Source organism: Copadichromis virginalis, linkage group LG19, assembly GCF_057382275.1.
Source record: "Copadichromis virginalis isolate Kocher_CV1m ecotype Utaka linkage group LG19, C_Virginalis_male_GT1.1, whole genome shotgun sequence".
NCBI classification, from domain to species: Eukaryota; Metazoa; Chordata; class Actinopteri; order Cichliformes; family Cichlidae; genus Copadichromis; species Copadichromis virginalis.
The window spans coordinates 29,217,361-29,283,002 of record NC_140636.1 but is presented as its reverse complement, the minus strand read 5'-3'; the positions used below and the strand labels follow the sequence as shown (position 1 = coordinate 29,283,002).

The following is a 65,642-nucleotide window of genomic DNA, read 5'->3' as shown; positions in this document are numbered from 1 at the left end:
GCCATCGGAGGGCGCTGAGCTGGACCCGCCGTCTAAACATCGGCCTTGGAAGTTAGCAGACCAGGTGTTGGAGATGGGAGATAAACACAGTCCTGTTATCAGGGAGAGAATTTGTTGTTGTTCAGCTCCAGCCTTGCAGCTTGCGGCGATGTGGTAGCCGCATGAGATGATGGTGGTGTTTTCCTTTAGTGCGAACAACTGCGTGTCAGTTTAACAGTTGATCTAAAATGTCCGTCACTGATCTTTCGATCTCGTTGTATTTTTGTAGTATTTTTTAGTGTTTAGTGTTTTTCTGTATAAAAGGCGTACTAGGACTCTGGTGTCTGCCACAGCCTTCCTATTACCAATTTTCTAATCTAATTCTCAGAAGCAAATACAAAAAAGAAGTCACAGTCAGTTACAGACCAAGAGAGACTGACTGGGGTGGGCTTTGTGACTGTTAAGGTTCCTACTGAAGATAAAATTGTTGCGAAAGATAAGTTGAAAAGTTGAAACCAAAGTTGTGTAGGTACTGATACTGATCTTTATCACTTAACCTGAATTCATTAAAACAATTGAACTAAAAAGTATGCAAGTGGTTTAAGCGACATGCGGTTCTTAGACTATAACCTGCTTTAAACAACCTGCTACCGAATGTTGGTGCAAATATTATTGTGCCATATATTTTTCTTTCATGTCCTTCAGGGTTTGTAGAAACATGTGTCTGTCTTACACAGATCTGTTTATATATTTCAGTGCTGACCTGACTGTGACAGCTAAGACACGTTTGAACCTGTTTAATGGTCTCTTCTGAACAAGCGATGACCAAATAGCCTGCTGCAGTTTGCAAGAGGTTTGCAACATATTTGCAATCTTGAGCAGGCAATGAATGTCTTTGATTAGATCAGCAATTGTACCACAAACAGTTATAAGGAAGCAAATTTTGGTCTTAGGAAAGACCTGTATGATACGGAACATTCGCCTACACGATTTCATGCACCTGAGAATAACATGAAGAGAAACGTCTACTTCGCTGCAACATTTTACTAACTTTTTGGCGATTCATAGAATTAGCAGTAAATTGGCCTGTTGTAATAGCCTCTCGATGTCATGTAATACAAGAGGGAACTGCTTCTGTTACATCCTGTGAGGCTGTGGGAGTGTGTGGGCGTGGTGTTGTCTTCTCCCTCTCCTCCTCCTTCTTTCTTGCCCCTCCCCTTGTCTCTCTCTGCCCCTGCCTTCTCCTTTAGGACACACCTGCTGCTCATCTGCCCTCGTTACCACCAATTACCCTCAGAGGTGATAAGCTGGAGAAGAGCAGTGTGGTGGTGGTGGTGTGGGAGAGGCTGCTGCTGCTGCTGCTGCTGCTGCTGCTGCTGCTGCTGCTGCTGCTGCTGCTGCTGCTGCTGCTGCTGCTGCTGCTGCTGCTGCTGCTGCTGCTGCTGCTGCTGCTGCTGCTGCTGCTGCTGCTGCTGCTGCTGCTGCAGCATATTCAAATTGATAATTGTGCTGAATCATGTCAGAATCATGTTAAAAGTTGGAAAGCACAAAAGATAAACTTCTCAATTTTCCACACCAACCTCTCCATCCATGCCTTTAATCCTTAGCTTTAGAACAACTACAAGTAATAAATGGTCAAATGATAGTCAGTTAACCTTTGCAAAATAGCTAATGTTTTTTATGATGATCAACTAAAGTGTGGTCTTCTACTTCTTCGACTTCGACTTCTTCGAAAGTTTTCAGCTAACATCTCTGTGGGAATCACCTTGTTGGTGCATATATTCAACAAAAGAAATGGTAACAATTCATGTCTTTGCGACTGGCTGCTAAAATTGTTTTTTGCTAAGTTGTCTATTATGTGTAGAAACAACACTTGTTCTTCCCTTCAGCTAGCTGCCATTTTTATCCTTGAGATATTCATAGGTCAGTGGGGCTTAATGAACAAAACATTGTATATAAGATAAGTGAGCAATGCTACATTTAAACCACACGATGGCGGTAGAGGCTAACAAAAGGACTTTCCCTCCATTTCAAACAGTGCACAGTAGGTAAGAGTTTCAAGCAGGATCTATACGGCACTCTGTGAACTGCATGAACCACAACTCTCACTCGGTGTAGTTCAAAGCAGCACCAGCCCCCCTCTGTGGTAAATGTCTAATTCCAGGTCCTATGTACAAGCACACAACACAACACGTCCTCCTTTCCCTGGTGCCACAGTATAATTCCTAGATTAAGGTTAACGAGCCTCTCCAACCTTATTGCTGTAATTATGGCTTGGCAGTGGAACAAGACAGCAGAGCTTTTTGGTGGTTGTGCCCTTCATGACTGCCAGACATGCTGTGCCATTGCGGGGTATAAACTGTAAAAATCTTTTCACATGCAACTTGGTGCTCATGGTTTGGGTGTGGATTCAAAAAGATTCCACAGTAAGTCACTGAGATTTGTCTCGGTCATGAAACGGAGAGCAGCTTATATGAGATGTGGTTTGGTTCAAAGTGTGGATAAGTGATGTTCTTGAATATATTTTAAACAATAGCCAGTGAGGTCCTTTCAGTGTGTTGAATTTCAGCTTGTCCCCTTGCCTGTGTTGGTTTTTGCCATGAGTCCTCTGATTTCTTCCCAGAGTCCAAACACATGATGCAGGCTGGGTTAAGTGGCAGCTCTGAGTTGCATTTATGTGAATGTGATATTGAAGGCTTTGTCCTGCAGAGATCGACTCCACAGTCACAGCGCACTGGGACAATGGAGTCCAGTAAAATGCATAAAGGATGTCTCCATCATTTACAGTCCATGGCAGCGCATGGCTTGAAAACATGCTCAACAATAAGAAAATGGTGTCAGTTTGTTTTTCTTCCAGAGCTCAGTTCTCAAACTGAGTCAGATCTAAAGATTAATGGACAATGGATGGAACAGAATTCAGAGGTTTAATATCCATTTATTCTTTTAGATTCCCATCTTAAGATTTGAGAAACAAGTCGAAAAGGTGAGTAAGGTTGCAAAGGCAAACTAGATGATAATATGATTTCTCCATCCATCCATCCATCCAATTTAGGGTTGTGGTTAAGTTGGATCCCAGCTGTTATAGGGTGAGAGGCGGAGTACACCCTGGACAGGTCGCCAGGCTTTCATAGAGCTAACACAGAGAGGCAGCCATCCACTCTAGCATTCACACCTGTTGCCAATTTAGAGCCAAATATTGCTGAAATGTGGATGTCTTTGAACTAGCCCCCAAGCTTCTTGCTGTGAGACAATGGTGCTAACTGCATTTCTTCTCAGTTATTGTTTTATTTCTTGGTCGGAAGCAGCATCTGCAAAAATCGGGCCCCTTATAAAGATGGGCAATTAGAATTATGGACAATAAGTCAGTAAGGTCACACAACGACAGCGTTTAGTTTTGGTCATTTTATTATATTCAGTAGCATAAAAGTATAATATAAATGTTTGCACAATTTGGCTCCCCGGGTGTGCAGTGAGCTTCCTCTTAAAGCTTTTTGTATAAATCTCAGTAACATGTGCAGCATCTATGGGTGCCATTGTGGAAATCGTAATTTCTGTTTGGAGCGTCGACATGTGGAATTCCTTACTTACACAAATGAACCCAGAACTCCGTTTTGGATCATTTTAAACTCAAACTGTCATGAATAATCTGCTGCCTCTTGTTTTATGGCACTTCAGTACATAGTAGTTGCACTGTTCTGTGTTGCTTTTCTTTGTTTTTACTGTATTTGGCTTTTGTGTTTCCTAATTCATGAATATACTGTACACGTTACATGTGCACACTAGCTTAGGAGGTAAATGCTGGGTGTGGCATGGTTCATGCCCATGCCCTACAAAAGTTCACAAATTATTTCACAGACTTTACACTGTCCGTTACCTGCAGGCCCTGATTCCTTTTCTCATGTAGTGTTCTCTGCACGGCCTTTAAACAGCCAGGAAAAATCAAAAAGAGTCCAACACAGATTCATGCAGGTGACCCCTGATGTTCAGCACTACTGCACAGGTCAGTCTAAGGAATCCTTCATCCCAAGATCCAGGTGTGCAAAGACAAATTTTAGGAACGCTGCCAGCTACGGCTACTTTCCACCTGTAAGATCTATGCACTCAAAAGTCGGTTTTAAATAAAGGACGGCGCAGCCTGTGTGAGGCTCCTCCTGTCCCAATTAACACCTTTTTCACAGTGGCTCCGTCACCACAGCTCGACCTTGAGGTAGTTCTCCTCTGGCAGACAAGAAAGACTTCTATTTTACACAAGATATTTTATTCCTGATGGCTCTGTGCGCTTGTCAGGAGAACAAAAGGCAAACATGAGGTTGGGTTTTGATAAATAGCCGCACGTCTTTCCTAGCAGATTGTTTTTGGCAGGCTTGAGAGAGTAGGTCTCTCTCAGGCAGATTTACTGCATGCCAGAGGCTGAGGATTGAGGAATGTCCCCCTGCAGTGAGAAAGAGAGGGCCATGGGAGGGTGAACAAGACAGACTGAGGCATCTGTACTTCCAGATGATATAAGACCTGACAGTAGGACATGACTTTTTTTAAGTATCAAAGGATTTGGAGCGCTCGCCCTCTCGCTCCTCTCCCATGAGACATTCTGAGTATTTCCAAATTAAGACTTCAAATATCAGAACTTAATAAGAGCCGTTAGATGTTAACTCTTATTGCTTTAAGTGGAAAAGACTGTTTAAGCAACTGCAAGCCACACATTATTATTATTATTATTATTATTATTATTATTATTATTATTATTATTATTATTATTATTATTATTATTATTACAATGAGGGAATGCCGTCTTGAATATGGCCCCTTCAAACACAACGGTTGCTTGATGGCAGTCGATTAGTGTTTTTCTACATGACAAGCTGCCCCACATTTTGATCCATCAGGGTTACATCTGTTTATACTGGCTATAACCCACCCTGAGAGGACAGTGAATTAAGCACATTAATCCTTATCCTCACTATAAAAAGGATATAAAGCAGGAAAGCTCCACCATAAGCCATATTTGCTTAGGCAGGAGATTCCACTTTGCTCTCATTTAATTTCTTTCATGCTTGTTTTGTAGTCAAATGCATATCATGGGTTGACTATTGGCCTAACCCTCACACTCCTTGCTACTGGTTGCTTGTAATTTTTAGTGTGCTACATGGGATTATCAGAGATTATCTGCTGTTGCAACTGCTGCAAGCTACTCTAGTTAAGATAAAATGCCTAACATGGGAATCACAAACAGCAAAACAATGCCGGCGTCTGCTTGGGAACCTTTTTCTTTTGTTTTTTGTTTTCTTTACTTGACTCAATTTCAAATTTTGCTGTTCACCCATAACTTCTTACTGGAACAAAAAAGTTTCTGGCTGTTGAAGGGTGTTTGTGTTTAGGAAGGATGTTGGCTAGAAACCTGCTCTTCCTGAATCAGCTTGTGTCTGCGTGCTAGAGTCATGCGGTGTAGGGGATTACATTCCCCTGTAACCCTGTCCTTATGCATTAGATCGCAGTCTGTGCAATGCATTCACATTTATATCACTTGATATATTAAGGCAAATTCCCAAAATGACAGAAGCTTGTCTGTGCATGAGCCAACCCTCTCAAGATGGATGAAACATGACCGATACTCGTGCTTATAAAACAAGCCGTTTTCCATTTACTTACATGTCATCTCAGTTTCTATTGCCTTGATAGATTTTTTTAAAGATCAATGGTTATTTTAATGCGCACAGCAGAGCAGTAGCTCTTGAAAGTCAGAAATAAAACCATATCCTACAGGTTTTTATCATACTGTGTTATTTGTCTTTGAAGAAGACAAGTATATTGATATATATATATGCAAACACCTATCAAGTGTATAAAAAATGCATAGGCGCTCATGCATATTCAGGTACACCTGTGTTTGGCTTCTCATGCAGTGGCATTCAGGCATGCCCAGCTATGCCTCTGGATTTCAGCATCATCTGAAAGGATTTAATTTCTCTTTGATTCCTTGGTATCTCTGGTATCTTTCCCCACCAGCCGAGAGTGAAAACATTATTTACATCTCTCTTAGCCCATTGTGTCAAGTTACACGACTAGAATGACTTCTGAGACAGAGGTATGTTAGTGGGAAACAGCACAACCAATGAAAGAAGCGTGGGTTTTGTTTTAATAGTGTTATCACGTGCTGTCAAATAAAGCTACGCTTCTTGGGAATTATGCAAAACTGTTTAAGGAACACAAAAACAATCTCCTTAATGTGAGTGAGTGTTTGTGTGGGCATGACGTCACCTAATTGGCTGGCTGCCTATCACATTTTATTCATATTTTATCATCTTGCAGCCTTCCAGTGTCATGCAACTAAAAGATAATAAACACCCAGTGGAGAATTCATGGCCGTGCTGCAGAAACAGAGCGAACAATACACCTCTGTTCCAAAACTTTCTGGGGAAAACCAGGACTAGTTTGTGTGTATTTGTCTAGACGGCTGTGACAAGTCATTACTATTGGCAAACAGTTACACATGGGGAAAAAAGAAAGCACAACAAACAACAATGCTATAGTATTCATTCAAGTGGCACCAGCGTATTAAACAACCACATTCTGAGAGCTGAAAGAGAGGGAATAGAGAGGTGAACTCATACTAATTATTCCCGTAAGGGAAGACTGTGGTCTTGACTGGTTTTGTATAATGGTTAGTCCATACATATTTAGAGACATTTGATAGAACCCAACAAGCTTATACTGTTTGGACATTTCATCTATATTATAGCCCCAATATTTTTTGTGGTAATCAGTACTTTCTTGGGGGGATCCTAATTATATGGATATGATCTTTGAAAGTGTTGTGGGATGCTACAGGTGCTGCTGAGCCCGTGACTTTTCTGTCACTTCTATTGCAAATGGTATAAATGCCATAAAACAATAGTTCATGCAGCGTTCACAGACAACTGGTTTTTATGATACGTTTGCTCAGACACAAGCAGTAGCCTGCATCTATGCAGGATCCAGCTCGGATTCATTCCTCCTCACCGGCCTGGCTTGTGTATGTTCTGTGGGAGAGAGAGAGAGAGGCGGGACCTTGACGCCGGGAAGGGCGTTCTCTTTGCGGTCAGACCGGGCAGAGTCATCCCGAGGGGTGGGTCCTCCGGCAACAGAAAAGGAAAACCCACCTTTTTTCATTGTTAAGGACGCGGTGGAATGTGATGGTTTGATCTCAAAAGGACCAGGGAGGGGAATATCCGAGAGGAAAGGACCAGCGAAAGCGACTGAGGGAAAGGGGGAAAGCAGAAAGCGGTTCCCCCCCTATCGCCTCCAACTCTCTGGTCTTGAATGAGAATATGCGGATGAACTTGTCCCGGCCGTGTCGGCTGCAGCGAGCCCTACCGTCCGCACGAGCTCAGCCCGCGTGAAGTTGTGGATTTACCGTTGCGTTTTCCGGACCCGGCGGTGGAACTGCTGAGGTAAATTTGAGTCTTTATTCTGTGTTTGAGGAAGAAGCGGAGTGTATATTTGGGGATTCACACAGCGGCTTGTTGAGACTCGAGGAGTCCGGACTGCAGAAGTCTGAACTGCGGCAAGTTTTTCAGCCCTCCTCCTCCTCCTTCTCGTCGTCGTTCTTAAGCCAAATTGAAGCATCCAGCTCTGCAGGAAAACCTCAGGTGGTTAAAATGTTGCCGCACATAAACCGTTCATATCTTCTTTTGGTAACACTTGGCATTTTTGTTATGAGGTTGCATTTATCTGCTTCTGCACTCGATACGTTTTTTTTACTGCTTTACGCACATAGTAACGTCAGTCCTTTCAGACTGACTGCCCGGGCTGTAGGAACATGGAGTAGAAGTGTGGAGGCTGCTTGGACGTGTTCTTGACATTTGGTGTGTGTGTGTGTGTGTGTGTGTGTGTGTGTGTGTGTGTGTGTGTGTGTGTGTGTGTGTGTGTTGCATGTACTCAGACTTTTCAGAGTGTAGGGAGTAAATAATTGTGATATAAACACTGCCCCATGTTGGAGTTGTGTTGACAAGGGGATGTGATGTGGTCATTGTTTATTATCTTTGAAGCAATGCATTACACAAACTAGTTGTGAAATACATAGCCGAAAACATGTCTTAACTTTGCATGGCTGTCTGCTCAGCTGTGAGTACTCTGCGGCACAGTGCTGTGAATGTACGATGGTCTGGACTCTGCTGCCATATCGGAAGGTTTTTATACTGAACAATATGATGATATGTGATTGTTGAGTGCCATGCAAACAATATTGCCTACGCTCAGTTGTAAGCTACATACTAAAAAACCACAAACTGGGCTCAAAGCCATCCTTGGGCCACATATAGACCAGCCTATGGTGCACACAGACCACCTACTGAATGAGCTTATTTTCAAGTTGGTAAGGAAAGTTTAAACTCCCTTGTTAGAATAGAGTTAATTGATCCATTTCACAGCTGTTTAAACAGTGGACAATCTAGCCTATAAGAAACATATAACCTATTTAAATTATAGACATTTTCTTGAAATTCTGGTCCAATCTGAGTGTCTTTTCTCTTTTTGTCTCAGGGAAACATAAAAATACGAATATATACATGACTGTTTTTTGGCAAAACTATCTAGTGTTACTCAAGAAGACCAATACTGACTGATAACAGTTTTTACCCAATTGTCTGGGCCTTTCTTAGACTGGAATGCAAATGCAAAATCAGGCATTTCCATCAACTAATATAACTGAAATTGCCACGTTAAAGGACAACTAAAACAACTGCAATGTCCTGCTGCCCTCGGATGTTTTGTTAAAGGTACTAACATGACAATACATCCTTATCCTGTTTGAGTATCGGCCTACACGTGTGAAAACAATGTGGTGCTGGTGGTGGTAGGGGCGTAGTCTGAACAGTGTGTGTCCTGTATTCCTTCACCAGAACGGTGACAGATGAATGTGTGCGCATGTGTAAACAGCAGAAAAGGTACTTGTGGTGGTGGAATACTAATCTGCCAGGTGGGGCTCATAAAGAGCACCGAGGGGAAGGGAGGAGATGGAGGGGACCTGCCTTGACCTGTTTGAGACATGAAGGAGACAAAAAAAAAAAATCCCTGATGAATTTCCAGTAAGGCTCGTACTCCCAGCCAGCTGTAGAACATACCAGCTGAGCTACCAGCTCGGACAGGCATTTGCAGGGAAGCTTGTCACAGTGGTAGATGCGCAAAAAGGGCTTATTTTGGTACTTCTGGGTGGGATTATTAAACCGCATGTGGAGGGAATGTTGGCAGTTTATGCTGTCAGTTTGGAAATGTTGGGGTGGAAATGTAAAGGGGAAAATCAAATGAGAGTAACAGCGAAGTGAGGAGTAAGATGTCTAAATTTCCCCTGATTAATGTCTGATCTCTGGCGCGTCCATTCCCCGGAAAATGCGCTCAAAGTTTGGTTTGGTTCGGTTCAGTTGGCTCTTGCAGGGGGGGGATATTTCACAGCAGATGCCCTCTTTGACACCACTGCTCAGCACAATGATAGTTGTTAATGTTGACACAGCAGAAGTGTCAGCACTACTAGCACCTGTTCTGCAATCTTTACAATGAATGCCAAGAAGTGAAAGTTGCACAAAGAGTTTGCAGCACTTTTTTTTTTTTTTTCCCTCCGGGGATTGTCGCCTGCCATTCGCAGTAATAATCATACCTCTTTCTCCTCTTTTATGACCTGAGCTATAGCACGCATGATTGGTTTTCCACTCCGCAAAGCACTGCGACCGCCCTATGAAACTGCCTGCACTGCTTTGGGTGAAACCAAAAACTAATCATTATGGGTGTCCAATAAGGGTAATTATCAGACTAAGCACTGGACCTGTGGATTACGGAGTGGCTAAATAAATGCTCTGGGGATTAAATTAAAATATTGAGGTTTTCTGCCTGGGAAAATCAAACCACCGGGAATGTCAAACCCAAGCCTGTCGACGGTAATATTACTGCCACTCCAGACATCAGGGTTTATGCACACTCCCTCCTGTGAGTGTTGCGCGATCACACATCAGTGTGGAATTACACGACATTGGCACTGACGTCATGCGTTGCAAGTGCAAAGAAATAAGAACGCATATTGTCATTGCTGTGATTGATTGAAGGAACTACCGTACTATAGCTGTCAGTCCTTTTCCTATGATATCAAAAAATGGAGGGGACAAAAACACAAAGTAGCAAAGTTCAACAGTTTATTAAATGAACATTGTTTTCATTGGAGATCAGCTTATTATTTTTCCTGATTTCTAACATCTGGAAAATCATATATATGCACTTTATTGCGCCCGCCCCCCCAGATAATTACATTTATAGTAAATGTGAAACAGCTAAGCCTCTTGTTGTTATTCCCTGTTATGCACATAAGAAACAACTCTAAAACCTATAGAATCATGATTTCTATTCAGTAACTGCATATTATCGTAGGTTAGACCCTTCTCTGCTCTGTGGTCTCTCTCTCATCACCCAGACTCTCGCCCATCTCTGTGTGTCACAATTAGAATTATAGCAGATTATAGCACTGTATTAATTGAGTAGGTCGCTCCTCGTGTTCCTCGTGGCTTCATTCAGACACAGAGAGAGCCACAGATTACTTGCAGGTCGGACACGTGCAGCTACGTTAGTCTGACCTGGTCAGATTGCGGTCTGAAGCTTTGCAAAGTTGTGTGAACGTGATATGATCAGATTAATGGAAAGCGGTGCATTTCTAGGAGTCCTCAAAGGTATAAATGGGAGAGTCAGCACCCACACGAGCAGCATAACCTATACATCCTAATATGCTGTAATAGATAGCTCGTCTAGAATTGGGACCGGATGGTGTTGGTTATTCTTAGAGGTAGACTCTCTCTTTCACCCTCAGTAACCCTCTCACCCAGGAATAGAGCAGCGCAGGATGCAAAGTGATGTTGTTACGAACCTACCAGGGGCCTACTTGAAGTAGTGGAAATGAATCATGATCTCTGAGCGCCTTCTGTTGAAGCCCACACTCATCCTGTGAGCACATAACATTTTATGAATGTGTGTGTTTTGTGATAATGCAATAAATGACTCCGTATCCGGGACAAGGGCTGCTGCTGATAATATGCAGGCCAGCTGGAGCTGCTGTCTGTGTATAAGCAGACTTGTAGGAAGATGGCTTAGTGCCACGATGACGGCAGCGTGAGGCTTTGACTGGACATTGTACATGTCGTGTGTCTGTGTGTGTGTATGTGTTTAAAGTAGAAAGAGCTGAAAGGAGTAGTGAATCAATCAGTTAGTCATCTGAGAAGATCAACATGCAGCTAATCTGACAGTTGACGGTGTCATTTATTTTCAGTGTTGGGAAGGTTACTTTTGAGATGTATTCCATTACAGAATACAGAATACATGCCCCAAAATGTATTCTGTAACGTATTCCGTTACGTTACTCAATGACAGTAACGTATTCTGAATACTTTGGATTACTTAATATATTATCATGCTTTTTACAACAACGTGAATGTACTATTGCCATGTGATTTATTACTATTACTGAAGGTCCGCGACTCCGAACTGTAGTAAAGGGACCTCTGACTAATACGGCGGGGTCCCTGTCGGCTCGTAGCCGAAAACTAGCTTTACTTTGTTGTGTGGGTCAACTTTTCTTGCGAGAGACAGAGAGAGGCGTTGAAAGACTGCTCCAACGGAACTTATTGTTTTCGGAGGAAAACACGAACACGGTGTACAGTCGAGTCTTAATAGCTTGGCTGAAGTGGTTATTATTATATTTACATGCTTCCAGCTCCCGTTTTTCCTCGATGACAACTCCAACCTTTCCACTCCCCTTTTTCTATCTCCCTCCTCGCGCTCACAGACCCATAACGTGTATGGCAGTCCATTCTCTCTGCAACACGGACTACACTGCCCATGATGCTACATTCTTTAGAGCTATGCTTGTAGCATTCTGCCTGTTAGCTTAGCACAACAACAACAACAACAACAACAACGAAAAGGCGCTCTCTCACCTAGGAAACACACAGTCGCAGAGAGAGAGAGAGAGCGTCGCCCTGTAACCATGGCAACCGTAGCGCTGCCGCCTGGAACAACAGCACGTAGCTGTCAAACAAAACCCAAACAGTCCTGGCCCGCGACAAAATGAAACAGGAAAGTACCGCAGTGTAATCCATTTATTTCAACAAAGTAACTGTATTCTGAATACCACCTTTTTAAACGGTAACTGTAACGGAATACAGTTACTCATATTTTGTATTTTAAATACGTAACGGCGGTACATGTATTCCGTTACTCCCCAACACTGTTTATTTTTAAAGCATAAATGATAAAACACGCTCAGCTTCCAGGATTTCCTTTGTGGAAAACCTGCGTTGTTTATTCCCCTTTTATGATCATAAACATCAGAGTGCACATTAAGAATTCATTAACTGAAAGGTTTCAGTCTTAAATTATTATTTAATTATAAAAATAAAAAACAAGCTGCGGATACCGCAGATGTTTACACATGTTTCTGTGTGCAGTTCTGTCTTTAACTGTTTGAACAGTGAATGAATAGGGGGAAAAATGAAAACAATGAACTAAAAGCAGAAGTTATAAACAGAACATAACTTGTCTTTTTCCAGGTGCTGAATTATTTTGATCTTGGTTTGCTTTTTTTGATTTTCAGTTGATTTTGATCAGCAGTGACGGGCCTGAAACAGGGCAGAGCTCTGTGATTCCAGCTGGAGTTCAAACTTTTTGAACTCTCTGTTTATTCATGGGCTCACTTTATGTGAGCCTACGCAGGTATTTCTGCATTTGAAGGTACTTTTGCTTAGTGCTGTCATCAGATCCTAGAGGCTGAGAGTGTCAGTCACTCAGCGAGCAGTAGCCAGAGGTACATTTTAGCCCTGAGTGTTCACACAACTTGATAATAACTCATACGCTGACACACTAATACATGCTCTCACTCTGTAAGAATGTCAAGACAAGAATGGATTCTGCTGATACCCCTTCTAGTGTGTGTGTAAGTGTAAACGAATCTCCATTGTTAGTCTTTCATAGTGTGCCAAACAGCTTCGCAACTCCTCTCGAGGGCTTTTTTATCATGTAGTTGAATGGCCACTTACGGAGGTTTCAATATTGCACTTATCTCATTTGTTTGCAGCTGTAGGTGTACGTGACTGTGGAGCATCTGCAGTACAATTTCATGCTAATGCACGATTTAAAGGTTAAAATCTTGATTGTATTTTGTCATGATTTACCGGTACATTAAAATCTCCACCAATCCTGCACGAATTTGTTTGTGGAATGTCGAAATTGGTTCGGAATTTTTTAATTTCAAAATAAAACTGCTTTACTTTTATTTTCATGCTTTGGATTTATCCATCCTTTGTCTGATCACAACTGAAATCAACAACTTTTGGCCATTTCTTTACTCATAACTCGTTTTATTTAACAGAATTATGAGTAGTAGGCCCGTACAGGTATTCAGACTCAGCACAAACATTTTTTTTATCACTGCGTCGGACCACAGTGTAGAAACGGTAGACAAAGGCTTGGATGTGAATTGGGTGTGCAGAAGCTGTATGGTCGTGCAAATGTCAAAGAAGCATGCAAGCATTTATAGATAGAAGTGATAAGCTTTGAGACATACAGTTCCAAAGAGCTGGAAAATTTGGAGCTGCTATGGGATTCCCATCCATTGTAGCAAATATCATTTAGCCCTGCCACTCATTTAACCCATTGGTCAAAGGAGCGTATCAAGTATTTAGTGACCTGTAAAAGATTGTGTTGCGTTACTGGGTGGTTATGAAAGTTTTTCCAGCAACAGGGGGTTAAGAAAGGAAAAATGTGCCAGATTGAGCAGGTTTAATGCTAAACCAGATAAAATATATGCATCAGTGAGTGCTGCCAGAGAACTGTGATTCGTCGAGTTTGAGGGGAAAAGGGGAGTTTTTCAAACATTTGCTGAACCCGAAGTCTGAGTTTACAGGGCACGTTTCTATTTCCTTGTTTTCCACTCTTATTGGAGAGCTGCACCATAATGCTTGCCTTTTTGACCTAGTTTCTAGAGTCACCTTAGTAAAACATGCTATGCTGAGATATTAACCAACCAAAAAGGCGTGGTTGTGATCAGTATAATCTCAATAACAAATGCATTATTCTCACAGACTCAGACTTTTTCTTAAGAATTATCCGCAAGTTTTAAATCGCACTGCCATATTTCAGGTGTCCTAATTCATTCACGCTCATCCCCAAAACCAAGTAGCGGCCCTGATGTTGACCATGTGAGCATTCTTCACATGCAGCCACGGAAGGGAAACACAAATCCTCATCTGGTCCTCATTTAAGATTCTCAACCGTCTGCCAAATGAGAAGATGCATGTAGCATCCAGTCCATAACTGCAAACTGGAATGTAATCTATTTGTGGTTAACTTCATGCTGATTCACAAATTTTTACATTTGGCCTTTGTTTCCAGGGCCACAGTCGTTTGGTAGTCTGCAGTTTGTTTAGTCTTCAGATTTAACAGAGCCGGGTTTCTAATGCAAGCCAGCTTTTTAAAGTCTCCTATCTCGCTCCTTGTCTATCTTTTGCAAACAATACCAATAAATCTTGTTGCTGCTTATCACAGGTACACTGAAGATAAGTTGTGTCATAATGGCTATTTTTTTGACGTATTGGTGAGCACAGTTGCCTCACAGCAAGAAGATTTTGGGACCTGGCGTGTTGCTCCAGCTATGGATCGGGCATGTTTTCACTCTGTGCTGTGTCTGCACGAGTTATCTCTGCATACTCCGGCTTACTCCAGCATCCGAAGGCATCTTTAGGTAAATGGGTGTAGGTGTGTGCGAGCAAGGGTGGTTCTATATCTGCATATTAGGACTAGACTCCACCCCTGCAACCATCCAAAGGACAGAGAAAGTTTAGCAGATGCATAGATGAGGGCATTTTAGTTCATGAAGAGGAGCTGTGGCCTTTCATGTATCTTGATATCTTCCTTTTGATAAGTCCTCTAATGTTTAATCAGCCGGCTGCCCCACATGGCTTGGAGTTTGGACCACATTCACTGATAATGTGGGTCACTGTGGTGGTGGTGGTGCTGCTGCTGTTTTTGCCTTTTACATGCTTTCAGGTTGACCTGACAGGGAAATGGTTTGCCTCTGGGTAATTTTTACTTTTTCCTACTGGTTCCTGCGTGGGATTACGTTCCAGTTTCAGCCTCCAACAAGCTCTTTTACAGAAAGTCCCCTGTGAGCCTGTTCTGTTCCTGCACTGTACAGGCTCCTCAAAAAAATGGCTATCCTGTCGATGCTGGAAGAAAAGAGGGAGGAAGTGCAAAGGAAACAGACTTCAAAAGCATGTAGGAAGCACAGCAAAGCGGAGGGAGGGAGGGTGGGAGGGAGTTGGAGGAAGGGACTGAGGCGTTTTAACAGGGGAGAGCTAAAGTTAAGACATAACTAGTAAATTCCTCAGACGCACTTTTATTTTTTTTTTCAGTTGTTCTCCTCGTTAACTGGCCAATATTTTGACTTTCCTTCCGATTGTTATCTTGTCTCACTCACTCTCTCCTTCTCCTTTTCCTGAAGAGGGGAGAGAACCCCCTACTTACCTTTTTTTTTTTTTTTTTTTTTTTTTTTTTTTTGTTTCTCCCCTCTCACCCCCCCCCACCCCCACCCCACCCCTTCTTGCCCTGCCTGGTCCAGGAGTATTTTTGGAAGTTAATGAAAAGAGAAATCTGAACCGCTTACCCTTAAAAGGCATGTCTGGGTCAGCTGGGTGGAAACTTGTGTTATTAATGTCCTTAACATTTTTTATGCGAGTGGGTCGTCTGTGATTATAAGAATGTGTGCGTTCGGAGCTCTGTAAAACGCAGGAATGCTGTGGGTTGGGGGCCGAGCAGGGAAGGAGGGTGGACTATGAAACAGGCTTACGTCCTCAGGAAAAGGGGGGGGGGGGCGTTCAGGGGCATATTTGGCATATTTCAGGAGCCATTGCAGTCTGGATTCGAGACATGTTCTTCTTCCTAGAGCTCTGGACAGAAGAAAGGTGAACATCATGCTCTGTTTAAGTCTCGTGATGCTTCTGGTGGAAGATGGTGCGCACTGCCTTGCAATGATCAAGTTAAAGGTTAAAAGCCACCAACGCAGGTGGTAAAAAAAGATGGGCAAACACCACCTCATGCCACCTACACACCAAACACAGATGTCTAAGTAACCAGCATCGCTGTAACCTCAATCATGTCCATAAAAGGCTAAATGTTGAACCAAAGTCCTTCACCCAGCAGTATGGTTTGTATGCTTTGGGTACCATCTCTACAATTTAATAAGTGTTTATGTGCTTAAAGCTGCAATATGTCTCTTTCAACCTCTTGTCTGTGGCCTTATAGTTACAGAAATCATAATATTTTAGTCTGGTATTTGCAGTCAATGGCCGCTGACTGACGTGACGGTGGTTGGTAGGCTTTTGCTATGGCGATACCAGTCCAGTTCACGGTGAGGTCACGAGTCAAGAGTGTACAGCTTTATTCTTAACCTGCAGCTTTTAATGACTTTAATTTGCGGTTGCCAAAATGTCCACTTGGTAATACTTTTAGGTGATTAAATCTTTTTCTCAGTTCATAATAACTCCTCTTCACACAAGCTAAGGACTGTGGATTAAACTCACAAGAGAGTGAATAACTTGTAATATCCAGTAATTATTTGTCCTCATACAGGTGCCGCCACATTAGGGCGAGGCCCCGAGAGACACTAACGAATGCGTGTGCCGTCTTGTCGTTTTTCTTTGATGTGCCGGGTGTCTTTTGTTTTGATCTCAGTCGTTAAATCTGGAATTGGGAACCTCCACGGCAGAAATGTGATGAAGGAAAAACACGAATAAACGTTCAGAACAAAGTGTTCGTTTTCAGTGTGAAAAATGCAAAATTTGTTTTTTTTATTGTTAGATATGAACCCAGTCGAATGTGTGCTAACACAAATGTGGGGAAAATGTTCTTCAGAGGAAAGGTGTTAACATCCTTCCAGCTTTAGAGTCCCAGCAAGCTGAAGAATCTGTACCAAGGTTCATTGGTTGCTCTGCATCATAATCAGACTTCATCAGTTATGCTTTTACTTTTACTTTACTCTGGGATATTCACAGATGATTGCCTATAATACTGCACTTTGCTGCTTACGATATCCCTTTTTCTCTAATTTGGACCTAACAGTTTGAAATGGAACCACTCCCTGTGTCTCGCTCTCTACCTTTTTGTTTCACTACAGATTGAACAAACAAGATATCACTTGTTAATTAGTAATTTTGTCACATTTGGGCAGAGCCAGGTCAGCTGTTTCCTCCTGTTTCCAGCCTTTGTGCTTCCCCAGCTCTGATTGGCTAGCAGCTGTAGGCTTAAAGATACATTAGATTGGTATCGATCTACTTATTTTAGCTAAAGTGCAAAATTGCTTACTTATTAAAATGTAAAACTACTTAAATGCTTCGCAGTCTAGTTTAAAATATGTAGCTGCCTGCTTTTGCTTGCCAACTATATTTTAGTGTCAGATTCCTTACAGTCGCACATGAGATGACTGCGGTTAAAACAAATGGACTTTGGATGAGTGATAGCGGTATCAACGTCTTCAAAAGAAGAACTCCGAAATCAATTTTGGCTGAAGTGTAACCTCATATATCTTATGTGTATGTGTGTCGGGGGAGGTTGTGAAGTTTTGTTCATGTGATCATGTGTGACTTGAGCAGTGTGGATCCTCAAATGTTCTTCCTTTGCAAGCGATCTGCCCGGTGATACATGCGGTGTTTTCACTATTTAACACTTAAATCGTGACTGAGCGTGTGAGAGGAACATGTACAGTCTCGCCATCACACTCGCTTTCACACACTACTCCCTGGCCTGCTGTAGGCCTTGGATCTACGGGGCGGCTCTCAAAATAAAATTCCTCTTGCGGATTATTTTTCTTGTGATCAGAAAATATACATGTTCTCCGAGAGAGGAATGTTCAGACAGACAGGCGGGTTGTTACATACTTATCCCCTCTTCTGTGTCTCCTACCCTCTCCTATCCTTTGCTATTTTGTCTTGTTTTTAGATGTTTAGATACTTTTTTGTGCCTTTTTAGAAAGTTCTGAAATAAGTTGCTGAATGGAAAAGGTAATTAAGTTGTCACAATTTGATGTGTATGACCTTTGCTTCCCTTGCTTGGTGTCACATGACGTTCCTCCTGAGTTTGTTCTTTTGCTTTCACCCACAATATTTAAAACTGCTAATATGCGTTTCTTCCCCTCAAGGCATCCCTCCTCATATTCTTCCAGCCATCCATCTATTAACAAGTCTGCTTCTTTTTGGAGCTTTCGTCATTGTGGCATTGATGTATGCAGACTCAGACTGCTGGACTATTTTCAGCCTTTTCCCCCTCCTTTCTGCCCTTTCCCCTCTTCTTCTCTGGTTGGCTTTTACTTTTGAGGGGATCTCTACACTGCTGCCTTTTGTTAAGGGCCGCTGAGGGCCGGGTTTGCTGGTTTTCTCCTCCATGCCAACGTTGCTTTTGGAGCTCCTTCTCATGCTAGCTGCCCTGACCAGGGGAAGTGAAGCAGCACAATGCTGCTATGGTGAAGCCATAAAAATAGACTTGCTAAAGTGCAGCTTTTACTTCAAGAGCCATGAAATGCTTTTATGTCAGTTTTATGTAGTAAGTGGGAGTAGGAAAAAGAAGAATTTTGGCCAAGTAGAGCTACAACTAAAACTTATTTTGGGGTGTTTATTCCCCCAGTAGAACAGTCGATCTAGACAGGAAACAAGAGGAGTGTGTGACATGCAACCAAGTCAGGCTGGGAGACTGTTGGAAGTAATTTGGATATTTGTTTTGAAGGATGTGAACATTTCCAAGGTTAGTGCTTGCACCACTGTCACTTAAACACCAGCTTGTGTTCTGGAGTTACACCAGTAATGTATGACTGTCTCCATTTCCTTTCATGTCTGAGGGATTGTACAAAATCAAAACGGTAAGCAATATACCCTTATGGTCTCTTAACCAGAACCAGAACAGACTTTATTTGCTTGCTTTTAGCTATATCTAATTGAATTATACTTGAAAAATGATGTAAAGTGATAGCGTTTCTGCATTTGGCTCTCTATGATGTTAGTGAGAGCAGATTTGCTAACATGGTTGTCTCAGGCACACAACAGCCCCAACGACCCGCTGTTTGAATCGTATATTGGCATTGTCAGTATTGCAGACGATGGATGAAATGATGAGTTGCACCATGGCTCCAGTGTAAGATTAAGGATTTGAACTGTAAATTGTGCAGAGCTACTCTAACAAATTCATAGACTTGAAATGAAAGCATAATAGGTCCCATTTAAAGGTTATTTTACATGATTAAATGGATGATTAGTTGAAAAATGCCAACATAAAAGCCGATGATGATGCCATCAAATCAACAAACCAGTCAAAAAATTCTCTGATAATTTAATTGGGCGCCAGTCAATGACCTTCTAGCAACCACTGGTGCAAAAATGTTTATTCCCTAAGTGGTCATGAGTAGTTGGTGCAATCGATTCACACGGGCCTAGAGACCATTCACTGACTCCCTGGTAACCACCAGTGTTTCCCCTGACTTGTTTGCAAGTGATTATGGGAGTTTCCCGGCAGTTGCAAAGAAGGATGCACCAAAAACCTCCTTACCAGGTTGCCGCGGTCATAAGCAGTTTACGTCGAAGATGCTGACTTGTCTGCAGAGACTCAAAAACTACTCGCCAAGTGGCAGTGAAACTGTGAAAAGTAAAGTTGCATCAAATTAAAAGATGTGCCTTTTCACTGTAACAAGCACATTTTAAGAGGAACAACTTTTACATTCTTCATTTACAGTCACTCTTTTTCAATTTAGCGCTCGGAGAATAAATGGCAAGTATTTGCAGACACGTTGGTGTCCTCCATGCACATTACGGATGACTGTGGGATTCTGTTAGCAATCCAAGCATTCATTGACCATTGTCACTTAGCAACAGCCAGCAACCACTTGCCAAGCATTCAGGGAATATGCGTTTTTCCCTAATGAACAGAGGTTTCCAGTGGGTCGCTGACTGGTCTGTGTGACTGAGGCCTTAATGTACAAATCACTTAAGGACTACGGCTGTGTCGAGTTCAGTGGGACATTCTCAGACCAGTTCAACATGTTTCAGATAATATGGTCATTACACACATACTCGCCCATCTGCTTAACTAAAGCAGACACGCACAGCCAGTCTGGCCATGCTCTTCTCCGGTGGTCCCTTCCTTCTAAGTCAACATTTGGATTACTATCAGAACTATCAAAAAACACAAGTAACCTGTTTGTTCTGATTTAATTTTGGTTGTTTTATTTGTCAGCATACGCTCATTGTTGCACGATACACTTTTAGACTTGAGCATGTGGCTCGTCCTTGGCTGAGGTTTTTGTGTGTGCCGTGTGTGTGTGTGTGTACATGTGGACACATTCAGACACTGAAGCCACACAGGAATCCCATAATATCATTCCCGAGTCCCTGAGTGGATCATTTGTGCACTGTGGAACATTGTGAAATACCAGGCATAATTTATGATCCAACCTTCAGCCGGCTGCCACGCTTTCTCACAGCGTCTGGTTTATTTGCAATACTAAGCTGGTTTGGCTGTCCCCACCCCCACCCCACCTCACAGTCTCCATCACTCTGGAGCAGAATATTTAGCATTTTAAGCTAAGGAGTCAAACATGCAAATTTGAGGCAATGAAATGCGATTTGGTCTCTCATCCTGGGAGATGTTTAGTTCTGTGTGGGTAGGCATCCATGTATATATGTGCGTGTTTACCCACTGTGGTGACGTGTTTTGACTGCCCAGTCAAATAAGGGCACAGCAAAGCTTGATGCCCCTGTCAAAGTGCTCACCCACTTGGCCAAACCTGTAGTCTTCACCTTGTTTTCATTCTTTAACCATAACTATACTTTTTTTTTTTTCTTCTTTTCTCTTTCCAAACCAGCTCAAATCTTTCATATCCCTACTTCTTTTAAATACTCTCTCTGTCTCTGCCTCCCCCTTTCTCCCTAGGTGTGGACTGCGCAGAAGAATGTAGTAAAATTAGTGTTTTATCTCTCCTGCCAGCCAGCTGTACTCTCAGACATGCCAAGCATTTGAGACACAATTGACCTTAAAAGGAAACAATAGCAGCCTATCAATTCTGCTCTGCCAGTCAAGCAGTGGCTCATTCGTGCAAAGGCAGAGTCCACCTCGTGTGCGCAACACAAGGAAGTGTTTGGAAACTGAACTTTGGAACTGGGAAGTAGGAGAGTCACAGTGCACTCAGCAAAGAGTTTTCCTTTTAGTTTATGAAGTGAGTGTATAAGTCTTTCTTGTTTAGCGTTGTCAGTGTGTGCTTGTTGAAAATATAACGTTTGACTAGGACTACAGAATTTGTTTACTATGACTAACTCCACCCACGTAGCTAGTAATGTTTTTGTAGCAGGCTTACCTTTGTTCACAACCTGTTATGGTGAATCCAAAATGCTTACTGATATCATGTCACAATTTTTATTTTATTTTATTTTTTATTTTTTAGTTTGTTTGCTTTGTTGTTTGTGTTGTAATCTCTCGGGGCAGCAGTCAGTGTTTCGGGGCTTCCAGCACATATCCTGATGCAGGCTTCCTGTTCTGTTCATTGCTTACAGCCCATGAATGCAGATAAAATGTAAAGTAAAATGCAATTGAATGCTACGTCATTACCAGACAATCACATTTCAGCAAGCACATTTCTCCTTTACTCTTCATGCACACTGTTTACCTGCATACAATCAAAACCTGCTCAAAAACAACCGCTCAGCGTTACCCAGACTGCAAATGGGAAACTTCTAATACCAGGATTTTGAGGTGGTCCGAAATGAGTTTGCTATTTTAAAAAGCAAAATCTAGATTTTAAATGAAAGTGACGGTGCTTGTGTGCCTGAACAGATAATGTTTAGATAAAATTTCGGTTTGCATCTTCATATTAAAATCTGTGCTAAAAATCACCTTCACCTACCCGAGCATAGATATTTTATTTCGTTAAGAGCCTCGGTATGAGCAATCAAAGGATCCAAGCAGCTACATGGAAAATTCTTGAGACAAGTGAAAAAGAGAAAAGGTCTGATGTCCTGTTATATGATTATAAACAGTACAGTAAATGATATAAGTTCATTAAATTTGTTTTTTAATACCTATGATATAATATATTATTATATTGATGTATTTTAATATATATAAGAATGTATGTACACCTAATTATTAGTCCTTTTTTATCAGCATTACACTATATTTTCACTGCAGTTTGGGAGAAATTGTTAAGTTTAATAATTTATTTTATTATTAATATTTTGCACTGATACAAGCTATAATTTGTCATGTATTACTGAGCTGAGAATGAAAGTAACCGTAAAAACAAGGATGTCAGAGATTCCTTTGTTCCGACTAACATTTGGTAAATAAATTTTGAGGTTTAAATGGCTGTTGTTTAAAAGTGTGATGGTTTAAAGTAATTAAAAGGACGAGTACACTGAATCGGTTCATAAAATTAATTCCCTGCAGTATAATTTTTCTGATTCCTATAGCAGGAGCTTATTCTAACCAGTCAATGTGACCCCCCCCCCCCCATATTTTGCCAAGTTATCATGTCAGGAAGTTCCTGTCCTCTTGAGTGGTGGCGTGAAGCCAGTAAAGTCGTTCTGTGACATTGCTAGCTGTCATATTACTGTTGTTGGATAATGATTAATGGCACAAAATAATCTGCCCTTCTAGTGAGAAGTAGCTGTGAATGCCTCAGCTGTTATTTGTGGAGCAGGGAGGGCTGCAAGGCTGTAAGTCATTAGATATTAGGGCAGGTTCTGCAGGTTCATGGCGAAGTTAAAGAGGTGGATGATTTTCCATATGACAGCTCATCAGCCTGTTAACAAAATTCTTACTCCACCTTCCTGCTCCACTGGAACGCAAATAGCAGCAGGAACGCTGTTGGCAGCAAATTGAAAAACAGCCTCTTTTTCTTCTTTTCACTGCTGTTCCCTCTTCCTTTCTCTTGCTCGCTCCTTCTGTCTGCTGCTTTGCTGTTTCCCTACCGTTCTCCATCTTTCTCCTCACTCCTGATTCTTTTTTTCTCTTTGTGTCTCTTTCTAGGCATCTTATTCACCATGTTTGATTTGGGCATTCCTTTCCCCCTTAGCAGACAAAACAACCTCGGACCTAACTGAACTGCAAGCCCCAATGTGCACACACATATACATAGACGTACACACACACACACACACACACACACACACACACACACACACACACACACACACACACACACACACACACACACACACACACACACACACACACACACACACACACACACACACACACACACCCTTTTTCTAATCACACACAGGAAATGGGCTCCCGTGCAAACAAGGAGCGCCTGGCCGCTGGAACCCAGGATGGCGTTTGAGGACTTGAAATGTTCTCTCGTGGAAGAAACAGAACCTGAGTTCTCTTTGTACTTCTTTGGTTCTGCCTTGTTTCATTTATTTTAATCAGTTTATCTGTGTGTTGGTCATGTCGTCCATGACGTTTACATTGGAGTGAAACAACAACAACATGTCGTAAAGTTCGGGTGTTGAAAAATAAACTCACACCTCGAACTTTGGCATACTGCATGTGAAAGTGAAAGCTGAAGTTCTGAAAAAAATATCAAGAGATACTGCATAAATCATAAAAGGATGATAAAGGCACAGTAAATGACACATTGTGTGTTTATGAGGAATTTATTGGAGGAAAACCCCTTAACAGGGATTTCTGCCCTGTTTCACATAGTTAATGCTGTGTTAACACACTGTGCATGTAATGAAAACTAAATACATGCTTTTACTATTATAGTATGAGGGAAAATAAATAATCTTGGTCTGAAAAAGCAGATAAGGTAACATTAAAACTAATTTAATACAAATGTATCCTCACTTTCCACTTTAGTGGCGTTTCTGTGTGCTCAACATTAGTCATTTTAGAGGCTCGTGCTTACGGTGCTGCTGAATTGTGTCTTGTTTAACTGAGAGATTTTTCTAATATTTTGTCCATCCCATAAAAGCAAGTTTCCATAATGCCATAAATTTCAGTGGCTGCACGAAAGCTGAGTTTATTGCAGGGATTTTTGCAGTAGACTGCATTTACTGCATTGCAGTAGAGCTAGGTGTACTTTTTTTTTTTTTTTTTTTTTTTTTTTTTTTTTTTAATACAAGTCAGACATTTATAAGACATTTTCCTGATCCATTAAAAAGTAAAAAGTCAGTTTAAACTTGTGTAAATGACACATGATGTAAGGAAGGGGGAAAACTGTATTAGGAAGCAAGTTCAGTACACAAAGAATATCTTTTCCCTATCGGGCTTTACTCCAGATACGTTGATAATCCCACTGTTTAAGATCATAACAATATATTACAGCTTAAAGAACAATATAAGAAGTTGTTTTAACATTATTTGCAGCAAACAATTCAAAAATCAAGGAGTAAAGATGCTCCTAAAAATGTGTTTCTTTTCATGCAAATTAAACTTGATTTAAGGGAAAGAAAAACAACTGAACTGGGGTTTGTATTAGGAACCAAGTTTAGTATCCCAAGGCTATCTTTTCCTTATCTGGCTTTACTTATCTGGATAACTGTTTACAGATGATAACACTATATTACTGCTTATAGAACAATATAGGCACTTGTTTTACGATTACTTGCTGCAAATGGAGGGAAGAAAAAAATCACAGAGATGGCTCCTAAAAATGTATTTCTTTATTAATGCTCCTCAGCGAAAGCCAAAAAAGACATCTAGACCCTATTACTACATGCACAGTGAGGTCCATGGGCCATCGAAGGAATGAATTCACTATTTTAGGGTGAACTGACACTAAAAACGGTGTTACCTTGCTAACCCCCTAAAACTTCTTTGTAGTAGAGCCCTCAGGTGTCTGATAGGTAAGTCACCAACACGCATTCTGAAGGAAGTTCCACCTCACACTGTTTCACTTAATTCTGCTGAGTAGAATGATGAATTCTCCACAACCTGTGTGTATAAAGGGAAGCAAGTGGGTGTGATGGATGAGCAGGAGACAGCTGTTTTTAGTTTTCCTTGGTTATGGGCTGGCTAACCATCTGAACTTCCTTCACACACACGCACACAAATACGCAACTCAACAGCACACACAAAAGCAGACAAACATGGGTTTATAATTTCTTTGGGACCATAAAAAATGTGTCAAATCTGATCAGTGAAGTCATACGTTTCAATTATAATCAATTTCATTAATCACACACTCTCGTTTTGTTATGCTCAGCAGAATTACACATTTGGTTTACGGCAGTGCTGTAATGTCATGAATCGTGAGAATGTCAGATGATTCAGCAAAACCCGTGTTATACGGCTGCTTTCCTCAGTCGAACATGACATGGCTGAGCGCAGAGCTGCTGGATTATCTCCTTCCTCCAGAGTAAAGATGTGAAAGAACAAATAGACTCATGGAAAGGGGTTGAGAGTGGCAGGATCAAGTAAAAGGCAAGTGCTCTGTGTCTGTCAGAAGGTACTTACATGATCAAACAGTATTTGAGTACATCACTTGCCACCCTTCCTTAGTTCAGCCTAGGTTAAATAAAGGGAAACTGCTTTACAGTCTCTTATATAAAGTGGTAGGAGAAGTAGTCTTTTTTTTTTTGTTTTTGTTTTTTTCCAGTGATGGCACCTGTCGCACTTTGATAGTTAAATCAAAACCGAAAACTTTTTCCTACCTTGGATAGTTTATCTTACTTTATCTTAACCAGCTGCCTTTCCGCCATGTACCTGCATCAGTAATTTCCATCCACCGTTTGCTCTTCCTGTCATACGGAGTGCTCTGAGTCACTTGTTTACATTTGGGTCGCGTGTCGGCAGCTGCTCGTATCTCCTCTTTACATACCTTCTTACCCCTGTTGCACACATTGGTGTGTTTTCCCCTTAAAGTGGTGAAACAAGTTTGTTTCCACCATTCCAGAAACAGTTTTTTTTGCATATTTTGCCAACTACTCTGCTGGTTGTTGAAGTAGCTCTTTTTTAGGTGCTCATCAGCATGAGCAGAAGCTGACACGTGGCTCTCGGCCTCAGACATGCCTGGCCTTGTTGTTGTTGTTGTTGTTGTTGTTGTTGTTGTTGTTGTTGTTGTTGTACACGCTAACAAGCATAAAAGTATTGTGTCTGTATCATTGATATTGTGATGCTTTTGAAAACCTTTGTCATGTAAGGATACTGATGATATCGCAGATACACCAGTTGCTAAAATATATATATTAAAAAAAATGAACCTCGCTCAGCCATGGCCTTGAAGCTCCCACATCAGCATGTTGTAGCTCATTTTCTTTGATCCATTAGACCTAGACAGAGGGTAAACACAATAGGTTTTTTTTTTTTTTTTTTTTTTTTTTTTTTGAAGCGTGGAATCATTTTCTTGCTAGAACAGGCATCCAGGAAATGAAAAGAAATATTGAGCGGGTGTAAACTTCTTTTTGTGCTTCTGGGGTGGTTCATGCTTAACAAAGTCTGAGAACCACAGATTTTAGAGGATTTGTGTTGTTCTTTTTAATCATTCATAAAAACTAGTGTCAACTACACAAGTATTTTCCATTTCCCTTTTTGTGGGCAAAACAGTTACAAATCAGAGCTTGCTTTCTTGTTTATGAGCCTGCTCTGTCTTCATCAGGATGGCATTTGTGAATTAGATTCTCAGACTTTACATTGTTCTTCATTTTCCATGTCTCAAAACTCAAGCTTGTTATGTCGTAAATAATGTTCCCTCTCTGATGTACAGTTACAAAAGTGAGCGTCCTGCTGCTGCTTACAGTTTCCAGCAGTGTTCCCTTTCTCTTTCGGCCCAGTCCTCTACTTCATTTCTCAGCCTTTCCCTCTCATCCTTTAAATTCAGTCCAGACTCAGGTCTTAAATCTGGATTCTCTGCGCTTAACCAAACATATGGAATGCTACTGTAGTGGAATGCTTCGTGTGTGTGTGTGTGTGTGTGTGTGTGTACACATGTTTTGAAGCAGATGAGAGCTTCTAGGATGATGATGATTATGATAATGGTGCGTGTGTGTGTGTGTTTACCAGTGCCTCCCCAGAGAACTGAATAGGGCCTTCTGTTGTCGTGGCCAAACATTGCTTGTCTGCTCATGCATGAGTCTATTGCAAAGCCTCAGAATGTGCCCCATATCTGAGCAGTTAGCTCATTCTTAGCCTCTTAGCTTGACTGTGAACGTTCTCCCTTACAGCGACTGCTTTGTCAGCCCGGCCGCCGGCCCCGGGCTTTGTCAAGTGCCAAAGATAACAATGGCGAAAGATTGCATGAGTGTGTGTGTTGATATAATGATGACCAGTGCTTCCATTTTTACTAACCTCACGCCCTCTCTGTGTGTTTTAACCACAGGATGGAGAGTTTGTGGAGCTTGATTTGCTTTAGAGGAAAGGATGCATCTTAAATTAAGTAAGTTGTGGGAAGTTCTTTGTGATTTTTAGGATTTCTGCCAGTGTGTAAAAGCCCTGCAGCCCAGCAGGCCTGCACTTACACTCCTGCCAATCTAAGCCGATTTTTTTTTTTTTTTTTTTTTTTAAAGACAATCTGTAATCAGGAAGTTGTCTAATATAGCCTCTTAACCCACTGTTCTTGTTAACTATTTTACACAAATAAGCATTGAGTGACCAGGCAGATGTTATGACCCAATACAGTTTTATCTGTAAGGCTGATACGTCTCCACTTGTGTGAATAAAGTCAACTGCAATTTCGTGCTCTCCTTCTCGTCCTCTAGTTCATTCCTTTTCATGTCTAAAGTAGAAAATAAACTATTTGGTGTTTCTCTTCAGCCCTTTCCAGTTTACAGCTCATACAGCAGCACTTCTTCTTTGACACATAATTACCAACTGACATTATAGTGGATGGATAGCACCATTAGTTGAGTGCAACATTGAGTTGTGCCAAATCAACCTCTTCTGAGATTGTCAGGCTTGCTGTTTTCTCGCGTTCTCAGCAGCTCCAGGGACAGAAGTAGTGAAGTTTAGTTTATTAGTTAAGTTTGAAGTTGAGTCAAAACCTACCAGAGTATTGCAGTTGGTATTTAAATGCATTAGGTCACTAACCGTGTTAGACAGCTTCTCAGTTTCAGGCTAGTCTGGTTAAACTCTCACATCTTTCCCTTCACTTCTTCTCCTCATCCTCCAGTCTTGCCTACTTTTCTTCCCTTCCTTTCCCCCTCCTCCTTGCCTCCTCGCCTCCTCAACCCCTCCTCTACTCTTTTGTGAGTCTGTTTCCTGTTGGGCACAAATGCCGGCGCCGCATTTCCTTCCCTATAGCCTAAAGTAACACAGGAGTGGTACATACATGTACAGTTGCAAAAAAAAATGCAATTTCCAGTAAAATACGGTTTGATATTCACTGAGGGCAGCGGAAAGGACAAATGGTGTGACTAATAACACACAAGCACATAGAGGGATCACTCAACGTAAGTGAACCTCTAAATCTTCAAAAGCTACTGTGAGTCAGGTTTGAAATTAAAAAGATCAAACACAGTGCACAATGCAATGCTCACAGGAAGCGGGACCTGTATGAGCACCAAAACATGAAGAAAAAAAGATGAAGAATGCTGAAGGGGACAACTTCAAGGCAGCAGTCCCTTTTCCTGAAGTGGTTGAGAGGTCTGTCCACGGTTTAGTTTGAAATGTACGTTTTGCAATGGCAAAATCAGATTACTGATATTAACCCAACTGAGATGTTGTGACCTCAAGGCATCCCAGAAATCCTGCTGAACTGAAACGGCCTCGTAAGGAAGGATTGTGAGGGACCAAGCAGCCAAAGCAAAGAGGACACAAGCAAAAATATCTTCAAAAAGGGTTTTATTTTAACCCTCAAAAAGTCCAAAATTAACAAAATTCAAAACCATACTTAGCAGGCCCATAAAACAGGTCAACTAAATATAACTCTACAAAAAGTAATTTCCAAAAACTTAAACAACAAAATGAGACACAACTTAACTCACAAACTGACCTAATTACAAAGACACATGAGGGTAGCTTTTATAATGATTTGGCCAAACCATTTGAACACAATAGGGGGAAAACAAAACACACACTAATATTAACTAAGCACAGAATAACCTAACTAAACCTAAAACACCCCTGCTCCTGGTAAGCCCATGGTTGGTCCTGCTGAGCAGGCATTTTGTCCCCAGAGTCCTCAGCCACGCCTTTTGCCCAGACAGGAAACAGCCACCGCCCAAACCCAGGTAACTCAAAGAAAGAGAAACATAATTAATATAACAAAACATTTTAGAAAAACCACACAATGTTACTATGTGCGCGCCTCATAATACCAGTGTTAGGTTTAACCAAATGATTAATGAAGAAAACTGCAAAGCAAAATAATAAAGTGAAAAATGGACTAATTTACCCCTGTGTGGCTGATGCCATCACACACCCCCCCTCTTCAGGACTCTCGCTGGTACAGCGAGAGAGGAAGTCGGCGGTAACGTTGTTCTTCCCAGGAATGTGCTTGATGACAAACCGGAAAGGTTGCAGAGCAAGGTACCATCTTGTAATCCTTCCGTTCTTATCCTTCATCTTTTCCATCCACTGAAGTGCACTGTGATCCGTCTCCAGGGTGAATTCTCTTCCAAGAAGGTAGTACCTGAAGGAATCAAGGGCCCACTTGATTGCAAGGGCCTCCTTTTCCACTGTTGAATATCGAACCTCTCTCGGGAACAGCTTTCGGCTGATATAAGCAACAGGATGACGTTCTCCTTCCAAACCTTGAAGTAGCACTGCTCCCAGACCCCTATGAGATGCATCCATTTGAAGGAAAAAGTGCTCATTAAAGTCTGGACTGTACAAAACTGGTTCGCTACTCAGTGATTGACTGATGTCCTTGAAAGCTGCTATAGCCTCCTCTGTCCAGTTAATCTGATTAGGACACTTGATGCCTATCAAGTCCGTTAGTAGAGCTGCCCTGGTGGAGAATCGTGGTATGAACCGACGATAAAAGCCTGCCATGCCCAAAAAGGATCTTAGTTGCTTCCTTGTCTGTGGGAGAGGACAAGACTCAATGGCTTGGATCTTACTGACCTGAGGCTTGATCACCCCATTCCCGATCACATGGCCCAGGTACGCAGTCTCAGCAGAGGCAAAAACACACTTAGAGGGGTTCACCGTCAACCCAGCAGTGCCAAGACGGTCGAAGACAGCATGCAGATGTTCCAAGTGTTCCTCCCATGTGGTGCTGTAGATGACAATATCATCAAGATATGCAGATGCAAAATCTGAGAAACCACATAGTACTTGGTCCATTAATCTCTGAAAGGTTGCTGGAGCCCCATGCAGCCCGAATGGCATCACTGTAAATTGGAAGAGACCCCAAGGTGTTCGAAAGGCAGTCAACTTCTTTGATCGCTCCGTTAGTGGCACCTGCCAATATCCCTTGCACAGGTCAAGTGTGGTCAAGTACTTTGCCTTCCCCAGCCGTTCCAGCAAATCATCAATGCGTGGTGTGGGGTATGAATCAAACAGTGATATTGAGTTTAGGTACCTGAAGTCTATACAGAACCTCATGCTTTCATCCTTCTTTGGCACCAGGACCACTGGATTACACCACTCACTCTTTGATGGCTCAATGATCCCCAAGGACAACATGAGGTCGATTTCCTTCTTCAGGGATATTAGCAGACGTTCAGGGATCCTGTAGCTCAAACGCTTTACTGCGACGCCCTCTTTAATGACAATGTCATGCTCAACAATATCTGTTCGGCCAGGATTCACTTGAAGCACCTCAGAGTTGCATGCAGCTCTCACCTGAAGCTGTTTATCATCTGGCAGATGACTAAGGTCAAAATCTACCACATCAGCAGAAGGCAAGTATTGCTCACCAACCTCTTCTTCCTCTGGCACACCCCTTATGAGCATCACCTCTGCTGTCTTTTCAGGGCGCTGCGCCCATTCCTTCAAAAGATTTATGTGCAGAACCCTGCTGGAACGTGGCTTTCCAGGGATGAACACTTGGTAAGTAGTGGACCCCAATTTCTTCTGAACCTCAAAGGGCCCTTGCCACTTAGCCAATAGCTTGTTGTTGTCAGTGGGGAGGAGCACCAACACCTTTTGTCCAGGACTAAAAGACCTCTGACGAGCTGCTCGGTCATACCAAAACTTCTGCTTCTGCTGGATTTTGGTCATATTTGACTGAGCAAGCTCACTCATTTTCTGCAGTCGCTCCCTCATCCACAGGAGTTTTTTCTGCTGACAATGGCCTTTGATGATACATCTGGGCTGATTTGGGGCCTTCCTTTGGCATTTTATTTGCATTACAGGTCCAAGGTTGCCCTTTCCTCCTGGCAGCTACAAACACTTCTGCCAGCTCAGCTGCCTTCGCTGCAGAAGACGGATTGTGCTCTCGAATCCAAACCTTTTGGCTGAATCCATTTCCCGTACAGGTCTTTAAGTCAAGCATACAACTCCTTAGGGTTCTCATCAAGCCTGACTTCCAGTGAACGGAATCGCTGCCTGTAGGTCTCAGGGTTAACATCATATTTGGACAAAATTGCAGCTTTAACTTTGTCATAGCTGAGAGAGTCATCAATATCCATATGAACGTATGCTCCTCTTGCCTTGCCCGTTAGCAGTGGTATTAATCGAAAAACCCAGTCTGTTTTTTCCCAACGATATGCTAAGGCAATGCGTTCAAATGTAGTCAAAAAATGCTCAATATCATCACTATCAGTCAACTTTTCCAGTCTGGGTTCATGCAATGAAAACTGACCTGATAATGACTGACTGGATTCAGCTTGAGCTTGAGGAGAACTAGGAATGTGAGGTAGCTCCCTTGACTCTGGTGACTCTGTGGTAGGTAATGGTAGCTCTGGTACTGGTGATGTCCGGGACTGCACCTCTAACTGTAAAAGCTGAAACTGATGTTGCAATGCTTTGAATTTTTGTTCTTGTCGTGCAGTTACCTCTTCTTGCCTTGCTTCCCGAGCCTCCTGTTGACCCATATGAGCTTGCAATATTGACATCAGATCTGACAGAGATGGCTCCCTTTCTTCAACCTCAGTGCTCTCCACCATTTCAGAGACTCCAATTTCCTCCTCAGCATCAGCTTCCTTCTGAACAGTTACTCCTTTCTTCCTTTCCACCTTTCCTCCCCGATGCATTTTTCTTTTTTTCTGGGGGTGAAAAAGCCTCAAAGAAAAAAAAAAAACACTGTGTCCTCAACTGGCAGATCCCACTGCTGCCACCAATTGTGAGGGACCAAGCAGCCAAAGCAAAGAGGACACAAGCAAAAATATCTTCAAAAAGGGTTTTCTTTATTTTAACCCTCAAAAAGTCCAAAATTAACAAAATTCAAAACCATACTTAGCAGGCCCATAAAACAGGTCAACTAAATATAACTCTACAAAAAGTAATTTCCAAAAACTTAAACAACAAAATGAGACACAACTTAACTCACAAACTGACCTAATTACAAAGACACATGAGGGTAGCTTTTATAATGATTTGGCCAAACCATTTGAACACAATAGGGGGAAAACAAAACACACACTAATATTAACTAAGCACAGAATAACCTAACTAAACCTAAAACACCCCTGCTCCTGGTAAGCCCATGGTTGGTCCTGCTGAGCAGGCATTTTGTCCCCAGAGTCCTCAGCCACGCCTTTTGCCCAGACAGGAAACAGCCACCGCCCAAACCCAGGTAACTCAAAGAAAGAGAAACATAATTAATATAACAAAACATTTTAGAAAAACCACACAATGTTACTATGTGCGCGCCTCATAATACCAGTGTTAGGTTTAACCAAATGATTAATGAAGAAAACTGCAAAGCAAAATAATAAAGTGAAAAATGGACTAATTTACCCCTGTGTGGCTGATGCCATCACAAGGATGTTCCAGAGTTCCTCCTCGCTGTTGTGCAATTCTCATAAGAAGCTGCAGAAAATATATAAAGGAGGCTGTGTGAGTAACTCAATCCAAGAAATGATATCTTCAATGAAGATCAGGTCACATTTTATTATGAGTCATAGCAGACAGCCAAAAGGATTCGCAAACTTTATCTTCAAACTTCATTCAGTGCTCAGTGGGTGTGTGTGGGTGTCTGCGTTCTTACGTCAGATTAGTCAGCAGACAGTGTGTATCACTGTCTTATCACATCTCCTCTGCTGTCTGCTCCCACAAGTGTATAAGGTCAATATGTGGCCAGGGCGTGTTCTGTGTGTCTAAACCGAGCTGCCATTAAACATGTTTATTATTCTGAATGGAAATCCTAAAACTGACCATTAAAACCAACATTAAAACAGGAAACTCTGAAGGCACTTCCCCATCCTATTAACATCTCTCACTTACAGGAGCATGATTCTTTTAATTTATGAATGATTTATGCTTTGCACTCAGTTTAGTTTATCATTTGTTTTTGTTTTTTTCCTTGATGTACTTTTGCAATCTGCAGTCACACGCTGCTCTTAGTTAGAGCGAGACGATCTGTAAGTACCGCATCATCCCACGGGGACGCACATCTCCTCTGAAACACATCATCATTTTACCTTCTGCTACATCTCCTCTTCTCCCTCTTTCTCTCCCCTCTTCCTGCAGCCACTGCTGCATTCCTGCTGCAGTAATCCACTCTGTCATCTACCTGCTCTGCATTCTATACAGTCATTCCCCTTGTTTCTCTCCCTCTCTCTCATCTTAATCTGCTTTTTCTCTGTCGCTCTCTGTCATTGCTTCTCTTCCATTATTGCACACGTTTCACTCTGCACATTTATTTCGTCTGAGCTCCTCTGCTGTGTCTCTTCTCCCTGTGTCTTTCTTTTTCTTCTTTCTCCCCCTTCTCATCACAGAGCCACTGAGGTCTCCATTCAGCCGCAGCGGGCTTCTAATGCCAAGGCTCAGGCTGATGAAGCACTGCCAAGCTCTGCCAAGCAAACTCTGTGTGTGCGCGCCCTGTGTTAGGATGGGAAAACGGTGAATGAACAGGATGCGGAGCAGAAGGTGGAACGGCTGTATGTTAAGAGCTATTGATGTGTCTGAATGAATTGACCGTGATTGTCTATTAGCTACCGCGAGGCTTACGCTCAGAAAATTTCCAATTCATAATCGCAGGAGACTTTGAGGATCAGCTGTCATTTCCCCCTCTTGTCAGTGCAAGGGGAAGGACACAGAAGTGCAGCAGGAAAGCAGGGGTAATACAGTGAAGGTGAAGGGAAGGAAATTGAAGGAAAGCAGTGACAGAAATGGGCGACTGGGGTGGGACATTTAGAGGTCACATGAAAGCAGATGATGGTAGCAGAGACTGATGACAAAGGAGAACAATAGCTGGGGTGATGAAAGAAAATGATGTATAGTAATCAATTATTATTGATGTCCTTGGCCTTTTTGGAGAAAGGACAATTGCTGCCTCTGTAGATTAGTTCTATTCATATAATTTCTTCATTAGTTTCATTAGTAATTGTCAATCACTTTGAGATCAATTCATGATTTCTTTATTGTGTAATTCCTTTATGTGAGTGTTTACACCACAAATCTTAAATGGAAATGCATTTTTGTGGCCCTCCCTGTAACACGTGGTGCAGAGTTACACGTTGCTCAGTTTGTCTAAAGACACTTTCCTCCCAGTGACACTGCAGAGCATTAAGTGCTATGTAAATATTTAAGTGTGTGAGCAAGGGAGGGCACGAGACCAGTCTGTGCCGAAACCAGTAAGAGTTAATATGGTTGACTAATTATCTCTTGTACTTCAGCATAAACATCAATTACTGGTATTTAAAATGTTAACAATGTGTTTTGCTGATAGGACACAGACTGTGTTGCGACATCCTCAGAAATGAATTAGTAAGGTTGATTTCTGTTCATCTGGACGCAACGTTTTCAGTGGGAGAAACGTTTCATCACCATTCTGATTCCTTCAGTCACAGCAGACTTCAGGTTTCCTCAGCCTTATGAACAGTACAGCTGCATAACAATCAAAACCAGCAGCACTGCATAACACTGAGCCACGAGATCAGTTTCATAATCATTGATAAGCAAATTGTTTTGACCCTTAATCAGCGGCCATGAGTGCTGTTTTCAGAGAATTGGGGAGAGGCTGCAATCACGCGATGGTCCGATAGTGAAAAGTGTGCTGATCCTTTGTGTCCGGAGGGGCAGAACAACCAAGACATGCATCTCAGTGGCTTACCAACCCCAAGGAATGGGTCCCTTGGTACTAACAGAGCAACAGTAAATGAATTTAAGTGCCAATAGGTAGAGCTGGGCGATATGAGATTTTTTCATATCACGATATGTTTTTTTCATTTCAGTCGATAACGAGATCTATCACGATATAAGCCAAATAACTATATTTGTAAGATTTAAATGTGCCGTTGCTCACAAGTAAAATGTGAAATAATCAGCAGCTTGTTTTGATTTAAATATTTATTTCTCATAATAAGTTCAACAGGGTAGATGTACTTAAGGAACATGAGACTTTTTCAGATAAATAAAGGCAAATATTGCAAACTACACAAAAGGCAGCCGCTAAAGCGTTTAAGTTTCAAAATAGAACAAACGAAACAGACTAAATTGTCAAATCCACTTAGAAACAAAATATTAATTCTAAAAATAAATCTTAGTTTGTTTTACAGAAGAACAGACAAAACTGACTAACTTTTGTCAGTATCAAATAAACTGAGAACTAAAAGGAAATTCTCAATCTCTCCTTGTTGTATAGCTGAGCTTTTCAAACAGTTTTAACAGTTACTTTAGTCTGACAAAAGCCGAATGACGAATTAGTGCTTCCATTCAGAGACTGAGGCTATGTCCACACGTACACGTACACGTGTGGAAAATCTCAGTTTTTGAAAACGGAGATTTTCCGTTTTCGTTTTAAAAAATAATCCCGTCCACACATAAAGGCAGAAATGAAGGAAAACGCTGCTATGAACATGCCAAAGCAGCAGGTGGCGCTAGATTCCTAACCGTGCAGAAATGTTGGCCAATCAGAAGTCTAGAAGCCTCGGTGGGAAAAAGTAAACAAAGCTGGGGCATAGAAGCAGAACCGAGTCGTATGTGTGGAGGGACAGTAACTGTGTGTATATGTAAGCATTTAAACACTGCAGAGAGTAGAATTAACAGTAACAGTATTGTAGAAATTCATTTCACCGAAACAATAACGTGGCGCACAGTGTGACGCATGCACCAGTTTATTGTATTTCCAGACTTGTTTTCGGCACAATTTACAGTGCACGCTACTCTGTTTTTTGTCAGACTTGAAATAGCCGAAATACCTTCACACTACGGAACTTCTATGGCTCTTCCGTTCGACAATCTCTCCGGCATTGGAACCATCATCTGTTTTCTCTTCGGTCACGCTCGGTTGATTTTTCTAGTAGGCACACTCATTTCCTCCATTACGCGCTGGCTCCATTACCCGCTGGCTGCTTCCCAAACAAACACACGTGCGGCTTGGCACTTGTGCTGTACGTAACAAGTCACGCGACGTGACGCTGCGGCTGTGATTGGTTCGGCTCTGCGCTACTTAATTTGGATTGGCTGACCCTTTTTTTTTTTTTTTTTTTTTTTTTTTTTTTAAAGAGGACAAGAGCGGCGAGGTCTATCGCGATAGCTTAATTTCTCTATCGAGTAAAAGTTATATCGCGATACATATCGTTATCGTTCTATCGCCCAGCTCTACCAATAGGATTGCAGGGAATTATACATCTGGGAAATTAAACAATCACTGGCTAAACGGATGAGCTACATTGTCAGACTGGACGCCTCAGTCTATTTACACCTACAGGCCAGTGGCCACTCTTTCAACTGATGAGGATTTGTACATGCTGGGCATGAAGGATTGCAGGTTTGCAGTTCATAGCCAATGTATGTGAGAAATGGAACGACCACTTGAACCCAGGAGCGAAGCCTAAGAGTACATCTTTACCTATTTACAATGCTGTGATTCCAGTCATTCCCCATTTTTCTGTGAAAAGTACTGATGGCCATTGGTAAATACTGATGACAATTTGCATCTCAATGATGTTGAAACTGAGCTTGTGGGTCATTGTTAGGAAATGGTGCTAGTTTCAGTCATTATGCAATTGTTCTGTTTTTAAGGTTAGGGAAACCTGTCAGCTGATACTCAAGAAGTCAGCCCAGCTGTCTCCAAACACAGTGGTAATGTGTATTTCAGAATAACACCACACAAGGATAGTATTTTAGATTTTGTAACATGTTCAGTTAAAGTTACTCAACCTTAATTCCAATCTTGATGTTGATCTTTTAAGTCATGCAGTTAGTTGAGATTGTATCCTTCTTCTTCTTCTCTATGTGAAATAGAGCCTGATCGATATATATGCTCATTGCTGGTCTGCATATATAATGGATCATATATGAAGCAGACGAAAACAGAGTAATACAGAGCATACACCAAATAACACTGCTCGATTCTCCAAATGTTCAGTAAGCAGATGGATTCAGTTCTGTATCAGCAGACGAGGGAGAAAATACTTAAAACTTAAAGTCTAAATATGGAAAGAAGAAATGGTATTCATGACTCTAGCTCTCGCCTAACTTCTGCCTCCACTCATTCCTTTTCTGCATTGCTCACACTTGTTCACATAGTGTTGTCTCTTAACAAGTGTCATCATGTTGTGATGTTTTCACGTTCTCTTATCAGTGTTAAACGCTGACACAAACGCATTCCTTTAGCAGCAGTTCATCGTCACACACATCTTTGCGTATTCGCACACGCTCATTGCAGCATGAGGATTTTACCTGTGCGTGCTGAAATTGTTTGAACATCTGTTATTCTACCACAAAACTGCAGTTCAGCTCATTATAATCGAGGCTGATGCTTTAATGCTGCTATGACCTTTAGCCCCCTTGCTCTCAGGTCATGTATGCTATCAACCAACTGTGTGGATGACCCGTTGCAATTTAAATACTGAACAAACACCGAGAGAAAGTTGTGAAACTAAAGTGACTTGAGAACCGGAACTGATTTCAAAAAAGAGATTGAAAAAAGCACGAGAATAGGTTTGCCTATTAGATGTTTATTCATGCTATGCAAGCTTATTGAGAAAGCTCCTCTTTCTTTCTCTGTCTCTTTCTGTTCTCTAATCATCTAATCACAGCTTATACTAATTTCATAGTATGGTTTCACAGTGGCCAAAGTCTTCCCGTCACTTTACAAGTGGGACTTTCTAAGGTTTCATTTTCCTACGAGCGGCACACCCACACACCAATACAGACTGACCCATAAAATCTATTCCCTAATTCATTTCTGAGCATGTGGATTCCTATAATGGATTTCAGAATTAAAACATGCTGTTATTATCTTAATTAAAAGCTGTTAAATGTGTTACACAAAACTTCAGGAAAAAGTCGACAGCATGCTAACGTTTCAGACTGGTGGCCTTTGTGTGAGAGAGAATGGATATGTTGTTTTCAGTGCAGCAGTTTGGCGAGTATTTGATATTCACCATTTAAACTACATTATAGTGGTTTAATAGCACTGAATTAAATGAAAGGTGTATTATAACTGGATTTAAACACAGTTTATGACTCAGGTGTGCACAGCTCCGTTTCCATGTTTCTACGTTGTCGCTAGTTTAGTTTGGAGTCCGGCCTATATAGGATTTGTGGGACAGATATTGTCAGCAGTTGTTTTTATTATTATTATCATTATTTTGAAAACAGATTTATCGGCTGATTTGTTTCTTTAAGACACACGAGATGTAAATGCATTTCTTAAGATTTGTTATGTGTTATTTATTTACATTCTCCCCAACGCTGCTCACATCAACTAGTAGTTGTGTTTGTGGTGTTCTAGATGTTTGTGTTTCCAACAGTGACATTGTCAAATGCCCTCTGGTGGACAAACTATGTAACGTCAATGCTCATAACATGGCTGAAGGGTGTTTCTGCCATCTCTTCTTTACTTATTTTTATTTATGTCGTGTTTAATGGCTAATATCACAGACAAATCAGCAGCAGCAGAATCCACTCTCTTCATAACAATGCCTACTCCATAAAAGACACTGGATCACATAGGAGTGCTATTTGGAAGGGTTGGTGACCTCTGAACCCAAGCATGGAGGCTAACATGCTAAGGGCATGATTCCTTAGAAGTAGGAAAATATTTCTCTGGAACTATGTGGCAACTCAAATTGGACATAAATTTTGACCAGAACATCAAAATGAAGGTTTTTCTAAGCTCGCCTTTGTCTGAAATACAAGTGTCCATACACACAGCTATTTACATATGTCAGTGATTTAAGGCACTTTCTAACTTTGGAAAAAATTAAGTATATGTTCTCTTCAGCTGGGTGTGTGTTTAATAGTGCTCGTGGCTATTGATCAATGGTCTTGATCAATGGTCATGATAATTTGCATATTAATGATCAAGGAACTGACCTCACAGCCCATTGTTCGTTCAGTGGGCTAGTTTCAGCTAACGTATCTCCCGCTGAAAATGCTACGTCCAGATGAACAGAATCAACTTTTTGGGATTTACTTACCTGGATGATTGAGCAAGACAAAGAAATATGTTGGGTTATACAGATGTCTATCAGAGTGTCTGAAAGTTAGTCTTTAGTATCAAAGGTCTTTCGTATCAAAGGACTTTACAAATCAAAAAGTTGGACTGGGAACAAGTATGCCACACTTTTTCTTCATAATAAGAATGTACCACGTGAGCAAAGTTTATAGAGTTGATAAGGATCTTAAGGATATTAGGCTCATTGACGAATAGGCAGGCTATGGATATGAGTTGATGCACACAAAGCAGTTAACTTTAATGCTCATTTTCTGAATGCTTTTTGTGAAGGACTAAATACTTTGAGCAATTCTTCAACATACTGAATCTGTTCTGAAGCTGAGACAGAAATGGGATCGAAACATCCTCAGTTTAGCTTTTCTGGATCATGGATCATGGATCACCCATGTGGACCTGCATGTGCCTGGCTAAAGCAGGTTAGCATGGTAAAAGCTGTAATGTTCAAAGCTATCTATCGCAGTTACCTCCTTTAGATTATAATGACAACATTCATCAGTTGGGGGTAGCGTTTTGCCAATGGGCGTTTTGAAATGTAACTTTTGATACTACTTTTTATAACTGTACCTCAATTTCCCCACCGACCTCTGCCTTTTTAGCAGGTCACCATCGAAAATAATGGCTTCTCCGGTTAAATAAAGGTTACATTGATTGTCTTGTGGCATAGTGTGGTATTGAAATGAAAGTACCACCCGGTTCAGCTTCAGTTGATATCCCTACAGCACATTACACAGTGGACATAAAGTCATACGAGTGGTTTCTTCTGCCGTTAGCTTGAGTTAAGAAGGTTACAGACTTTTTTTTTTTTTTTTTTTATAAACACAATAATTTACAAAAAGTGCCTCCTGAAGATCATTCACGTAACGAGTGAACGGAAAATATATTTTTTGTTTTGATCTGATTATGATCAATTATCAGGTCTGCGGTAAAGAGATCTTTTTTTTCCCCCCTGTTTTTATTCTTCCCCTCTAAAGAAAAACCGAGGTATGAACTGAAACCACATCCCAGAATTGAAGTATAAACTGACCAGTAGTTTTGGAGAAGCCAGTCGGCCAGTTGGCAGATGTATCATTGTGGCCTTTTTTTATTAGAAGCTGCCTGATCGGAGTAGGCCTGGTTCTTCTAATTTGTCAGCACTGACACTGATTTATAGCAAGTAAAGAGACAGCTCTGTTTTTAATATCCGTGTGCTCTTGGGGATCAAAGAATCCATGCATTTTTGAGATATTTTGTGTTTCTGTTGAACTAACTAGATTTAAGTTGCTCCAGATCTCCTTGGCTGCAGATCTGCCCGAGGACAAGTTAGCTACTGACTGGCTAGTATTTTCGGGTGCTGAGTTTTAAATAGAGCATCAAATATACTTCCCCTGCCTCTCTCCTTCTGTGTTGCAGCAACAGTGACTTGTGGATGTAATCCTGATTTCTGTTGGAAAACATGCTACAATTAACTGTTTGGCCATAAAGATTAGGAGCAGAGCCGAAAGAAAAAAGCTCTGGGAGCTTTGAGTTGAATTCAAAGGCACAGCTTCAATCAGGTCATAACCAGAGAAGCCAAAAATGTAGTACATGTTTGGAACAGCAATACTCTTCCAACGAGTCTGACAACTCCTCTTGCTTTTTTTCACTCACCCTGCCACATCTGTCTTACCCTCTCTTCCACCTCTTGTGGGCTTTCTCATCCACATCCTCCCTCTTTCCCCTCCCTCTCATCTTCTTATCATGCCCATCCTCACAAGTGTAGTGGTGGTTTAAGCCCCAGCAACAAGGCCCTTGATGTAGACAGGGGAGGGGAGGGGATAAGAGACCTAGAAATGGGTATGGGTTACTAGGCTCACAGGGAAGAGGATGGTTACTTTTCACCAAAGCTTTCAAGCTAAAACTGACGGACTGAGAAATGTGGGTCACAACCATAGACTGGTCACAAGCAGAACTTTTACTTATCTTAAGCATAACTTTTGACCACCTTTCAGCTGGACAGACCTGATACTGATACTCAGAAAAATACTCGATGCAATTTTTGATACCAAGGGGGATAAAATTAAGTAATGGGGGTTGATTAAACAAAGATTTGAACAACAATTGTCCATACAGATGTTATAGTTGCTACAGTGTTGTTTATTTTCTGGTTCTGTCTAGTTGCCAGTAAACTTTTCTCAGCTTCAATCTGGCGCTTTAACTGAAACATAACACTTTTTGCAAACAAATGATTGTGTTATTCTGTTAAAATAACAGTCTGTTGTGACTGATAGGATTTTCTGTTTAGCTTCAATATTAACATTATTGTTTTATTACTAGCCAAAGCCGCTGATGATGACCTAATAGATTTATTGTGGGTAACTGCTAATCGTTGCATGGCTAGCATTAATCTGTTTGCTGGCCACATTAAGAGTTATGACAACGGTTTAATACTTCAGTCTTGTTGAAATGGGAGCTTTACTGACCTCTCGAAAGGCCTTATAAATGCCAGGGTGTGAGTCTTAAAGATGCTTCTAGTGTGATAGCATTTTTTTATTATTATTAATTAGTAACAGACTATTAATTTTTCTAATTATCCTACTCTGTACACATGCAATCTATAGTACCTGCACTACTGGGGGACAAAAGTAATACCATCCCATTTTATGAATTTTGGTATCAAAAGGTAACATAAGTATCTGTTCTGGCGATATCGCTATAACCTTTTTATAGTGTGACAGATGGCAGATTATGCATTTTTAGACTTCTTCTGTCCTTTCCTTTTTTGTTGCTCTCCATCTAACTAACAAATGTTGGTTTTTCACACTATCCAAAGTCTGTGCAACTTGAAGTTGAAGTTAATTTTACATCTTAAGAAAAAATACATTTATACAGTTGCTGAGTAATTCCATCACCTACCAATCTTTGGAAGAATTAAAAAGAAAAACCTGACGTATCACCTTACCTTGTTTTAAGGGGATACAAAATCATCACTAAGATGTGTTTTAACATTGAGTGATGTTCTCCTGACATACAGACAGCATCTGCTTTGTCTTTATGGTTGTGGTTAACTGCCATGTCCCCTTACATAAACATATCTATTTTTCTACTAGAGACGACGTTCTCTTTACCCACTATTTCACCACATTTCAGTACTTATACTGTAAATTGCCATTTCACTCTGGCGCTTAAGGAAAAATCCAACTTGCTATTCCCATCCCACTTCAGCTTTTCCTATTGAACAAGCTACACCGACCTTAGCTCCTTATCCGTTTTTCTGCTGAAGAGCAACACTGCCTTTCACTTCTTTACCATTTTTCCAGAAGTGGTGCAACACTGAAAGGGTGAAAGAAATGGAGAAAAAGCAACATGACAGCACAGGAAACCAAACATTATGGGATGCCGGTTTTCTCTTTCTTGGAAAAACTGAAAAATGCAGGCCAAGCATCAGGTCTCTCCACCATCTTGTGGCTTCCACTCCTGCGCCAGCATCCTTCCACTGCAGTTGTCCTTTCACTCACTCACTGGACACACAAAATACACGATACATGTCACACATTTAAATATTCAAACTGGCAACAACCCCCCTACATGAAGATGTGGTTGAGGCATTTTGATTGGACTGGAGCCCTTCTTTAACTACCGTGTATGAGGCAGAGAAGCTTCAGGCCCATAAGTTCCAACCCAATGTCAAGTGCAACAGAGAGGTGATTTTTTTTTTTTTTCTTTCTTTCCTTCCTTCTCTTTTTCATGGAGAGAACAGAATGTACTGAAGGCAGCAGGCAGGCAGGAAGAGAGTGGCTAAAGCCTTAATGATATGGTGTATGATTGTAACCTTGGAGTGTGTGCGTGCGTGTGTGTGTGCATGTGCGTGTGTGTGTGTGAGCACAGGCAGAGTGTGTGGACCTCCTCTACAAAGCTTTACTTCTGTATCCTTCTGCTGTTCTGTGACTCCTCAGAACAACAGTAGTCCTGGGAGGCCCCTCTGCTTTCACCTCTTCTTTTTCTCACCCTCTTCTCTCGTACGTCACTGTTCGGCCCTCCCATTGCATCTTCATTCGTCTGTTGAACTGGACTGATTCTTATTTTCTCTTCCTTGTTGCTCAGAAATTGATCATCATCAGATGCAGATGCAGCTTAGGGCTGCTGGGTTACTAATACGCTGGTGCGAACCTAGGCGAGGAAATAAATAGTTACTATAATTTTTACTATTGACAAATTTTTCCCTTTGTTCCCCTTGTGTAATATAAAAATTATGCTTTTTTTTTTTTTTTTTTTAGCTGTATTCCCTGCAGGTGGCTGAATTGTTAAGATAGAAGAAGCTGTTCAACTTCTTGCCATTTGATTGCAGAAATTGGCACATTTAATTCTGCAACTTACAGTTATGACGTTTCTTGCCCATTGAAGGCACAGGTTTAAAGCCTGTATTGGCTTTAAAAAAGAATCAGAATCAGAATACTTTATTGATCCCTGGGGGAAATTATTTTTTGTTACAGTGCTCCATTTTAAACCAACATTAAGACAAGACAGACAATACGCTAACTAAGAATAGTACAATATATACATACATACATACATACATACATACATACATAAGTCACTTATAAATAAATATTTGGAAAAGAAACATGTGTAGCTGTAGCAGCAAACAGTGTGTTAAGTGGATGCGTTGTACAGGGAGATGGCCACAGGCAGGAATGATTTCCTGTGTCGTTCAGTGGTGCTTTTCGGTAATCTCAGTCTCTCACTGAACGAGCTCCTGTGACTGACCAACATGTCATGGAGTGGGTGGGAGGTGTTATCCAACATTGTCTTTATCTTGGACAGCGTCCGCCTCTCCGACACCACCTTGAGGGAGTCCAGCTCCATCCCCACAACATTGCTGGCCTTACGGATCAGTTTATTAAGTCTGTTGGCATCTGCGACCCTCAGCCTGCTCCCCCAGCATGCAACAGCATAGAGGATCGCACTGGCCACCACAGACTCATAGAAAATCCTCAGCATTTTCTGGCAGATGTTGAAGGACCTCAGTCGCCTCAAAAAATAGAGACGACTCTGGCCCTTCCTGTAAAGTGCTGTGGTGTTTTTAGCCCAGTCCAGTTTATTGTCAATGTGTACTCCAAGGTATTTATAGTCCTCCACAATGTCAACACTGACCCCCTGGATTGAAACAGGGGTCAAGTGTTTCCTGGTCTTCCTGAAGTCCACGATCAGTTCCTTGGTCTTTGCCACGTTGAGCTGCAGATGATTCTGCTCACACCACGTGACAAAGGAGTCGACCACAGCCCGGTACTCTGTCTCATCATCCCTGCTGATGCATCCAACCACCGCAGAGTCATCAGAAAACTTCTGAAGATGGCAGGTCTCTGTGCAGTGGCTGAAGTCTGTGGTGTAGAGGGTGAAGAGGAAGGGGGAGAGGACAGTCCCCTGTGGTGCCCCTGTGTTGCTAATCACCTTGTCAGACACACACTGTGGGAGACGTACATATTGTGGTCTTCCTGTCAGGTAATCAACAATCCAGGACACCAGAGAAGCATCCACCTGCATCGCTGCTAACTTATCACCCAGGAGGGTCGGCCTGATGGTGTTGAAAGCACTGGAAAAGTCAAAAAACATGACCCTCACAGTGCTCGCCGGCTGGTCCAGATGGGTGTAGACACGATTGAGCAGGTAGATGATGGCGTCCTCTGTTCCGAGACGAGGCTGATAAGCGAACTGAAGGGGATCCAGATGTGGTCTTACTATGGGTCGCAGCTGGTCCAGGATGAGCCTTTCCAGGGTCTTCATGATGTGGGAGGTCAGTGCCACGGGCCTGTAATCCTGGGGGCCACTGGGACGAGGCGTCTTTGGTACAGGGACGAGGCATGATGTCTTCCACATCACCGGGACCCTCTGCAGACTCAGACTCAGCATAAACAGTTTATGAAAGACTCCACACAGCTGGGGGGCACAGGCCTTGAGGACAAGGGGACTCACTCCGTCTGGTCCAGCAGACTTGCCTGAGTGAAGTCTCCTCATTTGCATCTCAACCTGGTATTGAGTGAAGGTGATGGGTGGGGGAGGGGTGTCAGGAATCTCACAGGAGGCAACATGTGAAGAGAGAGGCTGGCACAGTGGTGTGGCTCTGGATTCCAGGCTGACTGCAGGTGAGGTTGTGGGGATGGGAGCAGACACTGTGGTGTCGAATCTATTGAAAAACAGATTCAACTCGTCGGCTCTATTCTCACCTCCCTCAGCTCCCCTGCTGTTGGTTGGCCTGAATCCAGTGATGGTCTTCATGCCCCTCCACACCTCTCTCATGCTGTTCTGCTGGAGTTTCCACTCCAGCTTCCTCCTGTAATTGTCCTTAGCCTCTCTGATCTTGTCCTTTAGTAACACCTGGACCTTCCTCACCTCCTCTTTGTTGCCCCCTCTGAAATGAATGGTCTCTGCTACAGTTGTGCGTGCATTGTGTGTTGTTAATTCATGTGTATTGATAACAATGCCTTGACCATTTCACTTCCAGGTCAAATTCTTTGTCAGTTTACTTTGTTAAAACCTGACCAGTTTTCAGAATGGGGAAAAAAATGTCCTGTGTAGCTTCAGAGCTGTCAGAAAACATGCTGGCATTAAGAAAGGGAATTGATCAGCTTGTAGGTCTATGTTTACGGTGTTTCACTTGAATCCCATATACCCTGAGGGCTGAAGGTAACTGCCTGCTTGAATTGATTGGTAATTCAGTCATGCCTTGGTATCAGTAACACTGTGACCTTGGGTTTTTACCTTCACATGTTCCTGGTTTATTATTCCTTGCTTTCCCAACAGCTATCCCCATTTCACCGGAACCACCTTCCATTCATTCTTGTCCGTTTTAACACTAACTCTCTGACTTCCCTTTATTTCTAAAGAACCTCAGTGACTTATTCAGATGGCGTTTACAGTACTTGCTGAACTCGTGTTGCAATCAACAGTTTCCGTGCCCTCATTTTTGTAACAACAGCAAAATAGAGCATGAAGGTCAAGTAGTGGACATCCTGTCCACGTTTCAGGGAAGTGGAAGAGGCCGGCATCATATAGCGACTGGTTGAGCGCTCTCCTCATATACAGTCCTATATCAGAATTGGGTCAGATAGTTGCAGGAGTTACCCAGGTTTATCATGTAGTCAGAACAATGCAACCATTGCAGAAGAAAATGAATGGGAGGAATGTGTTCAGAAACCAATGACTGAAATATCTGGTTACCAATTGTTCCGATTGACCTGATCATCTGAGCAGACGGGCTTTTAAATATACTCTCTGTGGCTGGGCCGTAATTTATAAACCGTGTTCAACTTAGGAATACACTTCTGCGAAAAGAAAGAAATGGCCAAGGACAGCTTGTCAGTGTCCCGGATAGGAGCAGACAAGGTAGCATGAGGGACTGCCAGTGCCCTGGTTAGTCCATCATTAGGAATGTGTCTACATAAAATGGGTCAGTTTCACTGCCTCAAAGCTCCTGCCCCCATCTAGGTTTTCCATAATTGTCAAACAAAGCACAGAACAGGGGAATGAAACTTGGAGCTGAGTTCAGAATACCTCAGCAGCCCCACTCCTGCCCTACTTCCTTCCCTCTTTATCCTCCCTTTAGCATGTTTTCATGTTCTTGGCTGTACAGAATATCCTACTGACTTATGAGTAGCCAGTTGTGGAAAAACAAAGGAATATAGAGACATAAATGGAGTTTTAAAAGTGCTTATCTGATCTGGATCTTGGATTGCAAAAGAAGGAATGCATGGTCTTTAACTAAATACTGCTTGGATTCTTCTTTTTCATTCATTCATACAGTAATTTCTTTAGTGCTCATTTTTGGCTTCCCCTCTCTTCCTCATCTTGTTTCTGCTCTCCGCCTTTAACCCACTAGCCTTTTCTTTCCCTCTTGTCTTGTCCTGAACATGGATAATGAGGCCCCAGGCCTGCCATAAGTGAATCATGTATGTTGATTGGTTTGGCAGAAGCAGGCCCTTGCCAGAGTCACTTTGCACGCACTGCCACCCCTTGAAAGCGTTCTGTTGGCCGTGCTGGTGTGCGTGTTAGAGAGAGATGAAGGGGAGACATGAGGGAGAGAGGGAGGTAGAGAACTGGCAACGAAATAAAGAGTGAATGAGAGGAGAGCTAGGCAGCCTGCCAAGACAGGAGTGTCTGGATCTAACAAAACACATTTATTAAGCAGGACAGGAGCTGCTTTTCGGGACCAGATTTGGACACTAAGTCAGGATTTGGGATTATGTTAAAGATAAAGTTAAAGATAAAATTATTTAAAAAAAATAAAATAAATGTGTTGGATTGTTGGTCATGATCATAGGATCACCAAACTGGTCATATCTACCTAGTTTTGCTGTCTAGAGCCTGAGGCGCAGAGTGTCATTTACTGGACTTCTTGTTTTTAGCTAGGTTTATCTTTCCTGCTTTGTGCTGAAGTCTACAGAGTTGTCTTGAACCTAAATATTTTTGTCAGAGTGTCTGCTCTGTTTTTAATAGATCGATGGGAATTTCTCTGTAATTTTACTCTGCTGGAAGGGGATCAGTCGGGACAGCTTTGGAATAGAGCGACTAGCTCTAGACAAGAGAGATAAATTGGTCTACAGCTCACTTAACAAGCCACAGCTGAGTAATGTCAGTGCATCAAAAGTGACTTATAGAGTAAGGTGTTTTGGCATTCAAATAGACAGCTAGGCAAGCAGTTTTCGCTCCAAATTCTTCCATTTGTCTTCCTTCATACTAAGCCCATGTTCTTTATTTCCTCAGTGTCTTACACTCCAGAGAGAAGATTACCAAACCACTAGACCTCATGAAAGTGAAAAATAATTAAAACCCTACAGCCAAAGCCTTTGAGTCCACATTGTGCTTTGTCATTAAGTAATTTTTGCTATACTGACTTTCAAAGCTTACTGCTTTAGTTTATGTTCAACAAGACATTTTATGAACTGCAGGCTGAGCGGTTTGGGTTTTTTACACCATCTGAAACTATAGAAAATATATTATTCTGTCTTGGCGCAAACCACTACGACATGTTTTACCATACTGTATACCATCCACATACGTGGTTCAAAGAGGTGAAATATGTTTGGTGAATTTACTGCACCGGTTGATGTTTTGCAGCAGTAAAAGTTATCTGCTTCAAAAGCAAACTGCAGTAGTCTTTTTATGTAGTGGTGTGTAGCTTCAGACGGGCTGCCTGAGCTGAATGTGGGGTAAGGAAGAGAGACTGCTGATTGTCAGGGGATTAATAAATGATGATGTTGTGCCCTGCCCTTAGGTCGATTTTCTTTTTTCTTTTTACCCTGGTCAGAATCATTGGGGGGAAGGGACGTAATAGGGTCTAGAAGCACAAGCAGGAGAACTCACTGCTTGAGTCATGATTGACTTAAGTGTGTTGACAGTTAGATTAACCAAGACTCTGCCTACAGTCAGACTGTAATGTGCTAATATTGTTCTCATCGCACTGAGCCATGCTGAGCTTGCAGTTAGGACTCCCACTCTATTTTTACATCTTTGTACTAACAACAGAAAGGCAAAGTGATGTAAATATCCCTATTGGCAAGAATTACATTATTTTTTAATTGTCTAATCTGCACTTATGTTGGAGATAATCAAAACCTCCTTGTCATAGTGTTCTCTTTTTAATCGTTACTGTCTGAATGGACTATGAATGGTGTAGTGTTGAGACAGACCGGTAATGTAGTGGAGGACGCTGGTGTTATTGAGATATGCCACTGTCAGCAAAAGCAAGCAGGCAAGAATCGATATACGGTAGGATCAAGAGCAGGGACTCAGCATTGTTTGTGTGGGTGTGGGAGCATGTGGAGATGTACTAAAAACCTTGTCATCCACTCACATCCTTTAAATTATGGGCAAGATGAACTGTATGGTAGTTTAGTGGCAAAAGGGAAGGGAGGCATAGTTATGGATTATGTTTGATTATCAAAGTAAGGAAGTGTATTTTTGATACAATTTTTCAAATATGAAAAGATCAGCTGACTTTATGGTTATTCAGAAAAAAACAATTTCTCATTATGTTGCACAGTTGTTATATCGACCTGTAAGTGTGAATTAGGGTGTGTGTGTGTGTGTGTGTGTGTGTGTGTGTGTAATACAGGACTTGTGTGTGGCCTGTCCTTATATGGTCTCCATGTGCGTGTGGCACAGGGTTCAGTGAGCTAATTTCTATGTTCTCTGACTTACTTCCTGTACTTACTGTGTTACTTTTGAGAATACAAATGGTTGTCATTGTGAAATTAGAGATGACTAAGTGTTCTCTCTGTGCCTCCTACAGATGAGATTTGTCTGCTGAAAACCACTGAGGGAATTTTGAAGTCTTAAAGAGACGGTGGCAAAACGAATCAGAACAGCCTAACAAGAAAAAGGAGCTTTTCCTTGACAGCCTAAAGAACTTGGTAGCACAACGGCACAGATGTGGACTCCCCAAGAGATTTTCATCAGATAATCTGGACAACATAGAAACTTGGTCGATACAATAGAAAGAAATCTGGAACCATGTCAGATCATAAAGACATGACCCATCGCCACCTGAAGCACAAGCTGCAGAGTCTTGGCCGAAGACTTGATGAACTGGAAGAAGCAACAAACAAGCTACAGAAGTCTGAGGATGAGCTTCTTGACCTACAGGTAAGTTGTTGTGACAGTGTGTGGAGGGTTGTGTGTGTTTGTGCATCTCAAAAGAATGACTGAAGTGAAAAAGAAACGCAGTACATGAAAAGAACTGTTGTACTCTCTCCTCTGCAGGACAAGATTATCCAGGCAGAGGGAAGTAACTCGTCCCTGCTTGGTGATGTGGAAGCCCTGAGAAAACGTCTCTTGAAGATCCAGGGGAAAGATGAGGAGGTACGTAAAGCTGAGGATCTTTGCCGCACAGTAAGAGAGAAACTGGAAGAGGAGGAAAACCTTACGAAAGAGCTAAAGGCAGAAATAGAACGTCTTCAGCGACGGATGGCTGAACTCGAGAAACTGGAAGAAGCTTTTGGGAAAAGCAAGTCTGACTGCAGCCAGCTTTGCCTTAGCCTCAATGAGGAGAAGAACTTAACCAAGAAGCTCTCATCTGAGTTGGAGACACTAAAAGCCCGTTTGAAAGAGGTGGAGGGGTCTGAGACAAAGCTGGAGAGAACGGAGCAGGCCTTGGCTATGGAGCTTGAAAAGCTCAAGGGATTCACCCAAACCTTTGTGAATGAGCGTAAGAGGCTGCTAGAGAAACAAAGAGAGGATGAGAAGACCATTCTGAAATTGGAAGAAAAGCTGGCGCACCAGAAGAATCGCTTTGGCATGTCAACGGATTCTGGCAGAGCAGATTTCATGAGCTCAAGAATTGAAGATGAGCTAACATCCACAGCACTCTTAACCAGTAAGCTGGCTGGACAGAAGAAGAGCCATGACTACTCAAAGCTGTCTGAGAATGAGAAAAACAGCGGTCTTGAAGGCTCGCAGGAGGACAACAAAGTAAAGGAGTTGACACAGGAGGTAGAACGACTGAAGAACCGCCTTAAGCAGTTGGAGATTGTGGAAGAGGATTTGAAGAACTCTGAGTCAAAAAATGGTGAGCTTCACGAAAAGTTCCAGATAGAAAGGGACCGAGTTCGAAAGTTAAATGAGCAGGTGGAACACCTCAGGATGCAACTGTGTGGAAAAGGCGGAATCAGAGGAAATGGAATTGGTAACTTGGATAAACACGGCAATGGAAGCAGCACTGCTAAGGTCATTGAAAATGGCAAAGTTGAAAATGAAGAGACTATCCTGAAGGAAGGGTTTAGACAAGAAAAGCCTAAATATAGAAGTGCAGCAACTGTCCCAGAGCCAAGTTCCCCAAAACATAGGAACAGAGATTTATCTCCTCAGCATAAATCTTGGAACAAAGATTTCAGCAACTCTGAGAAGGGTTCTCCCAAGTCAGTGAGAAGAGCCCTGAGTCCTGCCCAAAAGAGAAGGACACCCAGAACTACAACTACCACAAATTCATCTGATAATGGAATACGAGATACAGTGCGAGGAGCTGAGGAAAAGCCAAGAGGAGCCACATACAGCTCTGTGAATACAACTTCTAGTGATACCAAGAAGGTGTCCGTCCTTAGTCGATACCCTCCAGCAGCTAATGACCAGAAGCCACTAAGGACAGCTCACAAGCATACGGATGACATCAAGAAGAGCAGAGAAAAGTTCTCAAAACTGTACGTAGGTAGTGACAGTGAATCTAACAGCTCTGATGTCGTGCCTGACAGTACCTCCAGTACCATGAACAGCATCTCTGCTCTAGAGAAGGAAACGGTGCCTGTGTCCGAGCAGGAATCAACAGACCAGATTCAGGAATCTGTATCTTCTTCTATTTCTACTATATCCAAAGCCAATGGCTCATACACAGCCTGCAAATCTCACATCAATCCCTTGCTGCCCAATGACCACGGGTCAGAGGGTCATTCTTCTGCCTCAGAAACAGAATCTACTGGATCAAGGCCATCTGAGCTGGACCCTACAGCTGAAGCAGCTGAGGCAACTAGCACAGCTGTAAGCAGTAGGACTGTAACCTCCAGGTATTCTAGATACCCTCAAGTCCAGGACTCTCATTCAGAGGGTTCCTCCTCCAGGAGCTCTTTTGATGAGGAGCTGCACAGCCGGTCACAGGGAGCTGAGGGAGGTCACCAGGGATCCATGCATACTCCAGCAGGGATTGAAATCCAACGAGTATGCAGTCCTAGAGAGGCACTGAGGTCAAGAGCTGTGATCAAGCCTGCTATTGTGGAAATTGACAGAAAGGAAGTAATGATTTCAGAACCCTTGCCTACAAATGGGAAACCCAAGATCTCGACCAAACCAATAGTGACTACTACTAATAAAATCACCAGTAGTATAACCATCTACCCAAATGATCCAAGCTCTTCCAGAACCAGCAGTCGCAGCAGCAGTGTGTCCAGTGAACCTGCACCTATTAAAGGACGCCACACATCTACCAGTAACATCGTTATAGGTACGTGTCAACAATTTAGAATGATCTAGTTAAACTTATACTGCATTTTTCAGGACAGGATCTAGATACTAATTCTAAATAGTACAGTAAAGACAACATTTTTATTTGTTGTCACGTGAAACCTTCTAATTAGTGCTCACAACTTGCAGCACTCACAAAACTGTAGCACACCTTTTGGACAGGCTGTTAGGGTAATTAAACCTGCTACAAGCCCCATTATTATATGTCCAGAAAGTGGTGCATGGTGAACACCTATCAGTCATCAGCATCTGCTTCCCCAACATTAAACCTCAGTAAAGGTTTTTTTGTAGCAGTCTGTAAATGTGCTTTTGTCTTCTATAGGATTGGGTGTTTTAATGTAATTAACCCCTAGTCATGTTGGCGGCAGAACCATCTGTCTCTCTGCAGAATGAAATTGTGTTCCCTGAGATGATCATCTTTATTCAGTTCAACTCAGAAAATCCCAACAATCCCCCCCACCCCCTGAGCCTTGTGGCTCAGGGATAGGCAGCCACCTGCCTTGACTGGTTACAGATGAGGGGAAAGAAAAGAGAGCCTAGTGACATGGTAATATTTGCTAACAAGCATTAAGCACAAACTTAAGCTGATAGGATGTTATTTGTTTTTGTCCTGAGCCAAACTGTTGGACCGAGATTAATTTTGCACCCCCCAAAAACTGATATTTTAAAGCACATGTCAACTTACTGTCAACTTGTTGCATCTGTATAAATGTATCATTTTATATATATTGCCAGGCCCAAACACTGATCATCATGGCAGTATTTCCGTCCCATATGAGATCTCCATACCCAAGAGTGAGATCACTTTGCGGCCATGCCAGGACCAGGACTGTGGGCCACACAGCCACAGTGATTCATCATCAAGGTCTAAACTCCACAACTCTTCCAGGGTGGAGACCACCACCAGCCACCTGTGCTGCCAGCGCAGCAACTTTAGCCTCCAGTCCCCGGACGTCACTTCCTCAGACTTCAACGACACAGAATCAGGATTTGAGAGCAGCAGCAGCACGACCACCGTCACCAGCTGGAGAAGCCAACGGCAAAGCCAACCGTCACACGAAGACAGTTTGCCAGATATGAAGAATGTGACCGTGAGAAGCCCCTGGAGGAACAAAAGCGCCATGTCTGTGGACGAGGGAAGTCGAGGAAGGAGTACGAGAGCAATGACAGATGGCGGGTCTGAAGATGAAACCGAAACTGCAACAACGTGGAGGGCTTACAGGGCAACCACCTTTGACACAGAGGACTCTGTAAACAGTGGAAACGGAGGCGGCGGAAATGCTGCAGCACAGAAGGGAGCCAAGCCGTCCCCTGCTGAGGTGGGGAAAGTTAATAAGTGTATATCAAAGTAATTTCACACACAAAGGAAAAAAATAATAGAGGGAATTTTCTCTTTGTCCCAGGTGTACATGCGTAAGATCTCTCAGTCTCCCCCTATGGAAACAGGAGGGTTGGGAAGGGCCATACCCCATGCACCCGTTACCTCTCAGTCCTGGAGCCGATCATATTCACAGCAGCCACCGGTAAGGAAAACTGACTTCAGGTTGTTAACACTTTCCTGTAGTAGATTCAGTTTTATAGGCTTTTGTTTTTATCAGATATGATATAAAACACGTGGCTATTGGATGCAACTTTATTTTCATTTTTGTTCTGCTTTGAAATATGCTTAATGTTCCTTGAGTCTGTTTTCTTGGTACATTTCTCAAGCATTTGTAAATTTAAAAAAATGAATTTGTGATACTAAATTAATAAAGTTGGTATTGCGCTTAGAGTATTGTTCTCTGCAAATAGTTTTAGCATGAAGATAAAGACTCCACACAAAGTGCAGCTGCAGGCCTTAGCTCCTGGTGTGTCCACTTTGCATTAGAGCTCAGCTGGTATTTTTCCCTGACGCCAGGCTCCGTGACTTCAAGCTTAGCACAGCAGTTCTGCAGGCCCCACTCCTGCTGCCCCAGTAAGCACAAAGAGAAAAGGGTGGGACAGAAAGTAGTAAGGATGGAAATGAAAAAGACCTCAACAGGGGGAAAAGTAGGTTAGAAAAACCTCAAGGAGAAGAAAATAGCTTTCTCCTATGTGAATGTTCTACCACATCAGTGAGAGACTCAGTTTGCTATTCTGGAAGACACCATGTAATAAGCAAAGGTGTCTGTTAAGGTCTGCGACTTTATTTTATGACTTTGTTTTGTACATAGTATGTTGTCACTGTTTATAAGAGCTTAATTTAAAAAATTTCAATTTAGGTGTGGCAGACTTTTCCACTGTTAGCACAATGTAATATGTGAGGCTATGTGGGCCATTGTGATTATATTGTGATATCATGTATGTGAGATCATAAAAAATGGAGTGTGAATATTTCACATGTATTTTGTATGTAGTGATGCTGCGATTTATAAATACATCGTCATGGATCGCTGTCATGCATGTTCAGTAACGTGTCAGGGGAAATCTGGGGTTTTGGGTCTTTCAGTACAGCTAACATGGCCTTGGAGCTATAATTGCCTGCAGGACTCCTCCCTAGTCATTATCATCAATGGGCTTAATGAAATCTACCCAACACTGAGCCCCAACCCCCAAATGCCCCCTTTCATCACTGATATTTAGCAGACTGGTAGAAAAAGTGTGAAGGGCCTTGCTCTTTTTCTTTATCATAAAACCCTGGCATTAACAAAATAACCTTGAGTTTTTGTTTTTTTTAATGCTCCCATTATGCAGTGCCCACTCAGTGCCACTCGGCCTCGACCTTAGCTCTGCAATTTCACAACCACAACTACTTAAGATAAGCCTCCTGTCCCACATCACTGATGCTTTGTGGTCCGGGAACCCGGAACCATCGAACAAGTCCTGTCTTCGTTGTTTAAGATCGGCTGTGAACTGTTAAACCACCGTCCCCCTGTTCATTTTTTTTGTCACTCGTGCACTTTTTAATTTTATTGTAGGAATTTCCCAAATCCACTGTGCGGTAGAACCTTGTTCATCATGACATTTCATGCATGAACTGGTCACTCGATTTGGATAGCAATTATGTGCAGAAATTACCCCAGTGCAATAAAAAATAAGTTTCTTCAAAAACAAAACTGGGCTTTGAAGCGTGTCTTGGAGCAAAGCCGATCATCTTTGGTTTGGATTTGTAGAATATTTCAGCGGTCTGAACTGCGTCCGTTCCCAAGAGGCTTGGATAAATACAGCTGTACTTAGGACAGTGGAAGGTTGGGATTAGTCTGTGTTTGCAGTGTCAGGGGTTGATAAAAGAGGGTTGTGTTATTACAAGGTTGCAGACGGAGCCGCTCTCAACATCATTAACTGACACCCCATCAGTTGTTATTCAGCTGGGTGGGCATCTGTGTTCCTCTTGATTCATCAAAGTTTGTTTTTGTTTGACATGTTTGCTCCTTGTAAAATTGTCTTTGAACCTTAAAATGATGAATGAAGAACATTTAAAATAAATCTAGTTTTTCTTCTAGAGATTTAAACATCAGATTGTTGTGACTATCTTTCATGCCCTGGTGATGGAAGGAGAGCAGACTGAAAATCAGCTTTCTGTGGACCAGTGAGGACATATTGGTCGATAGGCATTAAGGAGGAGAAAACACTCCCAATTCCTATAAGTACCCTCAGCACCCTGGGCAGACTGATAGCTTATTGATTAGCTTTCACTTTTGAACCTCATGTATAAATTATCTAGAGGTTATTTATAATAGAGACAGACAGACATCTTTTCCTCCAGTGAAAGGTCATGGTCATATCTAGTTTATCTGAACCAACACTTTAGCAGCGTGACTAAACTATCAACTGCTTTGGCTTGTAGTGATGGCATTTATCGAGACTCATTCAATCTTTTATCCTTTTAGAGCTTCTACGATGTTCAAATTTGTGCAGTGGCATCAGTTACCCTTTGTACTACAAGTATGAGCAGATGGCTTGATGGTTAGCATTGCTGCTAACAATAAGCATGCTAGCAAGGAAAGCTGAGTCAAGTCTGTCCCGTAGTCAAGTCTGTCCCGTATTCAGTAAGTGAAAATAAAATAAACAATAAAAGGTGAATCAAATGGACCATTACGGCAAGGCTGGGATGGTCAATTTGGTAAAGTAAATCTGTTGGGCATCTTTCTTTGCCTTTAGACAACAATTCTGATGGCAAAAGAGCCAAACGGGACAGGCAAAAAAAAAAAAAAAAAAAAGAAAAAGTTCTTTACCAATTTTAGTTAGTGCAAGAGAGTTTCCACCACCGTGCAGACTTTGACGTCGTCCATTTTGATGTGGCGAGCAATCAGCAGCTGTTGAATGGATGGAATGAAACGAGGGGTGAGGAGTCTTTTTCTGATGCTGTAATAATTTTCAGCGTAAAAGTCATCAGCCACCACTTCAAAACCTTGTACTCCCTCTTCGTCCACCCTCCGCCCGCGAACTTGTGCCGAGACTGCCGGTGCATTTTCCGCAGTCTGCGTCTCCCTCTTTGCTCATAAGAAAGAAGTTTCTATGAAGATTTAAGCTTTGTCAATTGCTAATTAGGACACAAGTTCTTGTTTTAAGTTTAGTTCGGGCATAGAGGGAACACCCTAGTTCTTAGAATTTTAGTAATTTAGTAATGATGTATGTCTTGATGTTTTTTGAAAAATAAAGTTTTGTTCATGGTTTCTCATCTATGTGGTGTTCCACATTTGACAGTCGGTCCTGCATGCTGCACAACAACATCCAATATTAAGAGAAGAAAAAAAAAAAAAGAAAAAAAAAAAGCAAGGAAAGCTGTGTGTGTGCCACAGCTCCACAACACACGTTCACACATACACAGCCGCTTGCATTGCATTCCAAGCACACTTGATTTGAATTGCCTAACAGGCCGGCATTTAAATAGGGGTTGCTTGTTTTCTGTGGCAGTCACTCCACACCTTAGACTGCAAGAGCAGAATGTCTTTGTAGTACTTCCATCCCATTGTAGCAGTAGGAAACTTCAGCCTGCACTCGAATGAGCTGTGAATTTACGTTTGGCCAAGGAGCGAGGCACCAGAACATATTATACTGGCAGTAAAGTGTGGAGTCAAGAGTTGATCCACTGTTAACTGTCCTCCTGATTTTTAAAATCATTACCAGTGAGATTGTCGGAAGTTCCACCTCTTGTGAAACAAGTCATCAGCAAACAAGAAACCACAAACAGAAAAAGCTGATCTGGAAGAACTCGAATGCACTATTGTATTTATTTCACAAATCTGTTGGCCATAAGTTCATCAAAGAGCAAAATTCATCCTCAGACACACTTAGTCATATTTCAGTATTTTGGCCAAGATGCTTCTTCAGTTGGAAGCGCGGAGAGAAGCCATTCTCATGTCAGTGCCCCAGATAAAAGCTGAAGCAGGTTAAACAGCTATGCTGGCTTTGTTAAAAGGACATTCCTGGCCAGTTCTCCCTTGAAAATTTGATTAAATCTCGAGGGATTTACTGGGTGGAAAAAGGTGAAATAAATAAATAATCCTGAAAACGTAAAACTCACAAAAATACTGCAACATTTCCTGGTTTAGTCTGTACAAAAAGTGTAATTTGATGTGGACAAAGACTCCAGAAAAACCTGTTTCAACCTTCTTTTTTTTTTTTAGTCTGGCTTCATATTTTTCATAGATATGTGAAACTTTAGACTATTTCCCAAAATTTTAATTTTCTTAATATCTTAGAGTATGTGGCTTGTTCATTTGACATATAAAAGCTGGTCAAAGAGCAGCACTTTTGTGCAATGTGTGTGTATTTGGGGGGTTTTGTTGCAGGTTTTATTTAACCAAGCATTATTTTAATTCCACTGCCATGTGTTGTACGGTACAAACCTCCCGTTGGGTGTAGGAGGAACTCTACATCCATTTCGAGGAAAGTTCGTGAAAACTCCCAGTCTTGGAGCATTAACTTACCATAGAAGGAGAATATGCCACTTGACGGTTTCCTCCCACAGTGACTGAAGCAGGAAGTGACCACACTGAGCACACCCACTTTGGCAGCCTTCACTGGTGACTGATTTCCTGTCTCCCCCAGGAGACTGTGAAAGGCAGACCAGCAGGGCTCCATTAAAGCCAATTAGCAAGAATGCTTTCTAAAACTGCACCAGAAGCCAACTCCAGCCCACCAAATGTCACTAATTATGGTGCTTTTTTAAAAACTGAAATTACAGGAGTGGGGTGCTGTTTCTGTGTGCTTTAAGAACTGCATCGTCATCCAACTCTCGCTTCTTAGAGAAGGGTTACTGAGGTTATGAGAGAGGACGTGCCATTGTATCCACCACAAACTAGAAACTTGGGGTTTGTTTTCTAGTGAGCCCGCCAAATTATAAATCTCTCAGCTTGGGGTATGTTTGGGGTTTTTGGTTGGGGATTTTTCCCCTGGCAGAAATCCACATGGCAGACTTTACTTGTCGCACACCAGTTAACATTAACGGCATGTAGTCAATGCCCGCATAAGACAAAGGTCCGAGCAAGGCCCCACAAAATGCCCAGAGCTCCTATAGACAAACTCCAGAGTTTGGCATTAAATTTCAGCAAAGAAATCCAAATTATTCCTCTTAAACTTGGAAAAGCGCTTATTTCGGATGCCAGTTAATACAACAGCCAGTTTTTAAATGTAATTTCTTTCTTCCAGGCTTCTGATAACTTGGACCCCAGTCCAAACCCGAGTCACAGCCCAGCCTCTTGGAGACGACAGATACCCAGTAGTGATCTGGGGACCTCTTACGATCGGATAAGCAGGACACCTGGAGCCTCTAGAGGAGGGGAGCCCTGGTCCAGTCGGGGGCAAGGCTTAGGAGCCAGAGCTGAGGGGAGGAGCGGAGCAGGAGGCAGACCGTGGAGCCAGCGTCAGTCAGAGCAACATTAGACCAAGTGAGGAGCAGGATTGAAGCAAGTGGGGCAGGTAGGAGGTGGCTGGATTTTCTTTTCTTTTAACTCCTGATAGTTAATTAAAATATACAATTATTAATTACCCCTTTTGGAACAGCATCTCATCTATAAAGGGGCTTTCTCCTTCTATTTATATATTATCGTCATAGCGACAGTGATGAAATCTTTGCACAAGGCAGTTTACAAACTGTGCTGCAGCAAAATTCTCAAGTTTAAATATGCTTTTTTTGGTGACTTCCTCTGGAAAGACCAGCATAATTAGGGATAAATTATGGAAAATTGAGAGAAAAGCTCACTTTGAACCCGGATAAGCATACAGTAACTTCATTTAGGATTGGAGACCTCATTCCTCCATCATACTAATGATATTCACATTTTACATGTACAGCTGATTTGCCGTAAAAGACTAAAAGACTGGAAATTAAAAATTGTGATTTAAATTGGAAGTGTACCAATGAGCTCGGTCTCAATATTTTTCCCCAATAATTGCTTGCAAATTATCTTGTTCTTTCTGGCAAACTTTCCACGAAATTATAAGGAAATTACAGACCAGTCATGTTTCTAACAAAGATGAATAGTTACGATAACATTTTTTAAAAATGAAGGATTAAATGTGTCTCTTTTCTATTCATTTTTTCCCCTCCCATAACAGCACTCCATTAAGCTCTCAACTGCAAAATAAGGGCCAAGCGCTAGTTTCCCATCAAATGACGGCTACATAGATCACCACCACCTCCAGCAGACAACAGTTTTGCAGCCACACTGAACAACAAACCACCGACCTGATGATGAGTGTACGCTGAGACATGGACGCTTCTTCCTATTCAAAACTGTTCCAGAAAAAGCCATGCATGGAAGGTCAGCGCCTGTACAGTGTTTTTGGAGGTTTCCTCACCGGCCAGTGTATTATCTTCTGCTTCTTCTGTTGGATGTATTATAGTGTAATCCTGAAACTTGACAAGGGAGAGGCTGGCACGCTGCGCAGGGCTGGAGATTTTCCTGTGCGCCAGAGTTGGAGGAAAATAGACTCAAGAGAGTTTGTTACAGTAACCTCAGAGTAGCTGGAAATGTCACTTGTGCTTCAGAACTTCAACTTTTCTTCATCACTGAAAAGACGAACCCAATCCTCAGTCAACAGCAGCGCATCTTTCTCTCTCACAGGGCTGGATTTTCCCGTAGGATTCTCTATAAAACCAAACGATCGCTACTTTAAATGTGACCAAAAACAGGAAGCGAATTCCCCTCGGTTTTGTTTCAGACTCGTTTTTCCTTCTGAAAACCTTCATCCAATCCCATCCCGTCCCCCCTTCACCAAACACAAGCCATGCAAACGTATCCACAAAACAAGAAGCAAACACATCCACATTTTTAACGTTCGGTTTAATTTCAGCCCATATCCCGACTTTCCAGCACGCGGTAACCTCAAACTGGATTTAATTTGAGGTCTTAGATGCTGAATGAAGATTTGCATGTTTCTAAGTAATAAATGAAGAACACTTGAAAGATTGTGACTCAGCATGCTTAAAGGGTTGCCGGTTGGCTGGATTTTTAGGTGCACGCACACACACACACACAAATACAAATACAGACGTACACACAGACACATTTTTCTTTTTTCTTTTGTCTTCACAGGCCAGGACCTTGTTTATGTTTTTCTGTTATTTTGATTCTTTTGTAATTCGCTTCCTGTTCTGCATCATCCTTTCGCTTTCTTCTCAACCGTGTCATTTGAAAAAAGAAAGTGGACTGCACGCAATGAAATGGAATGCACATGCAAGAAGAAAAAATAAATAAATAAAAAAACAAGAGGATGGGGGGTGGCATTGTTTATAACCTCAAACCATGACACAGTTTCCATGGTTCAGTATTTTACAGCTGTTGCAACTGTCCTCATCCATGTGTTTTGAAAGAGCCATAGCAAAAATGGAGTTTCTGTTTGAACTGAACTTTGGACTTTCGATTACCAGCAACCATGGCCTGGCAGGGTGGGACATTTTTTAGTGATGCCATAAGTAATGTGTACACACCAGTCATAGGAACGACCCAAGGGCGTTGGACTTCTAACCAGGAAGTGACAGTCCTGCTTGTACGTGACTTGGTTCGCCGTGCGAATCGTGCTAGTGTCTCTCTTTCTTATTTCTATAGAGGTGTATTATTTTGTTACGACGATAAACAACACCTGGTGGGTTGGTATGTTGGAGCAATCACTCATTGCCAGGGGCCACTACGGCGGAGACTGTGCAGTAGAATTCAATTTAGCCACCGGCCAGTAATAAAATGAGGTGTTTTTTTTTGTTTGGTTTTTTGCTGAGTTCATCAGAAACCCTGCTGACGTATTCAAGTTTCTCCATAAAGTCTATCAACAGGCACCGGCAGGATCTTGAGACCGTTGCAGAAGATTGACTGCAGAATGACAGACTATGTAAACTTTTAATCCTAGAACAAAATTTATGAATGTTGCTCAGGAGGAATGCAGCTGAGAATGACCAATTGCTCGATGGCTTAATGCTCCGATCCAACACGACTGCATTCTTTGTCTCTCGCATCTGTTAAACTGTAGACGAGGGGGGGGAAAGAGAGAAAAACAGAACCATAACTGTGACAACTCTGGACCAAGTTCTGGATCTGTGAAAGAACTTGGGACTTTTTAAAAGCCTGCTCTCCATCTGGCTCCTCTGCTGTTGTGGATTTTAATGCTGTGTTGTCGGACCCTGCTGGGGATGATCTGGTTCACTTATTTTTTTTGTTTGTTTGTTTTTTTTTTTTTTTTTGGTCTCCTGTATTCTACCAGCCACCATCAAGCTGTAATATTTATTAGTCTCCACATATGTGCAGGTTCTTTTATTGTGAAAAGATCTGCCTAATGGCAGGACCTCTGTCTGTTGCCACTTTGTCACTTTACAGTTTATGCAAGCAGGAGATTATATGCAATTAAACTGTCCCCCCCACCCCCACTGCAATATCTGTAACCATTTCAGCCGTCATCGTGTACAAAAAGAGGTGATGACTGTGTAAGTGAGAAGTTTGCTAGGTTAAAACTAAAAGTTTACCTTTAGGAGTGCACATTTTCACCAGTCTGTCTTTCCATTATGTTTACCTTCTTGCAGTAATATCTACAGCATGTTCGTCTGTGCCTTGAGATGCGGTATAAGAGGTAAACTGTCCCAACAAATTCAGACCATCGCACAATTTCCTTACACTTGCAGTAAACATAAATAACATGCAATACAAACATGTAAGGTTTTGATTTGTTCCGTTTGCATTTAATTGCATTTTTCTTTTATTTGAGAATAGTTTTGGTTGACATTGTAAAATTATTTTTAGGGGAAATCCTCCCTGAAACTGTTAAAGGACACGAGTCACGCCGCTGTGTGGATTTGACTGTCAGAGTCACAGGGTGCAGCTCCGCCTCTGAAAGGCTTGCTTTGTGACTAGCCGCCTCCGCCGGCTTTATGATGGCGCAAAAACGGACCAGACGCACTGTTTAGAGCTCTCAGTGCACAAGCCAAGACATGATGATCATGTAGTCCTCCTGTGCTCCCTCTGTTATTCTTCTACTTCTCATTTACCAAGAGAGAATGCCCTCTCGTCCCCAGTCTCTCATCTTTTCGGCCAATTTTAACTTTCCTTTTAGGATTTTGCTAAAAATCAAGTGTCCCTTCCTCCTCCCTCTGTTTCTCTGTATTTTCCTTAGATTCTCACTTCCTAAAAGGAAAACCTTTGCCCTAAACAGCAGTGATGTATGCTACTGGTGCAGAGGCTCGTTTTATTGAAGGCCAGAGGCCTGTCACCAGAAAATGATGGGCAGTTCCCTGAGTAGCTGAAAGGTGAAAGGTCAGGTCTGGGTCTAATCCTGTCTCTACATCTTGATTTCAGGGCTTCTAAATACAGGAGCATCAAAAATGGCCAGCTTGGCAGTGACGTGCGCATGATGATAATTAAAACATCCAGGGGGGGGTATCGAGTTTCAGTTTCTCCCACATATACACGTGCTCTTCTCTTAGTGCGTTTGTTGCTGTTGTTGATATGTCAGCGAGGGTTCTCATTTAAAGCTCAAGTGGCGTCTGCAGAGCCCTGAGTTGGCTGGAGGGCGTTTGTGGGTCAGGATGGTGATGCAAGCACCTGAGCCACAGCCCATTATCCTGCCTCATGGGCCATAAAGTTCTTGTTACTGTTTCCCTCCAATCCAACGTGATGCTCCACCACCGATCCCTAAGCAGCACCACTGTGAAGCATTTCTCCATCTGTGAGTTGTTTCTTTTGAATCTTTCTCGTCCTTTCTTTCCCTAAAGAGTGTTTGAGTTCGGGGTGGGGGTGTTCCAGCTGTCAGAAACTGTAGGTTTTACGATGCGTGGCAGGTTTCTCCTCCTCAAGGTCGGGTTCAAAGCAAGCCGGGCTGGGTAAAGGCCAAAGTTGAAACTATGCGATCCACCTTTCTTCCTTCTAAGGCCCCAATGTTCCCAAACGCTACTGCTAAACCTGATCGAACATCCACTCCATCCAGTGAGACTCAGCTGGACTGTCCCAGCATGAAGACCACCCGTGGCATCTGTGTGCGCTTATGTGATTGTGCAAAATGCAACTGCTCACAGGCGACAGGTCTTACTCAATGCTTCGGTGAAAGTTGGTGCAGTGTTAATATGGTGGAATGTACTAATTGGTTTTTGGGGGAGCTGCAGTGATAATTTCACATGTTTTAAGGATTCCGGGGCTGTTTTCTTTTCCTGATGTCTCCTCTGATTTGTGATTGATGGTTGAATGTGGACTGAATTACAGCAATGGTGTAATAGCTGCTGTTTAAAAACAAAAAGAGGCTGCTTCTGCTTTCCTGCTAGGATACCAGCTAAAGAGTTAAGAGAAATCATCTGAAGATGTGTTGGTATATCTATAAACATCCGTTATTTTGTTTTTCCTTTTATAAAAGTAGACTAGAATGTACTTAGTGGAGATTGGAGGAATGTTAGCAGGCCCTTGTCCTCAAATGCCTCCATTGTGAAGCCAGGGTTATGGTGTCATTGGGGTGTCACAGGCTGTAATCTGCACTTAACCAGCACTTAAACAACTAATGCCCCCTTCAAGTCCCCCATTGTTAAAACGTTTTCTCTTCTGTGCCCCCAAAATTGTCCGTAGCTGTTTGCTGAATGTACCACAGCTGGTTATGTAGGGTTTATTATCTGTTTCTTTTCAAGAATCATCTCAGCAGGTAAAGGAAATTGGCATGCACTCAGTGAAAAATCATGTTTGCGTCTCAGCCTTTTAACAATGTGCCAAAATCATTCCACAGTATTTACAGTTTACAGAGATGGTGCAAAAGTTTCCCCAGGAGGACACGGTGTCTCTTAAGGTTCTGAAATAAAGGGGAAATATAAGTGAGGTTTGTCTTTTCTCTGTCATCTCTCTTCTTATGTATTTTTTTTCTCTTTGTTAAACAAAAGATGTCTTATTTTGGAATCTATATTGGATAGATTTTATTTAAGGAAAAACTAATTTTGTAAAGTGGGCCTTATTACTGAAATATATAAAGTATTTGTCCATCTTGACTTAAAGACTTTTTTGTTTTTCGAGGTAATGTATCTCCTTTTTCTTTGTCACACTCCTGGAGAGTTCTTCTTCATGTATTTTGTGCTTGGTAGTTTTAATGCAAGACGTTTCTCACAACTTGGAGACATGATGACGCACCGTGGATGAGGAAAAAGAGAAAGAGAGAAGCCAGCGTCGAGCGATGGTCTTTGAAGAGTGAGAGTCACGTGCGTTTTATCAGAGCTGAGCAGGTCTCCGATGTTGAGCGGTTCAACACGTGTCGACCCCTTTTCTCTTTTTTGGTTTCGTGTTTTCTTTTTAAATCGGGGACCATTCACTGCTCCAGCCTCTCGCTCATAAATTCAGGGTTTGTACATCTTCTGTGCTGTATGTTTGAAAGTGCTGCCAAAGAAAGAAGGGTGCAGGTCCCCAGACATGTGTATATATTGAAAACACACAATCTTAACAGGAACAATCGGATAACAAATTAAAATAATACATTTTTGTTTAACTGGATGTTCTCTCTCTCTTAACGCTGATTCATCCACATCTAAGAATTTCTGAACTGTACAAATGAGGCGTTTATTTGTTTGTTTGTTTATTTGGGTTTTATTAATAGATGAGTGTATATAAATGTGTGTGCAGAACAAGGAGACTGACAGACAGAGGTGTCAAACACAGACGTATATGTAATTAAAATCAGATCAAAATTGTTTTATGATTGATTACTGCTTCTCTGTGTCAGCAATGCCAGGCGTACTGTGTGGGGAGGCTTTTTTTTTTTCTTTTCAATTTAAACTTAATACATTGTGCAT

The 65,642-nt window shown here is 42.0% G+C and overlaps 1 protein-coding gene across 1 annotated transcript; it reads left to right on the top strand.

Moving 5' to 3' along the window:
• The first annotated feature begins 7,072 nt into the window (after positions 1 to 7,072).
• Positions 7,073 to 64,847, top strand: luzp1 (leucine zipper protein 1). The gene is made up of 8 exons (XM_085441129.1): positions 7,073 to 7,406; positions 27,341 to 27,397; positions 49,722 to 50,074; positions 50,192 to 52,418; positions 53,174 to 53,757; positions 53,842 to 53,961; positions 59,051 to 59,320; positions 59,960 to 64,847. The coding sequence occupies exons 3-7, from the start codon at positions 49,943 to 49,945 to the stop codon at positions 59,282 to 59,284; spliced, it is 3,297 nt and encodes a 1,098-aa protein (XP_085297255.1). The 5' UTR covers positions 7,073 to 7,406; positions 27,341 to 27,397; positions 49,722 to 49,942; the 3' UTR covers positions 59,285 to 59,320; positions 59,960 to 64,847.
• Positions 64,848 to 65,642: the final 795 nt, after the last annotated feature.

Coding starts and splice junctions, on each gene's coding strand:
- luzp1 (XM_085441129.1), top strand. CDS start 49,943: ATGTCAGATCATAAAGACATGACCCATCGCCACCTGAAGCACAAGCTG. Junction 50,075..50,191: donor ATGAGCTTCTTGACCTACAG/GTAAGTTGTTGT, acceptor TCTCCTCTGCAG/GACAAGATTATCCAGGCAGA. Junction 52,419..53,173: donor TACCAGTAACATCGTTATAG/GTACGTGTCAAC, acceptor ATATATTGCCAG/GCCCAAACACTGATCATCAT.